The sequence below is a fragment of the Anoplopoma fimbria genome, chromosome 16 (genome assembly GCF_027596085.1).
Source record: "Anoplopoma fimbria isolate UVic2021 breed Golden Eagle Sablefish chromosome 16, Afim_UVic_2022, whole genome shotgun sequence".
In the NCBI taxonomy this organism is placed as follows: Eukaryota; Metazoa; Chordata; class Actinopteri; order Perciformes; family Anoplopomatidae; genus Anoplopoma; species Anoplopoma fimbria.
The window spans coordinates 1399104-1470978 of NC_072464.1; the positions used below are offsets into that span (position 1 = coordinate 1399104).

The following is a 71875-nucleotide window of genomic DNA, read 5'->3' on the forward strand; positions in this document are numbered from 1 at the left end:
CACTCATTTAACAGTGAAACAACAAGCTCCGAGTGAATGTTACTCTTCTTTACTCATCCATATTCTGCCTCCTTGCCCCCTTGCCCCCCGGAATGGGGGTCTTCTGCTGCTGAGCATGTCATTTGTCCACTCCTCCTTCCTGTTTTTCAGCTAGTTGGCCTCTGGTGTTTTGTGTCTGTGAATGCTAACACGTCTTACCTTGCCCTGGGCGAGAAAGAAAGAGAGTATACCTGGTGTTTGGCCATTCTGCTCTGGTGCTCTCTCTCTCTCTCTGGAAACCTCAGACAATAACATTCACAGACTCTCAAACACACACACACTTACAAACACACACACACACACACTGACAGTCGGGCTGAGGTCTCACCAGCACTGGTTGTCAAAACCACATAACTGCTTGTCCCTTCCAAGTGTGCGCTTGGCCATGCGGCGGCCTTCTCGGAGAGAAGGAGGCTAAAATGGCTGTTGACACGAGAAGACAGCAAACTCACTGCCCCGGACTCGGACTCCCAGTCCCTCATGCCGTTATAGCACAGCCAACTGCTGCACGATCGACATTCCACATAGTAGCGCCGGGTGAAAGAGAAGGAGGGTCAATCAACAGCCTGAACTGTGAAAACCACAAAGAAGATGTCATCAAACAAAAATGCTTAGGTACGCACGCTGAAAGACGGATGCTAAACAGAGGGGGCAGGGCACTATTAAGATGACATCAGGGACAACCTCTCAACAGCTGCATGGGAGTGCCGTCTGTTACGGAGGACGGAAAATGGAGGGCAATACAAGGGAACACTGATAGACTAACAGCAACAAGGGGAGAGGGGGGGTGGGCAGTCATCACCAGTCTAAGCATGTGCTGATTGAGCCTCGCTCTTTTTAACCAGCGGGGCCTTCGGAGACCCGGTGGTTGGCAGCCGGGGGTCCGGCGGAGACGCGGAGCTTCAAAAAGCCCCCCTGCGCTTTTATCGAGCAACTGCGTGTCACGAGGAATGCGTCGCGCTGAGACTCGCTTAGTCGTGGTGGGACCCGCTCTGATTGAGGTAACAGCTGGGATATGACATCAGCCGTAGAGTGTTGGCCATGTTTTCACTCACTGGAGCAATTCTGCTCTTAAAAGGTTCCATCAGTGCCACTCAGGCCGAGTTTCAATAGAGTCGCTTTTCATCTCTTTGGCCGTGCGATCCGCCAGCTGGTCAGAGCGCCCCTCGGCAAAGAGGGACGGAGACACCAGAGTGCTGCACTCATGAGAGGCTCATTGTTTTTAGACACTCAGACATGGACGAGAGAGATGTGAGCACTTGCATATGTACGCACACACACACACACACACACACACACACACACACACACACACACACACACAGATATTAATACAAATTTAACCAGGAGATACATTTATTTTCCATTTATGTCTACTCTTAAGACCGTAACTGAAACCAAATGGAACCTATCCATCCCGCCGGTGACAAAAAATGGGTTTCATGTGTTTTGGCAATGTTTCCCAAACTTTGGTTTGACCTCTGCACAGGTACTTGTGAATTTTCATGAGTGGCGCTGAGCTGTGCCTCAATTTGGATTCTGCCTCCAGTCACGGTTTCCAACAGGGGCCCTTTAAAAACACTAAACTCAGCCTCCTCAAGAGTACACACTGTGATTTAGCACTTGAATATTTCTAGCATAAGAAAATCCCTTTTCAACCCTTGTCTTCTGTCCAAGTATCTTTCCACTGTGACACCGAGGGACCAATTGAGACAGAAATCTATTTGCACTGCTCTGTTGTGTGCATGAGTGTGAATGCTATGCCGAGCAGAAAGCGCAAAACGCCTGGAGTGAGTAAATCACCAGGGTGGAAGAAAAGAATGGTAGAGGGAAAAAAATAACAGGCAAAAGGCAGCTACAAAGCAGCTTATCACATTTAGCATGTGCTTATTAGGCCTCGTGCCTCTGCGCTGGCTGCTGAGAGATTGAGTTGAGCTATTTGAACTGGTTCAGACTGATGGTGAGTCTGGGGTATTCTGATGAAATGCAGTGACATAGTCAAACTTGCAAGGAGGCCTGATGTTTGGGCGGCTCTCTGAGTAAATGGGGAAGAACTAAACACCTCGGGAAGACGCACACTTTGATACATATTTGTAAAGAAGCACTGTGTGCATTTGACTGAAAACCAACAGGAGATGCGTTGTATCAGTTTGGGTTTGAATGTTTTGCAAAGTTAAGAGTAGTAGTGGTCTCTAGTAACCGGTACTAACCGTTTTAAATAAACAGTCTGCCCGGTGGAAAACCAGGAAGCACATTAGAAAGCATATTACTTTTCCTTCTCACACTTCTCTCGATCATTTCTTTTCACCTCAGTGACTCAGCATGACATCATGCTGCTAAGGAGCAGTTAACATAACATTTTTCACACAGATCAAGGACACATCAATTTACAACTTCTTATTTCTTAGGGTTGACTTAGAACCACTTTACCTATTTTCTTTTGCTTTTTTCAATTAATCTACTAAGCCCTGATTGGTCAATATTGTTTCCTTACCTTGTCACAGCAAACAGCGGTCTAATTACCAATTAAAAAGACCACTTAGATTTTCTGAACCACTCGGGATGTGATTCAGACGAGCAACAAGGCTAGTTCTTTTTCCTTTCTAACATTATCAAAACAAGGCAGTGATATTGGCCTAAGAGTGTTCTGCAATGTTAAAACATGGAAAAAGAAAAAGTTGTTTCTGACTGGTTGGCAGACGTCTGATGAGAAAGTTAAGAGGACACTGAAAACATAATACTGGTCAACAGTTGAACCGCTGTTCTGCATTCTCACAGATAACCGTAGTTCAACTGAAGTTCTGCTCTAAACATTTACTGGTGGAACTGACCAAAGAATCTCTGAAAGTGGATTGATGATTTAAAGGTTTGTTGACATAACATGCATGTCGCACTGGACAGCTAATCGCCACCGATCTCAGAATATCAGAAGCTTAGCTCCCACCCTCCTGTTCCCTGACTTGGATTTATGAAGATTGTAATTCATTTCATAAAACGTGATGATGATTGTTTGTTTGTTATACATCTCAAATTCAACAACATCAAACTGATACATTAAACAACATCATGCGGCAACTCGCCGCCTTCCTGACTTTCACAGTGCCCGAACGGAATTGAATTTCAACACTGTTGGCTCTGTTTAGCTCTGTTAGCACTGCTGGCTCTGTTAGCACTGCTGGCTCTGTTAGAACTTAGTGCAAGTATCTGTTAATGCTAACCCAATAACATTAGGCCTTTTAGGCTCAGGTCATATAATGTTATTATTTACTAATTATTAAAAAGCTTTTGAAAAAGTGTCAGTTATATCGACCATGATATTCAATATCATCTCTTTTAACTCTTTTTATCTAAATGGGACTTGCACAAGCAAGCTGTCGCTAGAAGTTACTGGGGTTCATAGCAACAACTAAACTTTTGTCAGAAATAGTTTACGTGGTCCAACCTGTTTTAATTTAGGGTAAATCTATACTTAGCCTTTTTTTTTAATCTCCAATAATAAAATTTGATCCAGTTAATTTGAAATACTTGAGAATTAATGTTTTCAAAGGTTTCATAGAATGTTTGTGCAAGACTCCTCATTGTGCACAATGTTTTTTGGAAATCACTGATCATGACAAAACCAAAAGTTAATTAATTATGTTTTCATCCAACTCTGGGATTTAAAAAAATATTCTCTTGATTTCCCTGCGTGTGGGTCGATGCTGTGGGTTCTGTACAGTAGTTCTGCCCCATCAGCTTTAAAAAACCATGGCAGGTTCTCACAACACGCTACCCGTCCTCTGAAGCCGAAAGGGAATCAACAGCATTGTGACTGTCTCGGCTCACCTAAGCTTCCCTTTGTTTCCTTGCCAAAACGGGGCTCAAAGAGTAGTCGCATGTTACTCCGGTCCATTCTCACGTCATTGCCCTGTCACACAGAATAAAGTGTTTAAGGCAGAGTTGCAGTGTTCTACGAAGGTATGAGAAAGAGAGCGAGAGAGAGACTGATGCTCACCAGGATAGAGTTCTTCATGTCATAAGGTAAGTTACCCAGGAAGAAAATCATGATTAATATAATCACTGTGTGTCTGTGGTCTTTAAAGAAAGTTGCCCCCCCTCACACACACACACACACACACACACACACACACACACACACACACACACACACACGCTTCTCTTCGCTCCGTGTCCCGTCTTTTTTAAATCTCGGAGCTACATTTCAGATGGACCTAATCTGGAGCTGTAAAAGAAAATCCTAAAATGCCCTTCTTCTTTGCCCACTTTGATCCGAGAAAAGTTTTTGCAAATTCTCTGTGTTGAGAGCAGCCCTCAGCCTGCACCCCCGCCACCCCTACCCCGCCACCATCGCAACCAACAGCCTCCGTCAGCCCCCTGCTTCATTAGCCGACCTTTAGCCACCGAAACAACAATTAGGCCCGTCGTTCGCTCGCCGTCTTGAGTCTTCCTGGGCCGACTGTGCAGCGAGGAACAGCCCCCCCCGATTTAACGATTGGCTAAAGAGACCTGACAGCATGTTACAGCCACAGCTGTAATTGAATACAAGCTCTAACAAGCCTTTGAACAGGAGGAAGAAATATTTCATAAGCTTGATGCAATTTGGTGGGTGTGTGTAATGAAAATAATGACTGTGATTCCCTCACATTTTTTACTTATAATTGATGTTCTTTTTTTTCTCTTTTGGAAATAATAAAACAGATCGAGACCGACATAGGGAGTGAATAATTTGAAGATCACTCTTACATATCGATGTGGCGAAAATGATTTCCTTAGCATTTTGTTGCTGTTTACATACTTATCTGTTCTGTTTTCAGCGTTTATAACAAGACTGATGTTTTGCCATTCGAAATAGCCGCTGGTGCGTTAAACATGGGGTTGCTTGACAAGCAGCTTATTATTTCATGGCCGGTTCACATCCCAGGCTCAATACTCCGGATGAGGTTAATTGTCGTGGTACATGTGCATCTGGCTTTGCTGTCTTTTTTCTGATGCTGCTGGGAGCCTGAGCTGCTTACAGCTCGTCCTGCCCAGCCGAGCCTGCATGTGTTTTTCAAGAATACATTCCAAGAATTCCAGCTGTTTCTAAAACATGCCCTAATCAAACCACGCTGAAAACAAACATTTAGATTATCTAGCTATGCCCCTTATCAAACTTTTTGTAAATAATTTAGCTATGTCATTTGCAGGGCACGAAGCAAATGCGCTCGCTGCGAAAATTTGCAAAGAAGTTGGAATTGAGAGAGGGGAAAGTTTCCTGCTTTTGCTACGGCCAAAATTGGGACGAGACGAAATTGGATATCAAAGGCTAACACAATATCGGAGTCCAGTAATCAGGACATCCGCATTAGACAAATGTCACAGAGCAAGCAAACGAAAGGCCTCAAATGATGAATTGGACCAAATTAAAGAGGGGGAAAAAATGAAAAAAACAATCAAATATTAAAAGAGGGCACACCACTTTCCCCTCTCTGACATCAAGGGTACACAGCAAGTAATCACACGACCGAAATGTTCATCATTGCCTCCATTTAGTGTAAGAGTAATAAAAGACATGTCAGGGCTGGGAGAAGAAGCCCAGCCTGGTCTCTCATTACCCACAGGGGACAGAGAGACTTTTGGGCCTAATAAGGACATGGTTTAGGCAAATTAGGGTGTTATGATAATGGGGCTGCTGATAATAAGGCACTTTTGCTCTTGTTTGTTTGCGTATTTTGTGGCATATTTACCCAACATGGCCGCTGAGAAAGAAAAAAAAAGTGCGTGTGATTGGTTCTTTTCTTTGATTTTAATTCTCCGAGTAGAGCACCCTTGATGTGTGCTTTGAATCCACCGGGGATGAATCAAGATGGGGTCTGAATTTTTAAACAAGGTCCTCTTTGCATCTGATTTTATGGGATTATCACTGTCTGTGTGCCTGTGTGTGGGTTGTCTGTGGAAGCAATTACCTGGCAGAACTTAAGTTTTTTACCAAAGTAGGTTAATGCCTGAAAGTTGAAGGGAACTCGCTGAGAGAGCAATTGGTTTTGACATAGCAGGTGATGCGTTTGGTGTGCCTGTCAGTGCGTGTTTCGCCCACAAATGGCTTCATAAACAAAGAGCAAAGAATATTGCGATGCTGTGCTAGCAATAAGCAAGCTATCAACTACAAATCCCTCTTTGAATCTCTCTGTCCGGTTTCAAATGTTTGATAATGGGATTATGGTGGATGCATTTAAATGCAATGGATGCACTATATTTATTATGCGTGTCAAAAGTACGCAAAGTTGATATTTGCCATTGAGGCTCTGACCTTGCCAATTCCTGCTGGCAAAAACCAAAGCCCAGCCCAGCAGACTCTGGAGAGCCTACAGGTGGATCCTAGAGAAGAATAAATGCTACACGACCATCAGCATCAGCAGAACTAACGGATTGCAGAAAGTGTTAGAGCTTAGTGGGCAAAATCGTGTCTGCTTAAGTAGACCTTAAATCTTATAGCAAATGATGTGTTGGATATATTCTGCAGCCAGTGGAGCATGTCAGGTGACTGTAGCAGCAACCCCTAGAAAAGTGGGCCATTTTGCAAAACTACGATTAATGATCAATGTTGTTGGTGATTTTTTTACATGGCAATGTTTACTTTCTATAATATCTGCACATGGCAACCATAGTATGGTGGACTACATTAACTTTGTATTTCTAACTGGCTAAGGTTAGGGAAAGATCACGGCTATGGAAAATAAACTATACAAACTATACTACAACATCCTGATCTCCATACTTTCTGGCTTGATAAATGAAGGCCCCCTCTCAATTGGATCGGGTGCGGAAAATGTCTTAAATTGGGCGCAATTCCAAAAGCATTGTCCCACCAGCCAAAAAACAACATCTGTTTATGTTCAAGTTATGGAGCGCTCTTGTGTTTCGGTAATTATGACTGTTGTTCATCTGGAGCTAAAGAGGAAGCAGTGTGATGTTGTTATAGACCAACCAACAGTCAAGGCGATCGTTCTGCATGGTTATTATTGTAACTATGGTTACTCGGGACTGAAGTTGTAATTTTAACCCAACCTATGATGTTCCCCTAACGTTAACCGAGTAGTAACCCAAACCACGATCTTTACTTAAACCTCATTCATGTTTGGCCTGAACTTAACCATTAATTGACCATAGCTTTGTAGGACTCTTTTATTTTTGCAATAGTGATTTTGCAAGACTTTTGGAAGACAGAGACAAATTACATTGTCCTGTTGATGTTCTCATCAGATCAGAACATGCCTTTGTGTATCGCTGTAAATGGGGCATTTTATTGTTAAATTTGGAAGATTTATAGGAAACTACTGCCAGCTCACAAGCGACACTCTTTATATTTGCTAAGCTCAGTCATGCACTACTGAATTGAGGACTGCAATGAACACGGTAGCCTTTGTGGGGCTACTGGTGGAGCTTTTAGTGTTTGCACTGCATTTCCTCATACATGGAGTGAGACAAAGACAAAATAACATGGGAGACACTGCAGCCACTTTGCCATAGACAAAGGCACAAGGGAGAAGACAGAATTAATTTGACAGTGAATAAGTGACAGCAGCTCCGGTCCTTTAGCGCTGTGCTTTCTTCTCCTCTCCTACCCCATCCCAAGTCACTCCTCTCTCTAATTGCACGGTGGACATCTCTGAGCACGCTGGGGAATTTCACCCACGATCTGGCACAGATTAACAGTCCCACTATGCTTTGTTGCTGCTTTATTTGCATGATAATTAGTTGGTGGCAGTGTGTGTTCTAATTAATTTATTATTTCACAAACATAGGTACACAGAGAGAGGGAAAGACAGAGCTAGAGCAAGAGAGGGAGACGGAAAATAGAACAATATGCATTAATTAAAGTGATTAAAGGATTGACTGAACTTTGCCTTGATGTGTTTATTCAATTAATAAGCAAAGTGGCAGATGACTGTTTGACTTTTACAACGATTAATTGTACCGTTTTCGTTAATTTAGGCTCATTCATCTTACACTCATCCTCTTAAGCCATCACATCAATCTTTACACGTTTTTCCCGGAGAATTCCATGCCTCCAATTCCATAACAAACTTCGACTCTGAAATCTACGTATGAATTACAAGTTAACTCATTTATTATTCTTAAACACCAATATACCAATCAATTAGTGTTTGTGATCATACTGAGTTCCGAGTTCTCTAAAGTTTGACTGTAATAACTTGTCATGTTGTTCTCTTTTGAAACTTTCTTATTTCAGTTTTTGCTTTTTTATAGATGCTATGAATGAGATTGGGAGCATATCTTTTCAGCTCTCAATATGGCGACGGCTTAGCTGGTAGCTCGCGGCTAACGGTGTTAACAACGCTACCAGTGCAGACAACAGCTAAAGTGGCGGCCATGAGCCTATTGGGAACTATCACATTCACTAAAACCAAAAAGTAGGCACAGCCGGCCCGGCTATGTCATCAAAGTAAGGCGAAGCCCACTCAGGTAGACAATACTAAACTAAATCTTTATATAGCTAACAGTTGTTTGTTGCTATATTATTGCTCTAAATCCCATATTTTGCACCTTTAATGCTCTGGTAATATTTTTCTAAAGGACATGACACTGGTGCCAAATTATTGAAATACATAAAATGCCCAAAAATAAAAGCAACAGATATACTATACTAGACATACTATAAGGGAAATAACTTTTATAAACTTGACTCTGTGTGCCCATCAGTGTGACCGGCACTCATTAAACTCTCTGCCTGACTTGTCCTCTCCTTTCTCCTCTTGCTTCTTAAGTCTGGGACAAAGGGCTGCGCTACACCCTCCTCCACCTCCTCCACACCACCCTCGCAAAGGCCTCTCTGAGGGGTTGCACACCGGGGAGATGGAGCAGTTTGAGATGAGTGCTCGCAAAATCAAAACACCTCTTTATTGTCCGCCTCCGTATACGCCTTATTCCCACTGCATTGTCCAGAAGAACAAAGGGAACCGTCTATTTTCTCTGATAGAAGCCAATGGCTGGTAAGAGGTTTGATTTGAGTGTTGGGGATGCTATTTGCCTAGAGAAAGCCCGAGGATGAGGGCCGATCGCGCTGGCAATGGAATCGGGCTGTCAGCTGGCATCCAGCGATAATTGCTTCCCATGGCAGGACCCCGTCGGCCGGGAGAGGAGCAGCGCAGTGTGGTGAGTCGACGCGGGAATCCATTTTCACTGCAGCTAGGTCATAATTGTTTCCCGAGCATGAGGATACTTGTTGCCAATCTGCGTGAGGGCCAAGCTCTGATTGACACCCATTGACCAGAGAGACCGGGGGATGCGGGGAAGAGAGGGAGAGGGGTTTGGAAGGCCTTGAGTATCACCGGGATTGTCACTCAAAGATTAGAAGCTGAGGAGAGAAGGGGGTGATGGGAAAGTGAGAAGAAGAAAAAAAGAGCAGAGAAAAGAGGAAGAAAAGGGACCAAGATGATCGTGATTCCAACGTGTTAGTATAATTATCGTGTTTCCTCTCCGATTGTTTCCTCTTTCATTATTAATCCTTTGAAAATCCAACCTCCTCCCTGGTGTATGATCATTTACACAAGTCAATAAAGCAGTACCCCTGAAAACAAGCAGCATGGCCAAACCTAATGATTTTCTCAGCACCATACTCTGCAGGGGAAAATGTATATTTTATCCACTTTAAGCTGCAAGAGAACTATTGATTAGTAATTGATAAGATCATCTCTTTAAATAGACACAGATGTCTGTCTTGGTTCATCAAAGAGATCCTTAACGCTGATTGTGATTACCATAAGATGCTCTATAGCTCAATTTGCTTTTGGCAGAACAGCTTGCTATCTGAGAGCCGTGGTTTCCACTTCTTCCGTGAGATGGCCTCGGATCTATTTGGCGAAGCACTCGGGGAACTTATCACTCACCTGTCCAAAGCTAATTCCGCCTGGTGTCAAGCATGGAATTGGATTTAAGGACAGAGGAGTAGCACAGGTCCGTCTGCTGTCAGCGGGTCCCGGTGCCCCCTCTTCGGCGTGTCACTTCAGGGCCTGGTGAACATGCTAAAATCCCTAAAGCGCCATCACAGGCTATCTGAGGCCCTGGGCAAATCTCTGATGACACTCTCTATTCCCTATGTACCCCACTTCTTTGGACTAGGATCCCTGAGTATCTTTAAGTAGAAGCAGCACATTGTATAGGAAATAGGAAGCCAGTGGACATCCCTGCCCCTGTGACAGTGATGTCCTATTATCTGTCAGTCCGACACACAAGAGAGATGCACCTTGGGTAGGGTTCGACTGCACCCTCAGTGATACACCAGAAGGGGAAATGTTTACAGATGTTGATACAAACCCTTTAAAACAAGTAGGTCACAGTTAAAAAACAGAAAGCAGTGGTTATATCCTGGCAACGAGTAATTGCTGCGGTAACAGTGTTGTTTAGAGACTGGTGGGGGTCAAGGTCGAGATATTACACTGAAATATTGTTCCACAAGAAGAAATGGCCGCCTCGGTCGTCAGCCACGAAACCCGCACGCTGCTTAGCCTTGAGGCATTCAAATTGACAGGTCTCATTATGTGTGAACTCCCCGATATTCCCCTTCGCATTCCGTGGCCTGTCAGTCTCCACCTGCCTGTCCATCTCGCTGCCGCGTCCCCTCAGCACCCACTCGCTGACAACCACCCTTCTCCTCGCCAGCTTTTAGGCTGGGAACGAGTTGGAGAGTGTGTGTGTGTGTGTGTGTGTTTGTGTGCGTGTGTGTGTGTGTGTGTGTGTGTGTGTGTGTGTGTGTGTGTGTGTGTGTGAGGGAGGGAGGGAGGGGTGTGTGGGTGTAGGCAGAGGCAGGCTTTATAGAAAAGGGCCCAGCTATCTGCTGACAATCTGACAGGGGTCCTCTTGTAAACAAACTGCAACAACCAGTGTGATCTAACCTATAGCATTGTGCTGCAAATTAGAAGGGGACACACACTTCACATGCATGCACAGGCGGCTACATATAAATATAAGCACACACACAAGCGTGATGGTTCCTTAGCAGAATCTTAAGTACCTAATGCAAACTGTATGTTTGTTGGAGGCACAGGCAGAGCGCTGATGAGTGGCTCATTATGGCAACACCAGCACTACACTGGGTATCGCATAATCAAAGCCTGGGGGTACGTATTAATTATCCTTTTGAATAGTGATGAAATTTTAAAAAGCTTCTCCTTAAGGCTCACATCACGGATAGATGAAACAAAGCGCAGCACAGCTTGCGCGCCCAGGCTCACATGTGTTTTTACATCTGTTCAGGATATTTCAATTTGATGCTCAACAAGCTGAGACCGAGATTAAAGGATAATAACGTGTCACCCTCCACACAAGCATCTCCTCCAGAGCGAGTAATGGCACATCAGCAGGCAGGCGGCTTCTGGAGGGGGAGCTAGCTAACAGCCATCACAGGCGAAGTCGATCCAGTCACGCATGTGTCTCCTGCTTGTCTCCCAGTCAAGGTTGCTGAGGCACTGTCTCCGTCTCTCTCCTCACAGGTACCAGTTGACTGGGAAAAGAGGGTACGGGAAAAGAGCACAGAGAGGAGGGGGAGTTGTATGGAGATTTGCTTTTTTTTTTTTTTTTTTTTTTTTTTTTAAAGAAAGCGTTGTCTTTAATGAACATGTTTAAAGATTGTTTCACCATGTATAATTTATATGGTAGGGCTTCGTCTGGGAAAAGGGGACTATACTTGCTCCAGTATGCACATGTGAATCCCTAATCATGATGGTAAAGAGCATCCCGAACACTGGCTTAGCCTAAGAGGTGTGTCTGCTCCTATACTGCTTTGGCATACAGGGGGACTCGTGGGATATAAATGCATGGTGAGCATGAAGATATTTAGTGCCAAATTGTGCAAGAAGCTGCTGATTGACAGTCACTGACCAGAGTGTGAGGAAATGGACACCAAGAGGAAAGGCAGTGGTGAGACAGTGAGGGGGGAAGCAGATGCGTTTTCTTGGTAGAAGGATTATGATTCTGTGTAAAGTCCCAGACGTTTGCACGGTTGCAATCGCAATGGGGAAACTGGTTGGTTGGTGGCTTCAGCATGGTTTCCACCTGTCTGTGTAGTTACTGTAGATAAGACCCACCACACCAGACAGCGCTCTAAACTTTCACATAGAGCGTAAATATTACTTGGCAAAAAAGCAACAAAACCTTTTTTCGGAACTGGGTATATTTTTCAGAGCACCACGAATAAAGGCATCAATTTATCATGTTGTGATCATGTTGTGATCCATAGATTTACCCAAGACAGAAATTACTTACTGTATTATCCTTTAACCTTGACAAAGTCAGCCTTTCACAATAAATAGCCCCAGTTATAAACACTACATAACTGTTTACCAAAGGAAAATTCACTTAGAGCATTTTGCCAGAAGGAAACTCAAAAATTCCTCACAGTGGCTTAGAAAAATCCAACAACTACAACATACAACAGACAGACTGCCAGACGCTCTGGGTCATAGGATCATGGTATTTGGCCCTCTGCCTGCGCAGATCTATTCAGATCTTTGATTGGAAAAAGTGTTGCAAAGGCTTTGCTGCAGGTATGAATAGTTTTCATGCAAAATGTTAGCAGGCGAGTATTTCACTATTTTCGTGTGGTTAATTCTTCATTTACCACCTGTGCAAAGGCATTCTCGGAAGCTTTCTGTTAGAAATGTTTGTCCAAGCCCTTCCTGAGATAACTCTAATGACTTTATCAGGATTATGTTTTCAGACTTAAAGATGGCGTAAAAAAAATATTAGTTACACCTGAACAGTTTAATTCTGTTCCATGTTAAGGGAACTTATACCCTAGGGGATAGGCTACTTCTACTGAACCAGGGGGTAGGATTGTGGGGTAGCTCAATTTATTTAGTTTGTTTTAAAAAAAGTGAACATCGAAGTTGCAATGGTGGATGGGTGAGGACTAATGTAAGCATTAATTAGCAAATGTTAGGTAAAGTTAAAATGGTTAGCTAAAAGTAATGGATAACTGTTTAATGCTCTTAGCTGAAAGTAGTGGATAAACAGTTTAAATAGTTAGCTAAAAGTAACTGATAAATGGCTGAAATAGCTAAAAGTAACCTGTTTATAGTTAAGCTGAAGTAAAGTAATAAAGGACGGTAAATTAGCTGAAAGTAATGGAAAAACTCTTGAAATACTTAACTTAAATTAATGGATAAACTCTTGGAATAGTTTGCTAAATTAGTTAGCTAAAAGTAATGAATGAAAATAGATAGCTGAAAGTAATGGATGATTGTTTAAGGTACTTAGCTAAAAGTAGGGCATAAACAGTTTAAATAGTTAGCTTATAGTTACTGATAAATGGCTGGAATAGCTGAAAGAATTCTGTTTATATAGTTTAGCTGAGTGTGTGCTGAGAGAAACAATTAAAATTGTTAGGTGGAAGTAATGGATAAACAATTTAAATAGATAGCTCAACGTTTGGATAAATGGTTTGAAATAGTTAGCTAAAAGTAATGGATAAACTGTTTATAGTTAGTTAAAAGTTGAAATAGTTAGCCAAAAGTAATGTATAAAAAATAAAAATAAATAAAATAGTTAGCTAATAGTAATGCATAAGCAATTCAAATAGTAAACTAAAAATAATGTATAAACAGTTGAAATAGTTAGCTAAAAGTAATTTATAAGCAATTAGCTAAAATAGTTAAAAGTAATGTATAAACAGTTAAAATAGTTAGCTAAAATAAAGCTTATAAAAGTAATGGATAGCATACACTGTTCAAATTGGAACATCTGCCACTCCAAGAAGTATGACTGCGTGCAAAGAGGCTGGTTGCTTTTTGAGCTTTTGAGATTCAGAGTTTTTATTCATTCTATAATGTGATATATGAAACCACTTTTGCAGTTGAACAATATCAAAAGTCAAGGAGCCAACCTTCATGACAACGTGCTTCAGACCTCCTTTAGTTCAGCAGAGCAGCATTTGTCTGGATGTCTCCTTCTATGACCAGAGTGGATGATCTAATCGCCTGCTACTGCTGCTGTAGTAGATACACCCTCAGTGATGACAGCATGGGTGAGCAGGTGAGGTCACAGCCAATTGTAGGAGCGAGATCAGTCGCAGCACTGGCAACTGTGTAGAAACTCTAACCTTATTATTTACAAAGCTTGCACCTCGAACATCATCAGTCTCAAATGGAGCTTTGCCATCAGCGCGCACGGCTGAGCGGAGATTATCACAGTCAAAATAGAAAGAAGAGAGGGGGAAAACAAGCTATACTGTAGCTGTCAAAATTTCATCCTGTCTGAATTTCTCCTTTACAAGTGCCTCACTATATGTATACACACAAAGACACCCACACAAAGACACGCGCGCAAACACACAGCCACAAAAAAAAGTACACGCCTGTGTGCGCACACTGCAATTTCTGCCAGTGAAGGATGTTGGAAAAACCTGTCAGACTTTCACAAAGCAAAAGCAAATTTATTTATTTATTTGAGTTCAGAGTAATTACAGGCATTACCGCGGCGCTCAGCTGTGACATCTCTTTATAAAATCAGGTTCAGAGTGCGCCAGGTAGCGACGTGCCAGGGAGGAATTGTGACTCTTTTCCTCTTCTAATCTCTAATCAAATTAAATAGGTGAGCACTTTTTCCTGCTCTCTCTCTCTCTCTCTCTCTCTCTCTCTCTCCTCCTCCTCTCCCTCCCATCACATGAGACGAGAGGGAGGATAAGCTTTGCCTGAAACTGCCAAGTGTACTAGATCTAGATACCATGAAAAATTCCGCTTGTCAGCACTTCCATAATTTTTGGTCCTGAGGAATTTTTCAATACGACTGCACTAGTACACATAGCAGCCGCTCAAGAAAAAAACCAAAAACACCAGATTGAAGGTATTTGTTTCCATTTCCGGCTATTTGGCAAAGATGAGACTAGATAAATATGTTATTCATTCCTGCCGAACACTTCTGTGGAAATACGTTACTCCATGCCTCTTTTTCTTTGACTCTAAATAATTGAACAGAGAGAGAGAGGCCTCTGCAGGGTTCATATTGAGTTTTTACTGACTCTTTCCCCAACATCTGTTCCTACTGGCATAAAGATTCACACTCACGCGGCTCAGATGACAACGCGGCTGTCTGAAAATTCACGGCTTTTGAGCATTCGACAAAATAAGCGAGATGAAGGCGAGCGCAGGTACAACATGGTCAGACTCCGCTGGGTTTGCAGATGCTTACGCTCCTCCTCTAACACGAGCACCACCGGGCGCCCCAGGGCCCTGACAGAAAAGATGACATATTTTTTTAAAAAGGGTGGGGAATGAAAACAACTTCCTCCCCCCCCCTATGAAGATAGAATGTGTTTTACATCTCTCTCACAACGACAGCTTCAGGGACAGTTTATGTGCGAGAGACAAAGATACTTTGACACTGTCAGCTTCTGTCACTGAAGCTACCAATGGTTCCTGGCGAGGCGTCGCTGAGGCAAAGCGGCCTGCTCGTCTCGGGCGTGCGCGTGTTGATCTGTGTGCGTGTGCGAGACTGTGAGATGGCTGGGTCTTTTGTGTGTGACTTGATGTCTGGAGGCCTTTATGATAATGAATGCTAGGTCTCCCCCCTCCCCATACTAAAACATATCAATAAATAAAACATAGGAACTCCATTGTGGTTGATTCACACACGGGAAGAGGCACAGGCCCCCTTTTAGCTCGCTGCCACTTTAAGGGAGCGCGACTTAGCTGCGATACAAATACACCATCACTAACACTTAAGATGAACAATCCACCTGAGACCGGGAAAGCAGCCCCTTTCATCCACGGCGAAGGAGAGCGATACATAATTAAGAGAGGAAAGTGTAAAGATATAATTGCTACGTTGTTGATAATCTTGATTACCATTATTAAGTAGTTTTTAAAAGATACATGACTCTGAGCCATATTTAGTGGGCCTAACTTATTAATCAGGCAGCTGTTTGCAGTAGCTCTTCAGAGAAATGCAGCAGAAGAGGAACAGTAATAAGCAGTGTGAGTATGTGTAAAGGGGAGGAAATATATTATTTAATGCTAAATTAATTAATTGTTGGATCTAAAACAGTGATATGTTGTGATTAAACATGAGGATGTAAAAAAAATCAACGCGCAAAAAGAAATAGAGCTAACAACAATGATCAACACGATCAAAACCTATTATAAATCAGTGAGTTCATAAATGGAAATTTTAAAAAAATGACTCCACCACAATGGTGCGAACAGTAGGCCATACCAGTTCCCCTTTGTTTCCTAGTAATCCCTGGCAAGAGTCTTTGTTTCTTTGTGTTTTTGCTCCGACTGCAAAGGTCGTGTTGTGGGTCTTACCCCCGAGGTCTGAGGTTTCGCTCTCAGGTGCTGTCTGCCGTCCTGGCTCAGCTCACCACCCAACCGTCCCCAGGCTCCGCCGCTGCTCTTCAAACACTGCTTGGAATATTAGAAGAAAAAAAATCAAACATTGATTAGCGAGAAAAACACTGGTAGATGTTTATTTCCAGATGCAGAATATTCTGTGAGAGAAGAATTTAGCAAACAGGAGTAAAAATATCTAAACAAGCCACGCTAAAATCATATTAGTGGACAAATGACCACGATTCTATCTGTTAGTCTGTTCTTGACCATTATTAATTATCTTGGCATCTATAATAATCCAGTACTCCCATATTAATCTGATCACAAAACGATGTAGCAAAAATGGAAACAATTTATGAGCTTATGGACTTTAGTTTAGTACCAGGAGTATACGTGGAAAAAAGCCATGCTTAAAACTACACTTGACTGCAACATATGACGATGAATCACAAAATGTTTTTTGCTTTTTTGATTTAACAATCTAACATTTTCCCTCTATCTTCATTCGGTTATAATCCCATGGATCTACACTTGTAAAGAGTGTCACATCTGGATGGCAGAAGACACAGAAATCAACATGTAGTTTTACATATCTTGCTCTATAGCCTTTATGCCCGAACACACCGGCGTATCCGGGTGTTGAACACGGCGTGTTTGGGCCTCAGCCTCTGTGATGATGCTTGTCATCATAGTCACACTGCCCTCCATTGGTTAAAAAACATATTACAAAAACTGTGCTGAGGGTAGAGTCAGTATTGACATTCCAATTTGATTAATAACGGTTAATTAAAAACGATTGAGGACTTACGACTTTACTTTCTTAATACCCAATCACACAGTCTAAATGATGACATCTCCTCTGCGACTAACTCATCATCAAGTGTGGGTCATCATACTTTCATTCTGTCTGCCAATATTAATACATTACAGTTCATAAAACAACATTTGGTTTTGTGTAACCTACAAGCCCATATTACACTACACATAACTGAACGTGGTCATCAATGAAACATTGGTTTCAATTCATTCAAGCCCTTCTCTTCTATCTCCTAATTTGTGGAAAAGCAATTATTGCATTACTGCTGTACTTGCTGCACTGCACACATGGTTGTCATTCATTTAATAGGCGGTATATTCAAGGTCTCACTCTTCTAAATATCTGCCTAAGTGCTTAGCGGTTTGCCAGATATTAATTCACAATGGAAGGAAAAAGTAATACACAAACATCAACTTTGATCCGCTTGTTGGTGCATTCATGAAAATATTTGCATAGAAGCTGAATTAAAACATTGTTTCTTTGTCGAATCGTCCGATCATTTATAACGCTAAAATCTATATCAAATAGTTAGTCAGTCCGTTAGATTTATACATTCATGTTGAAAATATCCAACATGTCAGTATCATTTTTATTTGTGACTTAGTATAGTGAGGGAAAAGAGGAGAAGTAGTCACTTACTCATCCACTTTATCGTAACTATATTTGTCTTAAAATGCTGCACTATGAGCACTTACTAAACAAAATACTCTAATATAGTTAAGTGATTTATGTCCCTTTAGAGTATTAGGAAAGCGAGGCTTCCTCATCAGTGTCACCGCTGCTCATCAGACTGCACTTGTGGCAGCAGAGCCACCACACTGTGTCATGTGGGTTTGATTCCCACAACACAGCGAGATCAGCGCATTCATAGAGTGATTCAGCAATTCTGTTGAACTGCTTTAAATACATCTCATGACCAGAGTGTTTTGTCACTTTAACAAATGACACGCAGGTGTTTTTTCATCCACTGTGTCTCTCTTGCTTCCCGTGCTGCGCTGCTGTTAGCTTTGATGCACCTGTTTGGGACGGAGCCTCGTACGCCTTCATCGTTTTCCCAGCTACGTGGGATTTGACATCATTCCCAGCTTAGCCCCGCCCAGCTCCAACCTGGGCGGAGGTCTTATTAGCGAGCGTGAGAGAAAACACCTGTGCAGATGTGCAGGGCCTTTCATAAAGTATGTATTAAACTCTTCTAAAGGAAGCATGTCACAGCCTTGCGTACTCCAAAATAGTGGAGGGCTAAGAGAAAGCCATCCCATCTCTACTGCAACACGTGCCTCTATGACATACAGTGAGACTTTTTATTGACTGTCACCGGAGGTAAATGTGTGAGTTTACCAAAGGATGGCGTTTTAGTAGCTTTTACAGAGCTACATATAGTGCAGCTGTATGTGAGGCTGCCCAGGTTCTAATTGCTGGAGTTATCCCTCGGGGCTTTTGTCAAGAGGCGACGCCCTCTTTGCAGCACATTAGTAGTGGAGTTTATGGGAAAATGTGGTGCTGATTTGTACTGATTTCAGAGTGCATGTGGCTTGAGACGGAGGCAGGCGGTCTTACAAACTATTCAGTAGTTTAATTGGTTAACGGTTATTATGCCAAACAATTTTAAAGTGATATATTGATGTGTTAAGACACCTTTAGTTCTTTTAAACAGGATGGAGCCTTTGAGGTTATGTTACACGGCACAAACACAATGGAGTAATGGAGGCTGGTGGAGTGATGAACTAAATTACTTTAAACATCTTACTTTTGTATTTTTTGCTATCGTTCCTTTGTGACAGACATAACCTGCACAAATGAAAATGCCTGTGTTGTAAAAATGTGAGTATTTCTACTCTTCCTGATTTTTGTAACAAGGGTTTTGAGTGGACTTAAAAGTCAGACACCTAAAAGAAGACTTGCCTCGTAGTTGTATTAGTGACGAGGTTAAATCGTACGTCATGAACCACATTAAAACAGTGAAAACAGCTATCGTTAAGTGATAATGAAGTGAACGGGTGCATATCTGACTTCCATTTGGACTTCGCCTGGTGAAAAAGTTGGATTATTTTGTGTTGCTGGCGGAGAGGCCTGACTGGAATAATGAGTGCCTAACATCTGGGAGGCAAGCCGAGGGTAGCCGACTCAAGAAACCGGTCATGTTTAGGATATTGCTGCGATTGAAACCAGATGGTACTGAGAAAACACACTTTTCATTTTTCATTACCTTCTCATTTGGTGGAAGTCCTTCAGATATAATACCACTGCTTTATTTTGAAGACGAAACTCAAAAAGCGTGGCAAAGTGCCTACGATGCATTTCTCAATGGAATCTATAAGGATACGCTCGAGCTCTTGAGACACCTGGCGACTTTTCTACGGCTCTGTCGACAAACTTGATGATAAAACGCCTAGTGAATCAGAGAAAAGATCATCCTCTGCATCCACTGAATCAAATTGCCTGGACGTGCAGAATAAACTATACGATTGGAACTGGAAACCCCTCCATGCACCCATGTAATGTGCCATGCTCGTGGCACATGCAGCCCCCCCTCCTCCTGAAGTTTGGCAGGAGGGATCACGAGGAGCAGGTCAACACGAAAGATTGGGGCAGGGGGGAAGGCAACGCAGGCGGGAAGAGTCAAAAGAAACCCGGAGAAGTCTTTGAATCCAGTGGAATTCCTCTCCTCCTTCTGCGGCTCCTCTGGGAGGCGTCAGGAGCCTGTGGAGAGAGCGAGGTAAGACGGGGACTGTCAGGAACAAAGCTTCGAATTCACATGATATGTTTAGCTAAAAGGGTGAAAGAGAAAGTGAATCAAAGCTTGGCAGGGATCAAAGAAAACGCAACAATAAAGTCAAGGCGGTTGCCATGGGACCAGCAGGAGATGCATATCATTTTAAAAAGTTGCTCGTCGGCTCTGTCAGATGTGGAGGGGATTGATTGTTATTGTGTGGAGGATGAACTGCTGCCGGTGGGGGTGAGGAGCAAAGGGGTCATCGTCGCACAGCGAGAGGAGCGCGTCTCCTCTTCTTGTTTTAAACAGCAGCCGCCTGTGATCGGCGTCAGAGGCCGCCGCCGAGGCACCTTCAACTCGCGATCAACAGACGGCGAGACAGACGCAAAGACAACTCTGTCAACCCCGTAAATATCTTATCGGCACGAGCCACTGATAGGCTAAACATTTTTGTTTTGCATCTTACACTGTCAAAGGTTATGATCGTTGTTGCCGTTTGAAAGCAAAATCAAATAGACTTAAGCTGTTAACTGGAGGCTTTCATTTCCATTGATGCGCTGTAAATTTCAAACGCGCAATTGTGGCAAGGAATATGTTGTTGTTTGTTTTCAGTTTTTTTAATTCTTTAAAGGGTAAGTTAACCTAAATTACAAAAAATGTATCTAGCCGTGCAGATAATTTTAGTTTTATGTTTTGAATTATCCAGCTCTGAAACGTCTGCCACCGCCCCAAACAATGGAGGTGAATCATATTTAGCTTTCATGCTCAAAGTATTAAGATCATACATGAAACATAGCTAACCCTAACCCCCAGCTACGTAGCTAACCGCTCACCCCTCCCTTTCCAAGAATGTCAGAGAACTACGGTGGCCTTCAGGTTCCAGAAAAAAGGCCCTCTCCAAAGCCAGTGTTTGGTTTGTCCATTCTGGGCTACTGTAGAAACTTGGCGCTGCAACATGGAGGACTGTGTGAAGAGAACCTGCTAGCTATGTAGATATAAAGGGCTCATTCAGAGGCAATAAAAAATACATAAAAACAATACATAGTTTCAGGTGATTATGCACTAAAGAAAAAATAGTTATAATTATTAAATTCCATTTCTGCCAATAAATCCCCTATAATCCTACACACTGCTCCTTTAAGACTTTAAATGGAAGATTTTTTACTTCTGAGACTGAAAAAAGGTAATAGTAATAGAATAGAAAAAAAAGTTAAAAGTAAAAAAAATACTAGTAATTATGATTAATTTTGGCTCTCCCTTGATTGTTTTTATTTTCATCTCGTAAAAAAAAAAATCCTTTTTTTTTTTCTTTTCATGGCTTCCACACATATTGTAGTGCAGCACATGGAACAAATAATTCTTCTGTTTTGAAATATTCAAATGATGTCTTCATTACTGGGAATTAATGGATTTTCCATATGCACACATACCTGCAGAAAAGCAACAAATTTGATTGACATGACAGTGTGCATGTCATTATTATTATTTTTTTGTATATGCAGGTGCCTGTTAGTGTGTGCACGTGCATATCTTCCTAATGTGTGTGTGTGTGTGTGTGTGTGTGTGCGTGTGTGTGTGAGTGCTCGTGCAGAGATGAGACCCGTCTGTCTGCTGCTCTCTCAGATTGCACCCACGAGAGCTCCCAAAATAACAACAAAGAGCCCTCAGTGGGTCGGATGAAAGCCCTGTCACCAACCATTTCAGCACAGTGAGTCTCCTCCCCTACTGTACCTCTGAGTGACACCTCACACATCACATGGAGACAGGAAGGGGAGGCGGTCTCTCGTATTTGACCGCAACTAATATTTCCATATGTTAATGAGACTGTTGTTGGCTTTTAGCAGGGGCCAAATGGGTTCTGATTGTGAGCTGAATGGCGGCGTGTTCCCCATTACGCTGCTGATGTTCAGATATTCTTCAGTGAAAGTTGGAAGTTATGAGCAATCAAATGGACATATGGTAATGATGTTTTATTTTTCTTTGAAGGAGAGAAATTCGCTTATTTCCTTTCTTGCAAAAAGTTAGATGATTGCTGTCTGTGCCCTTACTATGAAGCTGAAGCCTGGAGGCCGTTAGCTTAGCTTAGCATAATGACTGTAAACGGGGGAAACAGCTCTGTCCTATCTATGCTGGATAACGGCTAATAACCCCTCTAAAGCTAATTACATTACATTACAGTCATTTAGCAGACGCTTTTATCCAAAGCGACTTACAGTCAGTAGTATGTTACATATCATTCACCCATTCACACACTGATGACAGGCTACCATCAAGGTGCCACCATCAGACTCTAACTAACATTCATCATCCAGTCCACACCGATGGCAAGCCTTCAGGAGCAACTTGGGGTTAAGTGTCTTGCCCAAGGACACATCGACTGCCGAAGCCGGGTATCGAACCACCGACCCTCTGATTGGAGAACTACCTTGCTCTCCACTCCCCGGTAATTAGCTTGCATGTTATATCTTGCATGTTTTACATAAACACAACTGAAAAAATGACAAGTTGTGATTTCACAGAGGACAACCGGCTGTAACTCCTGTAGTCTTGTTGTCACCATGAGGTTGCCAGGCAACCAGAGGAGACTCCAGGGATTCACTTTTACCTAAAAGTACCGACATGTACTTCCCCTTAAAACACAACTTGTTTTTATATTTCTGTTTGTGTACAGGTTGAACATGCTAAGCTAAGCTAATCACTTCCTTACATTGCTTAGGGCCCAAACAAGAGAGTGGTATCATATCTTCTTTTCTAACTCTCTGGAAGAAAAAAAAAAAAGCATATTTTCAAAAATGTGGAACCATTAGGTTATTTAAAATCTTTAAGTCAGACAAATCAAGAAACGCTTCAATCATATGGAGGACCACAAAGAAAAGCAAGCATAAAGCGATGCAAATCTATGCTTACTCACTGAAATATTAAATTACAATGACCATAATTACTGATCTGATAGAACAACATGTCAATTGGAAAGTACAACTCTTTTAAACAGTCCCAACCAGCAGTGAAAATCCCTCCATGTTCTACTACTGATGTCAGGCCAACTATAAACTACAAACAGCAGAGAAGGACTCCATTGTTATTTCTAACTGGTAGAAGCCCTGAGGTTATTTTTCCTCTGCCTTGAAACAAATCAATGAAGCACAACTCACTTTGAACAACTGCACATTTGCTGAAATCAGATGTGGGTGGAGGAGCCAGCCATCATCTCGCTCTACTCTTGTTTGTTGACGGAGCAGGACTTTGATAAACAAAGGCCGCTGTTTGAGAACAGGTGCATAAGCACCAGTTCGGTTTGCGAGAGAGCAATTCAGAAAAACTGACTGATTAGAGAGTGTTTGTTATTCTGCATGCAACCATTTGCATTCTTGTGGATCCTTCCCAAAGTCGCAGGGACGCTCTGGTAACATCGACACTATTTATTTTTCAACTCAAAAGTTTGACACGGATATTTGCAAAAAATGCAAAATATCTCAGCGGTGAAATTGTCCTTTCCTGTTTCTTTGATAGGAGTATCAACAAACAATGCAACTTGATAAAATCAGCCTCTGGTGGAGTTTATTTTTTATTGTTTTAGCCAATGATGCCCCCAAGTGGTGACACTAGAAGTTGCAATAAAGCACAAGTTTACATCACAAAGTAATTCACATATGAAATCTTATAAAACGTTGCACTCGTCATTATTAAACAGACTTTGATTACATCATTCTTGTTCAATGCACGGCCTGTTTATTCACCTGAAACAGAGAAGTCTTGACTTATAGCCATAGTGTGTTTTCACTGGCCGTTCAAACACAACACATGGTTCCCAAACACCCGGCTTATCCTTCCTATCAACACATGGAAGTGTTTTGGAGTCGCTATCTCCTAGCAGCGAGCGCTCTTAAATCACTCATTTTAATATCAAAGCACTTAACAAGAGAATGATGATTGCTTGCAGGTGGATATCCGCGCTGCTTGTCAGGACTGCATTTGAAGAAAATGACTGAGCTCTTATCCGACACGTTACAGTACGGCCAGTGTTTCGACGGGCAAGATCGCATTACAGAAAATTACTTTGGAGTTTCAAGCAATTTTCCCTAAATTACACCGGCCTTTGGTCTCTGGTAAACTTGATTGACTTGAATGGTTTTCATTAGATACAACAAAAAAAGAAAGGGCCTTGCGCAGGCTTTGCTGTTGATGCTCGTACACAAAAAAAGAAAAAAAGTTGGTCGAGGCACTTGAGGGTGAGCGGGTGCAGATGGGACAATGGCAGAGGACGGATATGCAGATCTTGGAATGGGGGTTAAAGGGGACAACAAGGCCCGGCCGTTTGATTTGTGACGCCCATCTGTGTTTCACCATTCTGACGCTCTCCAAGAGACACGACCATTTGTGTATCTGGTCAGTGAAGCACGAACGTGTGCACTGGGTTCATTGAATCCACACAGACTTTCGCAATCACTACTGCATGGTATGTTTTGATGCATCCAGTGTGTTAACAATAAAAAAAAAAAACCTTTTTGTGATTTACACTGTCATATTTGAACTCCAGTCCACCCTCCCCCCCTGTCTCTCCTCATTGACGGAACAACATCTGAGTCATGGAAATCAGTTGGATGTTACTGAGAGCCTGAGCCCGGACTGACAAGAAAATAGCCATGAATAACATGACCACCCTCATTACCATTCTGGGGAAAATACTTAAAGAGATGGATCCAACATGAAGAGTAGTCCAGATATACTCTCAGTGTCACAAAGAATAAGAGCCATTTCTCCTGGCCAGAGATATTCCCCACATTTCCATCAGCTGTTTGGCTGCCTTACCAGCTGCATCAAAAACTGAAATGAAAGAGGAATATCTGTAAGGAATTAAGGGATGGGGTCTTTAATGCTTTAAGAGACTCTCCTATCAGACCTTATGAATAAAGCAGAGATTAGTTCCAAAACTCTGCAACATAAGCCTGAATAGTTCTGAATGTTAAAACAATCTCTACAGCACACATCCACTGGAAATAATTAGTCAACAGAACAGGAACTATGTGTGCGTGCCTTCTGCAGGTTTGTGATGCCATCTTGAGGAGGTTTACTGACACTGCAAGGGACTAAAGCGCTGTGCAATGCTTTCAACTGCAGAGTAAATATTTGGGTTCCATTTCTAGAGTATCAAATGTCTCTAAGCCGGGTCTACTGTAGGTAAAAAACACCATGACAAGCAAAGTGTTTTCTCTGCAGCTCTGATTTGGGGGTAGATTAGCGTCAGAGGAATAAGTAGTCATCAGTTTGATCATCAGGAGCAATTATGACAGAGTAGGCCAAATGTGGCAGTAGTGTATGCCGTGTTTAGACGAATGCCCCCCCCATGCCTCGGAGTTCGCTCGGTTTGAAAAAGGCTAACCCACCCTCATCCTCGTCCTCCGGCCCCCTACAGAGTTGAAGTAAACGTGAAGTCATGTCAACAGCGTATGAAAAAATGACAGTGACACTCAAGACAGTGACGCTGCTTGGATTTGACTTCTTCGTTGATCATCTTTCTCCCGTTGCATCCAGATTGCATCAGCGTGACGTGACACTTCAGAGTGTTTACCAGGCAGGATGAACCCTCCGGCCACAGCAGACATCCATGTGACCACGGTGAACGAGGAAAGCTGCACTCCAACCACAGAAAGATTTTGGACTAAAACAAATATTTTAATAATTTGTATAAGATAAGACAAGATAATCCTTTATTAGTCCCGCAGCAGGGAAATTTGCATTAATAATTCGTAAATAATTGATTATCTTTTTAAATGAGCTCCACCTTAACCTGATAAATCAACATACAACTTAATTAAATCAGAAATAATCATCCAATTTTAATAGCATTATTCAAACCACCATCCTTCATTACGAGATATTTTACTTTTTGTGCTTAATTTCATTTTCCTGATTATACTTATGTTCTTTGGCTTAAGTCAACTTTTGAAATACCTATTGTGGCATTACTACTTTGACTTAAAGTAAAGGTTCTCATTACTTTTTCCAACCACAGATCAAAAGGCCAGAACTGAACAAACACAAATAAAAGGAATGAATGAAAAACAGGAGCATTCGTGTGCACGATTCAGATGATACATATTATAGGTAATAAAAGGCATAGAGAGCGAACAGGCTCTTTGTCCTCTCTATCCCCTCAGTCTGGCCGAGCATGTTCAGAGACTGCAGGGCACAGCGGACCGTGTGTCTGTCCAACGCGGTCACGGCTATGAGCGCAGTACATCCTAAGGCCCAACAGAAGACATGTTCAAGACCTGAGAGCACAGGGAAATTACAGAATGCTTGTACAAAAAAAATATATTCTCTCTGCTTTGTGTCCCAATAACTCAAACATGAACTGATTCTTTGTTCACTTGATTCACAGAGGCTTCTTTACAGACTCACACTTCCTCATGAAAACATTCCTGACCTAAGTCCTTGATTTTTGCCAAAAGGTTACCCACAGTGTAGACCTTCAATACAGTGTTGTCGAGGCAGTCGTCGGTCATGCTTTGATGCAGAGCATGGCATCCAGGAGGCTGTCCGTGTGTCTGACGTGTGCCGTTATGAACCCATGGCTCTTCAGAAGCAGACCGTACTCCGTCGCGCTCCTCTGCCTCCCCTCGCTCATGCTGAGGGACTGGAGCAGGCAGCGCCTCGGGCCGCCTCTGTCCTCATCCAGGAAGATCTCACTCAGCAGGAGTCCGCAGCCTGGCAGTATGGGGAAAGTGCATGATTTGTATGCGGGAATACGACTTTAGAGACCACACTAGTGGTGGTTTTGCCTTTTCCTTTGCTTTAGGCAAAGAATAAAGATCAAGAGGGAAAACAAAAAAATGCCATCAAGTTGGTATTTTGGCTTGGCTTTTGAACTTGCCTCATTCTTCTTGCCAAAGTGCTGTATTATAGATCACAAAAAACGCTTTAAATCAGTTGAACACTGTCTACAGCAGCTGATGTTACTGTAGATATGATTTTATCACCTTGTGGGCTAAAACTGAGCTGCTGCAGTCTGGAAATGAAAAACTGCCCGAGTTTCACTGATACATGACTGAGATTGTTTTACTGAACATGCATTTACATTTTAAATATGTTAGCATTCATCGTTCGGTCAACATGTGGTAAAAAAAAAAGAAAGTTTGAAGAATTTTACCTGGTGTGCAGGAATCTGCGATTTTACTCAGCAGAATATGAACTTTCTCCTCGGGCAAGTCATGGAGAACTCTCGCAAGGATGTACAAGTCTGCTTTGGGCAGCTCGTCTTTAAAGAAGTCTCCTGTTCACGATGAGAGGAGAAAGCCATGCGTTACAGTCACAGAGTGAAGGAGGTGTTACTGGGATATCTGAGACGGCAGAAGCCGGCTTTCTGTCATTGAACAGAGTGTCATTTCATACACACACACACACACACACACACACACACACACACACATACACATACACACATGCTGACCTGCTACAAATGAAACCCTGTTGTCTTTGTGCAGAGGATGGAAACGCTCACTCATTTCAACCACTGCTGGCAGGTCAAACACTGTTACAGACAACCCGGGATGGGCTTTGGTAAACTCATAGGCCATGGCACCAGTGCATCCTGGGGGAAAAAAAGATGATATGTTAAAGAATGGTTAATTACTCTAGGACACAACTTCAAACCTTTGCGTTCTCTCCTTACCTCCGAGGTCGCAAGCAGTTTTAAACCTGGAGAGGTCAAAGGCTGTTGCTACAGCTTTTCCTGTTACTTTAGCAATGCTGTGCATGGCATTCATGAATCTCAGTTTGACCTCTTGACTGCTGTTGTGAGTATCCTTTAAAACAGAAACAAATGAGATGGATGGAAATTTTTATTTTTTATTATTTTCAATTTTTATCCATCCAACTCAAAACTTATCTCTATCACCTGAATCATATCATTGGATGTCTTGCCAGAAGCCCGTTCACGCTGGCTGGCCCCCTCCCGCACAGCGCTTTCAAGATGGGAGAAGAGAGGCCACATGGTGTCGTCACAACGCTGGATGTAGCCCCGCAGCGAGCAGGCAGCATCCGTCAGCAGAAAGTGAGTGGCCAGATCGGTGTTCTCGAACGCCGGCTTCTGGCACGCTGGAAGGAGTAGAGACATCATAAAACATGCAATAGGTTGATTTAAAGTGTAGTTTTAAATGCTATCTCGTTTAGTGACGCGGTCTGACTCACTTCTCTCTCTGCTCCTCAACAGTCCCAGAGACACACAGGCTTCTAGCAGGCACTCGGTGCCCTTCACAGAGGCTTTGATCTCCCCGGCCACCTGCACTGCGTCCAGCCCTGGCCGGCTTTGTAGCAGGTCAAACACACACATCTTGGATGCGGTAAACAGTGCCTGAAACATTTTGAGAAAGGTGGAAAGGATACTGAAGCTGAAGTGCAATTTAATTTATGTGAATGCACTGGTGTGATTTTAGACTGCCTTGTGCTCGCAGATCATGAAACGCATGCAAATGATAAAAAAATAAAGGAATAGAGTCCCACACATAACCCCCAACAAAACCCCAACTAGTCCTTTCTATACTTTTTAAAAACAGATTAACCAAATAAGAGACTCTTTAAGTTGAGCTTTAATGTACATATATGAAAGTGGTATCAATCTTCTAATGTATCTCTCAGCAATAAAGCAAATAAGTGTATTTTCCCAAATGTTTGAATGACAGTTCACCTCAAAATCAAAAATACATATTTTCCCTCTTACCTGTAGTGCCATCTATCCATCTAGAGAATCCACAGACCTTGTTGTGAGCAGTTACAGGAAGGAAGAATTTTCTTTCTACCGTTTCACCGCGCAGGAAGAAGCGTGCATCTACTCGTGGCTGAGAGACTCATGCTCGTGATGGCGCTGGATGTAAACATTAGTTGCCTCCTGCTTGACTGAGCGGTAACGTTAGCTAGCCCAGCGGAGTAATCTTGAGTAACTGGGTCATGATTTTAGGCGCCTTGAGCACCACAAGCCAAGTGCCATATACTCCCATTATATTGGAGAGAAGGCAGACACTTTTTTGGGCCAATATCTCTCACTCTAGGCAACTCACACCAAATCTAGATTGATAAATAACACTATGGGTAAAGGGAAAAATATGCATTATGGATTTTAGTGGTGAACTGTCCCTTTAAGTTGAGCTATATGCTTTACTACATCTAGATGTGAACTACAACAATAACAATCATTTAGTTATACTTGACTACAAACAAACATAAAGCTTTCGCAATATAAGAATACACTGTTTGTCTGTAATAATACCTTTGAGGCTTTGAATCCATCCATCAGATCAATAATTCGCTGCAAGTCTTCTGTTTTCGGCTCACTGTCCTCCTGCTCCATCACATTGAGCTCAATCACCTGCCCTCTGCTGGTCACAGGCGGTACTGTTGTATTATCAGAGTCTCTCAGCAAACCCTCTCTATCCTCTGTGTGTTTAGACAGGCTGTTCACCAATGTCCAGGATCTCCCATTAGCTTCACTTTCACTGCCGTTCTTTTTCACCTATAAATGGGAGACTGTTAATTATAGATAATGACAAAAAAGGTAACAGGTTGTGCTCGACTAACCTCCTGGAGGGGACCGGCTGAAGAGTTCAGGCTGGAGGTGAGTGTGGGATTGTGTTTGGCGGGGGAGCTGGGACTGTGGGTGGATTTAGCTTGCAGGTTGGGCGGGGGCTGTGTGAGCACCGAGGTAGTTTGAGCGCCGATGTGGATCAGCTGGACGGACGTGCTCTCCTGATCCGAGGAGGAGGCGCATTGGTTGTAAATAAGGTCCAGCTGTTTGCAGAAGTGGTTGAGGGGGAAACCCACAACATTAAGGAAGTCTCCATAGACGTACTCCACCAGCATTCCACCGAGAGCCTGGATACCGTAGCCTCCAGCCTTGTCCCTGAAAAACACACACACACACACACACACACACACACACACACACACACACACACACACAGACAGACAGACAGACAGACAGAGAGAGAGAGACAGACAGACAGACAGACAGACAGACAGACAGACAGAGAGAGAGAGACAGATTAGTACAAAAACAGTTGCAAACACCAAAAAGGTGTGTGTGTGTGTGTGTGTGTGTGTGTGTGTGTGTGTGTGTGTGTGTGTGTGTGTGTGTGTGTGTGTGTGTGTGTGTGTGTGTGTGCAATTTCTGCTGACACTTCTTCTGCAGAACAAATCAACCCGGTCAATTTATCTTTTTGCTTACACATTCCATGTCAAGCAGGACAAGGCAAACACAGCTAACACTAAACTCAGGCACCAAAGTCCAAAAATGCCACAGCTCTGTGAATGCCACATCTACTAAATGACCTCCGTTGAGCAAATGCCTGGTTATGTTACTACACAAAGAGTAATCAGCAGCTGCTAAAACATGTGAAAGTTCAAAAGCTTGCCTACTCACATGGGTTCACCGCTATTGATGTACTCCCACAGCATATTATCTGAGAGATCAGCAAACTTCACCTTTGTTTCTTCGTAGAATTCAATCAACTGGTAATCCACTTCGTCTGGGGTGGGGGGGTTTAGAAATGAAATGTTACTGTCCACGACTGCAAACACTACCATTGGCCAGTAAAGGCCTCCCATATACAGCATATTTAAGAAACTGGTTTGGAATCCTACAGTACATGAATGTATAGTTTTCCCCCACAGATGGGCATTTAATAAAAGAAGATAAAACGTTTTAAAGAGTTTGCTTCATTTAATTTAGACAGAAAACAATCTGTAAGTCAAACTGTTATTCCGCTGTCACTTACTTTCTTTCTCATGGCAGAGGACAAGAGCGACACCAGTGAAGACGCTGTGCTCTTTACCGCTCAAGCTGGAAGAGAAGGAGAAAGAAACCCGGAAATGTAAACGAGATCCTCGCCCGCTTCTAATGTTAACTCCAATACAACGTGAACCACACTCACCTTGACAGCATCCTGTAAGCATCATCTTTGTCCGCTGGCTTCTCCAGAATCATGCCATCTACAGTCTGTGGAAATCAAAAATCAGTGGCGGGAGTGAATAATAAAAAAATAAAAGAGAGTAGGCAGATAAAATACAGTAAAGCTTTCCTCCTCTCACCACAATAGTGTCTGCTCCAATCACTATGTCCGGAGTCTTCAGGTGTTTCTAAAGAAAATGAACGCACAAAATGTTTTCAATAAGACATTCGATGGGATAATACATGCTGTCATACAACAAGGAGCTTAACTCACAAAGGGCATCCTCCTGGCCACCTCCAGGGCCTTCTGTTTGGCCGTCTCTACAGCATACTCATGAGGGGCTTTGAAAAGTCCCTTGTCGAGAGTTTCTTTGAACCATGATGGTACCACCTCAAACCGTAAGCCCTGCGATGAAGGAGTGAAAGAAAGCAACCACGAAATGATACCCCAAACCACACTGAACTTTTGATGTCGGCATCAATATTTGAATCTATCTTTTACATAAAAGGAACTGGGACTAAGATATATACTGAGTGGGATATTTCATGTTCAAATATGCAAGTGCAACACTGTTTCTAATTTACCCTGAACACATCTTTTGTAAAGCAATTGCTTTGTTACTTTTGACAGACATATACATCAATACAGATATGTTTTCAATAAGCTGATATTGGTCAATATCTAGTTAAAAATGAACTATTAACTCATTATGCTTATGTCCATTATGATTGACACCATTATAATCAGATAAGACAAAGTAAGAGATGTGATATGTTCTACAGATTCACAAGACAAATGCACCTGGATGTGTGTGCTTCTTTATTATTTTAAAATTTAAAAAACTGTAACTTTGATAACAGCAGTGTTTTAATGATGCATACATTCACATGACAGCTCTTTACTTGCTGAGACCTTTTGCTCAACATTTTTTCACAATAAAAGGAGCATTAGTTGATATATGTATGTATATATATATATATATGTATATATTCCATTGGTGATTTTAACCAGAGGGCAACATACCGCATTGCTGAGAATCTCCAGTCTCCTAGGAGAAGCACTTGCCAGCACAACCAGTTTTCCGGAGAGCTTGGAAATGACAGGGTTCAGCACCATGGTGGTCTTCTTGTTAATCCTCCCTAAGGTGATAAACAGAGTTAAACATTTTAGATCTAGCCTAGTTTAAGTGAAGAGTCAGCAAAAACGAGTCAGATGACTGCTGCTGTCAGGAGGACTGATTAATCAGTCAATCAACACAACGATCAATGCTGAGAATCATTTATGTAATTCAAGGACAAACAAGTTATTTTAAATGGTATAGTTTAGGTTTTACACAAAACAAGCATATTATATTATTGTTTTAAACAGGATGGACTAACCTGGAATAAAAGCAGTGGTTAGTTGCAGCCCTAGACCAATATTTCTCAAACATATATACTAATACATTACATTACAGTCATTTATTTATATCAGCACCTTGAGATTTCTTTGAATTTTAAAGTGTGCTATATAAATAAAATCCATTATTATTATTATTACTACATAGTAACTAGAGACGTAACGTTACATCATGCATAATGTCCCAAGCATATCCTAAAAAACAACCAAGTAGCTAACTTATGACGTGCATAACTAGTTCACAACAAACATTTCAATACAGCTATAACTTGTTAGCTAGCAGCTGATAGCAGCTAATACTGGAGTTGTCACCCCAAAAGAGCCACATGGTTTAATGCACAGAGACGCCTGAACACAGAACATTGTTCGGGTCCGACCGTCCCGTTCCTGTGGACAGTGCAGTGCCTCTCACCTGCTCATGGGTTCCTTCCTCCAGGCAGCAAAGTGACAGAACTGCTTGCTAGCTTGCCGCGACCATAGGACACGAAACAGCAACGTCACGACGCTTGCGTGATGACGTCACAGAAGGTGGGCGGAGCCACGATTTGCACACTGTTAGGATGAAACCTTATCTTCTTATATAATGTCTATGAGCCACTACTCCGACCTCCAATAGTATTATTAATACTAATAACAACAACAATGATAATAATGATAATATTATTATGAATAATAATAATAATAATAATAATAAATAAAAGCATTTATTATACATATATACAACATATAATATACATACATTTTTGAAGAGGAAGAAAACAATGAAGGAAAAAAAAGGAACTTGAAGTTAAAAAGGTCGAAAGGTCAACTACACCAATTCATCACAGTATACAGGCATTTACAGAGATGTCAAAAACTTAAAAAATGTCCATCAGAGAAGGCTTATAGTTTCACATTTTATTTGCCCTTGTGGATGCTATAATTCTTTTTTAATAATAATAAAATATGTTTATGCTTGTGTTTGTATACCCATGATTTTAAAATACATAGGTTACAATAAATGTTATTTTTTCACATTTTAAAATAATACAATTCAGCATGAAGGGAACGTCAATAATAAGACTCAACTGCTGTCCATGTTCATTTTTTCTATAGTGCGCATATAAAAAACTATTATCAAAAATTATTTTGAAATATTAAGATGTTGTAAGAGCTTGACACAGAACACTTGCCGTCTTACTCTCACTTCCTTTGTCATGTCTCTTTTACTTTCTTTCCCTCTCATTCTGTCTCTCTATGCTGTGGATGGTATCAAAGACACCTTCCTGTGTTCTCCCTCTGGACTTTCGACAGCGTAATGTGTGGAGTAAAAACTCTCTTTACGCTCCATCTTCATCGAGTCCATGCTATTCAAGGTTTGCAGATTGATCATCTGTCTCAGCTTCTGTCTGAAATCCTTGGACGCAAAGTAGTAAATGAACGGATCGAGGCAGCTGTTCAGGCAGCTGAAACACAGAGACAGTTTGTAGGCCATATACGCGGACTCCTTATAGAAGAGTCTCAGCACCGTGTGAATCAACAGGAGGATGTTGTTGGGTGCGAAGCAGAAGGTGAACACCATGAGAACGATGATGGCCAGGCGTATGGCTCTCTTTTTCTGGTTCGTCTTGGAGTCTCTGGACAGTTTGCGTATGACACTGACATAGCAGAATGTCGTGACACAGAAAGGGAAGAGGAAGAGAACGAACACCATGCTGAAGAGAAAGGTCGCCCAGGCAGACAGGGACGGGAGCATTTCTTTCTTCAGCACGTCGAAGCATGTGGTGATCCCGAGTTCGGGAATGTCAAAGGTCAGGTCTGTGGTCATCATCGGGTACAGTACGCTCAGGACCACGCCCCACATGAGGAAGCAGCTGAAAACAGCGATGGTCTTCCTAAGGCTGGTCTGCCTGAACTGCATGGGCCTCACGATGCCCAGGTAGCGGTCAATTCCGATGGCCATCATGGTCAGAATGGAGCAGTACATGTTGGTGTAGAAGACAAGGGTCATGACACTGTGGGTCGACACACAGAAGAAGAGAGTTTTAATTAATGCAATGGTTAAAGCAAAAAGATAGATGAGAAGATCAATACCACTCTCCTATTTGTCTGATCGATTTTTTTATTTTTTTATTTAATATTTATTTAACCAGGAAAAAGCCTCATTGAGATTAAAAATCTCCTTTTCAAGAGTGTCCTGGCCAAGACAGCAGCAGCACATTAAACAAAGTTTCAGACATACAACATAAAACCTGTGTATGTCAGCCAGCAGTCGGGTAGCTTAGCTTAGCATTAAGACTGGAAACAGGGGGGAAACCTAGCCTGGCCCTGTCCACTCCATAAGAAAGATACATACACCTGCCAGCACCTCTAAAGCTCACAAATGTACACATTATGACTTGTTTGTTAGATCCATACAAGAACCAAGGTGTAAAAACGAGAAGTTGAACCCTTGGCAAGACAAAACAAGTGTTCTTCCCTAAATGTCAAACTATTCCAACTGGTGGCCTGTGGATGTACACTGAGTAGCAGTGAAAATTACAAAAATGCACAAGCCAAACAACACGCTCTCTCAAAGTTCTGTGGATTTCTGTTGAAGACACAACCATATAAATACATAAACAGCATCCTGCAATTATTAAGAGTACCTGCACATCTTTGGTCCCAGATTCCAGTGGTACCCTTGGAGCTGGTAGGCGATCTGAAAGGGCAGGGCGGCGCCGAGGGCCAAGTCGGTGAGGGTGAGATTAATCATGAAGATGATGGAGGGGGTCTTTGGGGAGGTGCGGAAGATGAGGAGCCACATGGAGAGGCCGTTTCCTGTCAGGTTAATGGCAGTGACAATCATGTAGATGACAGAGATGGCAATGCTGGTGTTGACATTCTGGAACAGGGCCCGGGTGGCGTTGTCTAGCTTGAAGCTGCTGGAATTCCCCGTCATGACTGGATGGGAACGGTTTGTCATCAACTGTGATTTAATGGGACATGTAGTATGTTAATTTCAAAGCAAATAGTGGAGCAGAAATCATGTACATCTTAATTTAACTATGAAGTGTAATTGGTTTGTAATATCTGAATGAAAAAGCATACAACATCGGAACACATACAAAAGAAAAAAACGCTAAACCTTGTCGAAACGGATGCGTTTGCTATCATCCCTCTCTGCGAATGTGCAGAAATTATTTATGTACCGGTGTCAAACAAACACTGTAACCGTTCTTGTGAGAACTCCGCTCTGTGTTATTGTTCTCGTGCGAGTAGTTTTCACACAGGAAAAGAACATGACTGATTTGCGGTAAAGAGCGCCAACTGCCACTGTGGTTTAGCTCCTCCAGCATTGACACCTGACAATCTTATAAGGAGTTGGCTCGCAACTGCCAGTGATTTTATCATCTAAGATCCAACTGAATTGTACCTTCGTGCCATGAGAAAGTGAACACTTCAACGCCTTGTTTGAGACTTGTTGCACATTTTGTTGGCAGTGGTGGTGGGGACATTTGCCACCAAAAGCACTGAGACTTTGCAAGATGCTCTGTAAACTATGCAACGGAAAGTACCCATAACTACACCAAAGATCAGGAGGATTATAACAGTGAAACATTTTTTACACATTGGAAAACATACTGTACTACAAAAATGAAGAGTAGCAAACTGAGAATTTTGGGTTGTAATTTGTGTGTTCTTTCTTGAAAAGTAACAAAAACATTCTTGAATAAATATCATAAGTTTGTTATGCTTATTCATTTTCCCTCCTCTTTTTTTCAAAGGTGTTGTAACCAAGCATTTATTTATCCAATGCATATTATTATTATACTTTCAAGACATATTTATGTATGAGTGTGCAGTCAGGCATGTCGCGTGTTATTGTATGTTCACTACACTGATGTTGAACCTTAGATCTAGGTCACAAATGTAGCTTTTGTGGCCAGTTTTTTGGGGGTTTTGTTTAGAAAAATAAATAAATAAAAATTGCGCTCACCTTTTCACTTTTTCTTTTGACGCATGATAATAACTTACTTGGAACATTTAGAAACGACAAATGTTGACTAAAGTGACTTTGCTGATAAATTAAAAGTGCGAGTAGTAATAGTAAATATTAAACAACTGACACGCCAATTTGGAGCTAATAATTAAAATGTGAAAGTATACATATATTCACAAGGTTAGCACCCTTCCTGGTAAATCTCAGTAAAAGTCAGTCAAACACTCACCTAGGAAACACGGAGGCGGAGGAGACACGAGGCAGATATAGGCGTATGCTGTGTCTGTAGAAGATGAAGGTACAGATATTGTGACTGCTGAGGAAATGAGATTCGAAAGTGTTACAGTGCCAGAGAGAGAGAGAGAGAGAGAGAGAGAGAGAGAGAGAGGAAATGGATCATGTGACAATCTCCATCCTACCAACTGCTGTTAACAGAAACCCTCATCAGATTCAGTCTTGGAAATGACATGTCTGAAAAATCCCCACACTCTCACAGCATGGAGAACACACACATTTTACTCATCATTTGCATGGTTGTCTAATTACTCACCTTGTGGTTCATGAATATTCTCTACAATGTCTAAAACGGTGCCTGAACACGTGGGAAGACTATAACGGGTTTACAGGACCCCAGAATAGAAAACAAATAATTATGGATCTGTGCTATTGAAAGAGAGTGGGACTAGGTAAAGGGGTGTAACTTTCACTTTTACTCATTGTCAATCATATCGCTGCTGGGAGAATAAATAGGAAGAGAAACCACAGATGTTACAACTGTTAGATTCAATGGATCAAAAAGATTAAAGAGGATTAAACATTTCAATTTTTTATTATTTTAACTCAACCATAATCAACTCAATACTCAAACTCACACATATATATATGAATATATATATATATACACATTCCCTCAGTATGAAAGTTTTTTAAATGAAGTGAGAACACAGTATACAACCCCTTGTTCACGAGATTGACGGGGGGTGGTGAGGCGTTCTATTGCTGCAGGCTTCCTGTTGATTATGACAGTTCTGCTTTATTTGGGTGACATTGTCCTAGGCACTGTCAGTGGAATCAGTCTGTTAAATTCAATACAGAACTTTTTTTTTTGGGGGGGGGACTTTATATCTACACCCACTAATGATAAGATACCCCTGGGTGTTCATATGCGTTATTGCAAACTATATCTGACTCATATCCACCATTTTTAAACGTGCACTCTGGGTGGTGCTGCAAACAAATGCTGCCTCACCCAAACTATCAAAATGACTGAAACATTGATTTCGTCTCTTATAACGGTACGAGAGCTTTATTTTCTTCAAGAATACAAGAGGTATGATAGACAAATGTAAGGTGGTGTGCAAAAACAATAGAAGGCTTGTACAACAGATATATTACTTTATCAATACTTGTGGCTCTTTTGATTTATTTTTACTTGACAGTAGTAATAGAAAAGACGTTTTCATTTATCTGTGTCATACATTGCAACTTTACATTGTGTTTCTAGGAAATGCTTTATATATACGTAGATAATGTGTTCTTCCTGGCTCATGGGTGGTCATGTACAAAGCTTTGCTCACAAAAAAAAAAAAAAAAAATTCTGTTGGATGACACAGCAGAATAAGAAGAACCAAAAACATTGTTCTTTTTTTTATCAATTATAACTCTTATCCCCACTCATTCGCTCACCTCTACACACAAAAATACACATGGGATTTCATCTGTGATATTTCCTACATCCATTGTTTGTAAGTTCTACTTACATTATATTTAATTTTAATAAAATCTATAGGATTATTCAAAACCTCCAGGTTCAGCGGAGTCTACAAAGGCTTATTAACAAGATCTGTTGCGGAGGATGAGGTCATGGTTTCACCAGAAAACTGATGAAGATACGACAGGAGAGCTGCCTCTTACAGGGACAAACTTCATATCACCAAAAGGAATGACACTGGACTGTCTCACACTGACTGGTTGTGCTATCATTAAGGTAACTATCATTATTATCTCCGCCAGGAGATTATGTATTGGGTGGCGTGAGTGTGTGCATGCATGAGGGAGCATCTGTGTCTGTCTGTCTGTCTGTCTGTCTGTCTGTCCAAGGCTAATCTCCCATACTGCTGGATCTATAAGCCTAATATTTGTTGTCCTCAGTTATGAGTGTATGCCTAAGGACCTCTTGTGGTCGCAGTGACTCAGTTTTTTTTTTCATCAGTTTTCTGGTATGTATGTATGTATGTATGTATGTATGTATGTATGTATGTATGTATGTATGTATGTATGTATGTATGTATGTATGTATGTATGTATGTATGTATGTATGTATGTAGGAGCTCTGACTACTTCTGAGTGTCTTCTTTTGTTGGTAGGTGGAGAGCTAGTTAGCTGTTAGCAGCCGGTGAGACACCCACGTATACTGTGTTTGGCTAACAGAGCTCACAGCTACAGACCTAAACACACAGCAAGACTGACAGTTTCTGTTCAGAGGAAGCATAAAACAGTCAACATGAAGGGTTGTAAAGGGAACCACAGTTTAGCTGCACGGAGCCGCTAAAGATAGCTGTCTAGATACAAATGAGAGCGTATCCGTTGTCTGAGACATGCGAGTGAAAAAAAGTGTGTGAAGTGTGGTTTCCATTTAAAGTGCAGCGGTCCGTGCGGACACACCTGGCGGTGATCTGCACACAACCTTAACTTTACTCTTGTAGTTCACCCGTGTTCTCAGTATTTTTCACATGGTTAATTCCAAGGATTCTTTGAATACTAAACAGTAAGACAATTATTACTAAGTACTTAAAATGTTCATGCTCTGGCAAAACTAAAACCTTGACCAACATTCACAGTTCTGTTGTGTGTTATACCAAATACAGATGCAAACGATTAAAAGTTTTGTTTGCTTTTGAAGTGCTTTTCTCCCTCAATGGAGTATATTATTTTGAAAAGCTCACGGATAACCTGTCAAATCGGTCACCATCAGCTTGGGCTGAACGACTATTTCTATCTTTTTTATAAACATCCAGTCTGCTCACTGTTCATCTTTGCTTTTGTCAAACCCCTTCTCCAGGCCCGTTGCCATAGCGGCCGCCTCATAGCAATGCTCCGTCCCGGGTTCGGGGGAGTGGCCCACAGGGATGCAGTCGTAGCCTTTGCCAGTTGAGCTCATGCGCTTCCTGTTACGTGCTCCTGGCTGATAGAGCTGCATGGCCGGACGGTCCTGCAGGGAGACAAGAGAGCAGGGACATGGGAGAGACAAGCAGCACACATTTTGAATATACATATAAATATATGTATATTTACATGCTTAATCGTCTTCTTTACCAGCTTATTCACGAGTCACACAGGGCTGAAGTGTATCCCAGCATGCACTGGGTCGGCAGGTACAGAAAACAACTTCAACGCTCAAATGCTCATCCATATGTGCAACAGTAAGTGAATGCATCGTAGAATAACTATGACCACATTAACTTTATCATCCTTTGTTTAAATCTCTTTTTCTGATCTGTAATGTTTTCTTTGTAATTTTTTATGTAGTTCAATTTAATGTTCATCCATCCCTGAATGATTACCACTGCTAAATTGATAGAACAGCAGTTTTTCTTTGAGCCATCTCCACAAATTACCTTTACGAGCTATTTAGTGTCTTACGTTCACCTGATTTGCTGTTTTTTTGTTTGTTTTTTGCATTATGTTTTTGGGGTTGTCTGTCCCATTCTCGTGGCCGAGATATATCAGAAATGTATTTGGCACAAACGTCCACCTGGACTCAAGGCGAGCTGATACAATTTTGGCGGTCAAAGGTCACAGTGACCTCACAAAACATGTTTTTTATGGCCTGAATTAAAATGCTTATTATGACCATTTCACACAAATGTGCACTAGGATAAAATGATGACATTTTGGACAGACTTGGATTTAAACTGAATTTTTCTAGTAGTTCTGTTTCGAGGTTTGATTTCAAGAATCAAACCTTGCAGTTGTGAAATAACATGTCATGTAAATGGAAAACCTTTTTCTAAGATAAGATAAGCTTACTGTAGAAAGATGACTGAACGCGGTTAGGTTGAGACAAGCGCTATCTCTACGCCGACTTCAGGGCATGAGAGGGACAGTTTCTATGACAATAATACACTAAGGACAGTAAGGAAACATGATTTCTTGGAGCTGATGATTATCATCTGTAAAAAAACAAACAACACACATCAACCAACATCTGAACCAGAGTTACACGTAATTAGGTGTCACCTTCCCCCCCATCTCATGCTCACCTTCTCGCTCACCTTGTTTCGGAGGCGTTCCTTCCTGCTACCCAGGTCCTCCCTGTCCTCCTTCCCAAGTTTGTCTCCACTGTCGGGGCAGTAGGAGTAGCCGCCATGATGGTGCCCCTCTTTCTTGGCTCGGTCCTGGCAGTAGCCCTTCCCCCATTTGGTCTCGTCTTTGCGGCGCATGAACTTGTCAAACTCGTAGTGGTGCCGCTGCCGTTTCCTCTCCTCGTCCTTCCCACGGTGATCCTTATCTCTCTGTCTACGGCCGTGCTGCTCTCTCTGCTCCTTGTCACTCTCAGGCTGACCTCTAGTGGTCAGAGTGGGGATTGCACAGACACCACATTCATAATTATCACACAGACATAGTTCTTTGTAGGGAGTGTTTCTATTTACTCTAAAATATGGATGTATATTTACATTTTAAATTATTTTACCTTTAGATGATAGGTTTCAAAACACGTTTTTCACAACATTCTCACATTTTGTTGTTGTTTTTGGCTCTAATACATTTTATAAATGACTTGACAATTATTTAGTGAATGATAGCAGATTCCAATGCTGATATATATATATATATATTTATTAGGTGTAAGAGTTGCCCCTCTTCTTTTATTTAACGATTTGAACCTTTAATGACTTTTTTAGGAAATAATGTATTTATGCAATTTTTGATCAGCAATCATCCATGGACTACATCCCCTGTCACACCATCATCTTTCATGGTTCCCGCCCTGGACAGAGCTGTCCAACACAATAGTGCTGAGTAGACTGAGCTAACAATGAGCTCGACCCAAGGCTTTTTATATAAAGTTATTTTAGAAGTTTACAGCTATTGAGAAAACAAATAAAATTTGATTTAGATGTAAACAAAGCATCTTTATTATTATGACCATAAAGAAGGGTTCATATCAAAGAGGCATATAGCCTATGTCACGTATGCTAATATCAATTATAAACCCTTGACAAAATCCTTATATATAAAGTGAAAAATTAAAAGTCGTTAGGAAAATCATAAGCCTTTGAAAAAAAGACCATATCTGCATGAAGGCTGGCTATTCCATGAAGTCATATCTCAGAAATGAATTGTGTGAACCAGTAGAACAACAGGAACCTGCAGTTAGCAGCTGGTGCATGAAACCTCCCACATTTGGACACTTTTCAGATCTGAACTTGTACTTTTTATTTTTCCATTTTTACCTTTGTTACAGCTGGTCTATTTTACTTGAATTGACTGAAATGCCCTGTCATATTTAGGTCTGAGCCAAATCCAGTGCTGTACCGACAAGTTTCACAAGTTGGCAGAACCATTTCGCATCCATTAAAGGAATTTTGAGCGGGACTTATTTTCCATCTTATGTGGCATTAATCAACAGTCTACCCTATTGATATGGGGTGCCGTAACACCACAAACACACCCCTACTTCCAACTTCTCTGGAATCTATGAAATGTAAAGGTCTTTCAGGTTAAATAGAGGGGCCTGTATAAAAGCTAAATTAGCAAAAGGTATGCTCACATACAGGTTGACTTGTTTATACAGCCTCAGAGTGCCTGAACGTAGAGTGCTATCAAATCTCCAATTGGGGCCATCTCACACAATCCTTACTTTTCTTTTGGGTCCTTCGTCTTCGTTTGTCCTCCAGCTTTCTCCCATTTACATCTGTCCGTCTCCCCGACATCACTTTTGTCCTTGATTCGGTCTGAATCCACGTCGTCGTCCCTGTCGCTCTTCTTCAGGAGCTGGATATGCAGATTAAAAAAAAGCAACATTCCATCATTGCATGCTACTGCCCCATCAATAAACACATTACTTTTCAAATGACAGAGCGTCACCTTGATTTTGATGTCTTTATCAGACAATTTCTTCTGCTTCTCCGCCTCTTTCCGTTTGCGTCTCTCCTCCTCCCGCCGCTTCCTCTTCTCCTCCTCCCTTTGTCGTTTCTTCTCCAGCTCCCTCCTCCTCCTCTCCTCCCTCTTCTCCTCTCTTATCCTCTGTGAGAAAAGATGTGGCACATTAAAGAGAGGATTGTTCAAAGCAGTTTGAAGAGTAATTTCTTTTTTATTCAAGCATTTGTCATTTCTCACTTGTTTCTCGATTTTCTTATTTTTGATGTACTCCAACAGTGGTGTTGTCCGTTTGGCTGAAATCAATGAAAGAAAGAAAACAAATGAAGACAAGTAGAGATAAGTATTTTTTTGAACCCATATAAACCTAAATCTTGATCTTTGGGGTACCGTACCTATGAGCTCTCTGGTCTTGGCCTCTATCTCTCCCAGCAGAGTCTCTGGGTTGGCCATAGACTTCTCTTCATCACAGGAGTAATTCTCCAAGAACCGTTTATACTCTGGGTCTGAAGGGGTTTAAGATCCAGGATGAGTGTACAATAAGATTCAAGGTCTGATTCCCTGTACCTAACTTCAGGATAACTAGCTGAATAGGATGTTTACTACACTATATATCAGGGATTTTTTCTTAAAATTATGGCTCAAGCTTTGTATTTCAGCACCTTCTTCAATGCTCCCGGCTTTGGCATCTTTCTTTTTCAGCTTCTTCTTGGAGATTTTCTGGAAGGGGGCAAACTCCACCACGGCAGGATACTCCTGGCCTGAGCAAATATTGAAAATAAAGGGCAGCTCATCATATAACAGATGTTATCAAACAGTAACAACGGCAACAAAAGCTCTAAAGCCGCCTCTGGGGCCCATTAAATCCAGCCCTAAGCGGTAAAACAAACACATCTTTGTTTTCATTTAATATGGCAGAATACATTGCACTGTTTCACGGAAGCCTAACAGAGTTCAAACGAAGATAAATACCCTTGTTGTCAATGAAGACGTAGCCATCAAACCGGTCCCTGAACAGGAGGATATCTTCAGGGTTTTTGAAATTGACATACGCTCTGGAGAACAGGTGGGGATAAAGACTGTGGACAGAGAGAAAGAGAGTGTAATAAACATTCACATGTTAGGGAAAAGCAATAAGATTTGGTATCATAAGCATAAACATAGCGTATGTTCGTTTTTGATTGGATGAAGCGGTTATCACCTTTGATCAGCCGGAAAGAACTCAAAATAGTCATAGGATGGAAGCGGACTGAGCTGCTCCTCTAGCTGCTCCTTCGACAGGCTAGGTGGAAGCCTTCGGATCACCACCTGTAATCAACCATTTATATATTATTTCTTCAGCTCAGCAGGAAGAGCCGTGTTGGTATTCTAGATCATTAAGTTTGTCTTTCAAAAGAAGACTCAGTTTTTGAACATCTGTTGTTAAGATCTTGATTCCAGATGTCACAGAAACAAATATCAGACAATGACTCGAGGGGAAAAGAGCACAGCTAGGGGTGAAAACCAAAGACATGGGGTAACTTTGATAATCACAGATGGCATCGTGAGAGATTGATGAGTCAGATATACTGAATGTTTTGATACATTTTTCTTGTGCTTCACAATCATAAAAAGGAGCGTACCACCATTTGTCGGTTTATTACTAAACTGCAGCTTCATGCACACTTTACTTTTATGGAAGTCCTACACTAAACTGCATGAGTAACTCTCTGACACTGCCAATGGACCACTCATTACAAACTCATTTCTCACTTGTTTTTGGTGGTAATGTGTAGTCATGTGACCATGGTCAAAATTCGTTTATAGACTCTGGTAAGATGTTAACACTAGACCTTCAACAAAGCAATGGGAACAAGATTCGACTATACAGATATGATTCTGCCTGACAGACTGGAACGACATGGTTAACATTAAATATATTTCACTAACGTTTTGGTTTTTTTATATTGTGTAAACAGATTACAAAATGCAACACAGACAGAATAAGAATTTCAATTGTCAATGTTTTTGACTCCAACACAGTGTAATAAATAATGCAAATTATTATTAGTCGGCGCAGGCTGAAAACTCACCTCTTCAAGAAGTACTACCCTGAGCCTTCCTCGTAGCACTTATTGTATTCGTATTAGTTGCTGCACTTATTGAATTCGTATTCGTTTACTGCACTTATCCTATTCGTAGTAGTTTGTAGCACTTATTGTATTCGTATTAGTCTGTTGCAATTATTGTTTTCGTAGTAATTTGCCTCTGCACTATACTTTTGCTCTGGTTTATGCTTTAAGATGCTTGTTTAAGAAAGGAGATGCACTTATGACTTCTGGTGACTAGTAGTTCTCTTGAATACCTATGTTGAACACACTTATTGGATAAAAGCGTCTGCTAAATGACTGTAATGTAATGTAATGTAATGTAATATTTCACTAACGTTTTGGTTTTTTTATATTGTGTAAACAGATTACAAAATGCAACACAGACAGAATAAGAATTTCAATTGTCAATGTTTTTGACTCCAACACAGTGTAATAAATAATGCAAATTATTATTCAGAACCCACAGAACACCTTGGCAATTCTTAAACTAGATTTAGGATCCTAGAAGCACGATTAATGTCGATGGAGCTTGTTTTAAAACCACAGACTGGATTGGCCACAGTGTCACATACAGTCTGCACTAACATGAGATTACAGGTGTATCTGGTCGCTGTCCGTGGTGCTGATCCTCTCCTCCTCTCCTCCATGTCTGTTTCACAGTAAACACAATGCGACACGTCGGAGGCGCTCGGCCACCCACCTTGGTGAAAACCTCTTTCTTCTCCTCTTTCTGCTTCAGGTTACCGGGGATGTTCTCCTGCTCCCTCGGGACGTCTCTGAACTGGATCTCCACCACGCTTTTCTCCTTGCCCGCGGTCATTTGGTCCTTTTCAGACCTCATTTCTCCCCATCTCCCTCTCGTCCGCGTTAAGTCGCTGTGATCTCGCGAGAGTATTGGAGATATCGCGAGAGGAGCAACAGACAGCTTTGATATCACGCTCCTCTGAAACTGTGTCTGCATATATAGATACTATATATATAGATACTATATATATATATATAGATATATATATATACTATATACAGATACTATATACAGATACTATATATAGATACTATATATAGATACTATATATATATATATATATAGATACTATATATAGATACTATATATATATATATATATATATATATACTATATATAGATACTATATATAGATACTATATATAGATACTATATATAGATACTATATATAGATACTATATATAGATACTATATATAGATACTATATATATACTATATATAGTATACTATATATATATAGATACTATATATAGATACTATATATATACTATATATATATACTATATACAGATACTATATATATATACTATATATAGATACTATATACAGATACTATATATAGATACTATATATAGATACTATATATAGATACTATATATATACTATATACAGATACTATATATAGATACTATATAAAGATACTATATACAGATACTATATATAGATACTATATATAGATACTATATAAGATACTATATATAGATACTATATACAGATACTATATATATATATATACTATATATAGATACTATATATATATATATACTATATATAGATACTATATACAGATACTATATATACTATATAGATACTATATATAGATACTATATATAGATACTATATATAGATACTATATATAGATACTATATATAGTATACTATATACAGATACTATATATATATATACTATATACAGATACTATATACAGATACTATATATAGATAATAGTATACAGATACTATATATAGATATATATACTTTAGATACTATATATAGATACTATATATACAGATACTATATATATATACTATGCAGGCTGTGATACAATACATTTTTTAATCGTTTTTTTGGATGAAATCTTTCACATGATGTACAACAAAATGTTTTCCACTATTAAATAATTGCTATCCTGTTTAAATCTATTTTTTTTTTGCTGCACTGCCTTTGTGTTATCTGTGTAATTGTCATCAACTCATTGTTACTATTGAAAAAAATGATTTAAATCTCAGTGGACTTCCTCGATATAAATAAAAATAGTATACATTTATTAGCATCGATAATACTTTAAGTACCAAAAGTCAAAATTATTATTTTGCAGAACAGTCCACTTCAGAATAATGTTTAAAATATTATAAGATCATGATCTTTGATTAATGCACGGCTCACTTTAATGTTGTGGTAAAGGTGGGGTGATTTAAATGTACTTTATACAGCCTATTGATTATAAAAAGGTTGTCTTAACCGGTAATAATACACCATAATTTAGATATTTATATATTTTTTAATTATTATTTGCAGAGTAAAAAGTAACTCAAGTTAGCCTATATAGTGGAGTACAATGTTTTGTGTTGAATCGTAGTGGAGAAGAAAAATGGTTGTACCATAGTACAAGTAACCAATTGTACTTCAGTAGCCTAGAATACTTGAATAAATGTACTTCGTTACTTTCCCCTATTGTCCACAACATTCCAAACCTATATTTAAAATAAAATATGCAACATGTTAAATTCTAACTAACGCATCGACTGACACATCTCTATAGTAAATGGTCGTACAGCTGTTTTTTTAAGGACCATAATCAAATCCATATTTCATTAACTCAATTTATTTATAGAGAACAAACATCTGTGTATTTTTTTTCACGTATCCCTCTGCTGCATCAATGCATACAAAGATGAAGGCTTTGTATGCATTGATACAAAACAAACATTGATACAAAACAAAACAATATAACAAAACAAAACAAAACAATATATACAAAACAATATATTTGTGGGAGCACAAAGGCTTCAGCTTTGTGCTCCCAACAAATATATTGTTTTGTGAAAATAAAACCGAGTCCCACTTTGTTTTTCACAATGAATGTCCCCAGTGTGTTCCGGAGCCAGTCAGGGTGTCCAGCAGTCCTCGGTGACAACGTGAAGGTCCGGGGTCGGGCTGCGGGGCTTCATGCTCCACTGACCCGAACAATGCGAGCTGCCCACGGCGGCGCTGTCCGCTGAGCTCCGGGGCTCCGGGATGAAGGACTGGCTCACTGACCTCCCGTGGACGTCTCTGCAGGGAACTGAAGAAAAACAAAAATGATATAAAAGGCCAAATAAAAGGTTTTCAAATGGAAATGACGAATAAAGTAGACTGGGGTTTTTTTTGGTTTTTTTAGCCTGGCCTAAAGAAATCTTTACATCTGAGAGCATTTTCTTAAGCTGGTTACATTACATTACATTACATTACATTACATTATAGTACATTACATTACATTACATTACAGTCATTTAGCAGACGCTTTTATCCAATAAGTGTATTCAACATAGGTATTCAAGAGAACTACTAGTCACCAGAAGTCATAAGTGCTCTATCTCCTTTCTTAAACAAGCATCTAAAAGCAGAAACCAGAGCAAAAGTATAGTGCAGAGGCAAATTACTACGATTCACTAAAGTTATTATTATTTTATTTAAACTGAGCATGAAAGATGGATGGATGGATGAACTCACCACTGAGGAAGGTCTGCCTGCCGTCCCCGGTCTCCTCACAGCGCAGAGGTCTCTCAGGGGCCGACACGGAGCTCATCAGGCCGGGGACGAGCGTGGAGCAGGTGTCCTGGTCCCGGCACACCTGGTCGTGGGTGTAAATGACAGCCGCTTTGGACGGAGTACAGCCCATCGCTCTCCATGGGGGGGAATAAATAATGAGAAGGTGAAGATGGAGGGGTGAGAAAGCTCACTCCTCCCCCTAAAACCAGGGTGACATTTGAGCGGAGGGTCTGAGCTCCGGACAGTTTCACACTACAGGTTTTTTCTCTGGAGGGTAAATTCTCTATTTAACGTTACCACTGCTATTTATCAAGTGATATTTGGTTTAATTATATTACTACTAATAACTATATTATACGTATGTTTGCAAATATGAATAAATCATAAAATAATGACAAATTGCACTGCAATATATAAAAAAACAAAATGTAAAATTGTCTTGTTTGTCCCAATCAGTAATTCAAACTTTTTGTGTTTACTAGAAGTTTTCACTGCAACAGGTTTTAAACGTAACTCATCCAGATTTAGACACCACAACTATATGGTATTTTGTAGGTAGAAAATAAAAAAAGAGAATATTAAACGTTTCCCGGCCACTATTGTTATAACAACATGTGTTTATGAGTTCTACCAATCAACCACTTCATTGTGACTAACACAAAACACACATATGCTCAAATTCTTTAAGATAAATGCATGGTTTATTAGAGGAATCACCAAGAAATGTTTTCACCAAAAACTGCTTGTAATAAGCTGTCTCTTTATTAAATCCACAGGTTGAGCAACACGGAGGGTTTCTGCCATGGGCAGCAATAAGTGACTTTCAGTCTTTTAGATGCGATGCGAGGTGTGCGGCTGTGTTGGCTCTGTTCAATCAAGTGTCAGAGGGCCACATGTTCCCAGTGTCTCCTGGCTTAACCCAAGGTCCAAGTACTCAACCCCTTCACAGAGGCACATGTTAATTCCCCCTTTTTAAAGTGCATTCTTGCTAAATGAATATGATGTACAGCAGGCGCTGTATAGAAATTCATCCACACTTTGTTTTTACCCTACGCTCATAATGTTCAAAACGGCATGTTCTGTGGTTTGTCACTTACAGGAACAACCATGTTTAATGCACAAGAGGGAGAATCCACAGGAAACCCTTGGTGGAGGACACGTGCCAGAGTTCCGGTTGGATAGCTGTCCCTTGGCTCAGATATGTGTACCTATGACAACCTGTTGCTGAGACAGTTCCGCCTCCCAAACGGGATGAGATCACGTGCTGGCGTCCGACAAGGTGTCCAACATCACGTCGCTCTCGTACATGTCGCACTCGAGGGTCAGGGAGAGTCGCAGAGGCGTCTCCAGCATCATCTTGTCCTGATTCGACAGTGGTGTTTCCAAGGACGTGATGCTGGTGTCTTCTAATCTCGGGGTGGCCAGGAGGTCACCGGGTTCTGACGTGTTCAGCATCTTAATCAGCGCTGGAGTGTTCAAGCTGCCTCGCACCTTGTCATTGATGTCCGTTCCTTTTGTGGAGACAAATGACGACAGGCTTGAAATGTCAGCCGGTGTCTCAGAACAGTTAATTGAATATTTGTGACAAAAAGACTAAATACAATTCTAAATGAAAAAACAACTCATATGAAACTGCAGTGCAGTGTGTCCTACCTATATAGGCATCAGTGTCACCAATGTACATCTCGATACAGTGGCCGAGCATCGTCACAGAGAAAGTGTCGTCCCTTTTCAATCCAAGTGCCTGCACAAAAAGAAACAAACCAACTTATAACATTTCTTACAAACACATATCTGTTGACATAAAGAAAAAAAAACTAATCACAGGTGATGATTCATGTTACCTCTTATGCATTTATTCTATTGGAAACAAAAAAGTCCAATACAACCAAAAACTTGCTATTTAGTCTCTATTAGTATTTAAACTGTGTACAGCTGGTGGTGTTTACTTGCAGTTATTGTTAATGCTGAACTCTTGTTTGTTTCGTTTTCTGAAAAGACAGCTATCTTTTCAACGAATTCTGTCCTTTAAATATATCTGATTTCCATGGTAACTTTTATTCCTTCTTGCAGAGGAGACCAGCAACGCTTTGTAAAGGCAGTCCTTACAAAACCCTCATGACTCAAGGTTTTTAAGTTCCAAACAAAACCCTTATTGACTGAAGAATATGCCACTATACCGTATGAAAGTAGTCGATAGCACTCTCAAAGTCTCCCATGAGGCTGTGCACGTATCCTATGGAGGAGTAGGTGGAGGCGTGCTGAGGGATTAACACCAGTGCCTGACGGTGGTACTCCAGAGCCTGGTCGTACTTTCTACAGAAACAAAACACAGTAATATGCAAAGTCTGTTTCAATGGATCCAACAAGATATCATATTGAAGTTTGAAGGAATGTGACAAAATACATTGTATCAAATAGTACATTTGAAGGAGCTAAATGACTGATTTCCATGACTGTGTCTAGTAATGAAAAGACAAACACAAATACAGCAGTATATAATATAATTTGATAAACAAGGCCATATCAGGAATTTAGAGATTTGTGCCTATTGTAGGTAATGAGTGAAACAAGGGCATTTTAAAAAAAATAATTTGACAGCTGAATGTCTGAAGTGTACTATTTTTAATTTCAAACCTGCAAATTGTCAAAGTTTTGCTAAATACAGGATATATTATTTTCAATGTGCATCACTCTGTGCGACATTTTAAAAAGTGCCAGCAAAAGGTTAACATCACACTGTTCTTCTGCCGATTGGCAAGAGTTTGATTGACAGTTGTTTCATCCAATCACCTGCCAAGTATTATTTAGAGAGTGCCTGCCCATTTCCAAACATATTCCAATGACAGCTTCACTGATGGTTCTGTGTAATAAACTGGGTCAGGTGAGCTAAAGATCCTATCAGATAAACATTATAAAATCATTGTGCAGTAACGTCTATCATGTTGATCTTACTTCAGTAATACCAAGATTACACATGCTCTACAGAGTTTTCATATCAGCACATGTGCAGCTATGTTTCTCCTTGTTTACACATGACGAAGGGAAACTGAAAAAACGTCATGGATGCATCGATGACGCACGATCAACCATAACACATTCATTCCGTATGGATGAAACCCTCATTCTATATAAAAACTACCAGAGCCTTTCAAAACAACCACTTGTGTGGCGCACACATTCTGCAAAGCCCTTTATATCTATTGAGTGGTGGCTATGCATAATTTATTAAAGGGTCTTTTCATGAATTCTCAATGAGGGCCCTGAATGCTGAATGATGAACAAGGGGAGCGCATCTCTGAAAATAGTTTGTAGGTGGAAGGTGAAAGAAATATAATATATGGAAGGGTATGAACAAATTATAGCAGATTGCTCTCTCGGATCTTCTTTAATGATCCAATTGGGATAAATTTAGCCTCCCATATTATCACCTTATACGCTACTTCCCCTGTTGGGCCAATTCCAGACCATTCATTCAAATAGAAAACAACCAGGTAAAATTGGCTCCGTACTTACTTCAATTTCCGACATACGTGACCCAAGTTGTTTAACAAAGGCTCCCATTTGTCCACAGTGACCTTGAATTTGAAGAAAAACAGCAAAAAGCATACATTAACTCTTACACAGACTTGGTCATGTTTTCATGATCATCACACATTCAATTTAGCAGTTACCTCATTTCCTATGGCTTTGATCTTCTCCATTGCATCCAGAAACAACCTCTCTGCTGTCTTCCAGCTAAACAAATAGATGGGAAAAAACAATTTTACAGCGCATAAGGTTATTTTTTTTACATGACAAACCAATGTGCGTGATAGTTACATCAGGTGCATTATGATTTTCTTAAATGTGTGTGTCTACATGTTTTCTTAGCTTTAAAGTGTCAGCAACCAAATGAGAGAAGTAAAAACATTTGCATATATTTTTTGCTGGCATCCCGATACAATACAGGTGATTATAATTTTGTTTTATCCACAGATATCAAAACACCCACAAATCAAACAAACATAACTGCATGAGTAGATATCTGTGGGGTTTTATGAGAAAATGTGTCCTCCGACCCCATGACGGATAGTTCAGATCTTTCCCATGAGATGGTAATGTAATGTAAATATTTCAGATAGCCATGAGACTTCCAGACAGAAATGAACAACAACAGCTTTCTCACTATTTCAAGCAAGGTATTGGTTATTCAGTGGTGTAATCTCAGGTGCTGGACAGTACATACAGCTTATATTTACAAAAAAAAAAAAGACTCAGTCTGTTAAAACCATCTTTTACAATTACCACCACTGTGTGCCATCATTCCTTTGTGCTGCCAATAACATTTATGCTACCTTTGTCAAACTAGAGGCCTAAGTGTTAGTTGTTTGTGTCTGCATGACTCACTCTCCGTTTTGAAAGGCAACCACCGCCACCTCGTGTATGACAAACGGGTCCTCAGGAGCGATGCTGAGAGCCTGGCTGAAGAAACGCTCTGCCAGCTTGGAGTTGTTGGTCAGACCGTACTCCAGGCCGATGTAGAGCATGGGTAAGTGGCACCTGGATGAGAGAGAGCCACAAACAAGTGTCACCAGAAATGACAAAATTGCCAAGGCAGGCTGACCAGACAGGTATGTCTATTGTCCCCAAAAAACACTAAACGTGCAATATGTTGAGTTGAGAACTCCAGGACCTGTCGGTCATGTAGTTACCCTTTCATCAGCTGGGCGGCAGTGAAGTAGGCAGCCATGGCTTGGTCATGTTCACTCTCTACCGCAAAAGAATGGCCATAGGCAATCCATGCAGGACCGTACGTCCTCTCCAGCGTGGTGGCTTTGCTACAGGAGACGCACAGCGTTATAAAATATGCATAACCGCACCAAAACATAAACAGCCTGCTCTGTGCACTCAAACAGGATGTACTTCCTTTCGAGTGTGTGCCTGCATACCTGAGGTACCGCCTGGCATGTTCGTTTTTATGGCCAACCATGAGATAGTAGCACCCGACAGCAAACCAGGATACCTAATGAAGGTTTATAACGGTTATCAAATACTGAAAATGATGTAAAAAAAAGAAGAGAAATAGATGGATGGTGATAAGGCTGCAACACTTACTGGGTTGTTGGGATACAAGTCTACAAGTTTGTGCGAGAGGTAAAACAATTCTGTAGGGGAAAAAAAAACAAAAAAGCATACTAAGCAAAATTAACCAATTAACTATTATACTGATGGGTTGGCCAAGCAATCAATCAAAACGTGCTTCATGCATGAATGTGATTTATATTTTACCGTTTGCTTTTCCGAGCTCCACCAGAGTTCCTATGTGGACCGGCAAACAGTTGGCATGGAAAGGGTCTTTAACCATCACCCTGAAATACAAAAACAGAGCTGCAATAGGTGGTCATGCAATTTTACTGATATTCTACTGCACTAACTTGCTAACATTTATATAGAGTGTAAATCCAAATCATATGACTGGATATCACACTGTGATTTTTTGCTCAAAGGGCATTATACATTGGCCTTTTTTTTAGGTTTGACTGTTACAATAGAATGACACAGATCCATAGATGTGCATTAGTCAAAATAATTTTCTCTGGTTGAGGTTAAAGTATGAAATTTGAGGCAAATCTGGACGGTAAAGCGGGCTACACGTTACATACAGAGGTGAGAGTTATCCCTGTTGTGGGATTTACGGTGTATGGCGTTGGTGTGATGGATGCAGGCCTCGCATTTCTAAAGCATCTCTTTATAAATCTCCACATAACACAAAGATCAACAACAGAATAAGAGGAAGACACCTACATTGATGTGAGTTTGTAGCACATCTTGAAATCACAGTTATAATAATGTCTCTCGGCCAGAGACACCACCACATCCAAGTTGTCTTGAAGACCATTGACCATCTCTGGCACCACCAAGTCACTGGGCTTGTTATACTGCAGAGGCAAGGAGAAGGAGTGTATGTGAGAAAGGTGGGTGAAGGGTTTAAATGCGAGTAGGAGGGTAAGATAAAGCAAGGTCAGGGAAAAGGCAGAGAAAGGAGACTAGTTAAGGAGGGTTAAGACAAAACAATATCCCTGATTTACAATTCCATTTCAACAAATATTTAATGTACTCAAATAAATCCTGAAGCTTGGCAACACTGGAGAGCAACATTTGGTTGTTAGCCTCTATGAACTCAAATTAAAGGATAAGTTAGGACGGTGCATTTGAGATTGACTTAAAACAAACTGCAGGGCCAATGTTCATTCGCATAAAATGTCATCCTATGCAAAATGTGGATAAATATTGTGCTTTCACTAATTTTGGACAACAATGGAACAAAATAGGTCTTTAACACATATTAATATCTTTAAGTTGTATCAGGCAGTTTCTACAAAGACAATACTTGTTGATCGGTTGATTCCATGTTGGTTTTGGTCATTTTATAGGATTGTTAGAGAATAAGAAAACATAAATATCATCAGACTGATCATTTAATTAATAATAAAAAATAAATAAACTAAATGCAGAGCAACCCTACCTTCTTTAACTTATTCTCAAATAGGAAGTGTAAGAGTTCCTCCTCTTCCTCAGTGCACTGTTGACTCAGAGGAAGTGAGTCCAGGAAGTCTTTTTCTATTGAAAAATGAACAACAAGTTTCACATACACCACACTTTTACAAGTTCTTGAAATGATAATAAAACGGCATATCTTTAGAATATCAATAGGTCAGTGAACATCGTCTACACAGATCAGCCTCACCTTCCTGCGCAGTCAACATGTGGTGGGACGTTAAAAGGTCAAAGGCTTCAAAGCAGTACACATCCAGTTTCAAGGCCTCTTTATAGCTAGAGGTGGCCAGCGGTCTGTTGTCCATGGCATCATAGATCTTACCCCGCAGGAGGCAGATGGAGCTGTTGACCTGAAATATTTCAGAGAGGTATTACAGAGAACAGAGAGGGTCTTTAGTAAATGTCTATAACATTACTCATAACTTTATATAGTTTTTGAGCTCCATCTACAGCATTAAGAAGACTGGACCTTGGCAGCAATCAGAAACAACTCTCATATCCTGACATGGAAAGTATTTCATGCCAGCATTAAATGTCACATAATTAAAATGATATCTGCTGCACTCAACTGTTATTACAGGGGTTATAAGTGGCCAATGAATACAATCTATTATACTTTACTAGCCAGTCGTGCAGGGGCAACTTTGAGCAGGTGAACTCCACGACATAAATGTCAGTGGAGATTACCATATCTGTTTTGTAGTAGTTGAACATCCTAATTGAATTGGATGAATAAAACTGTTGCATAAGTGACTAGAGTGGATGAAAAAGATATCGTATTATTACTACTGTTTTTTTTATAAGTTTTCCTCTGTGAAAAATATGATTGTTTTCAAACTTTCAACTAGCCAGCATTAATGACAATGTATGCTTTTGCAGGACTTAAACTCTATGCCGATCATTAACGATGTACGAGGCCATCTATTGTATGAACATTTTTTTAACAATAAAGAAAAAGAAACTGCTAATATTGGTTTCTTAATTTGTGAAAATAAAAGGTAATAAAGGACTGCATATATGGCACTGCTTTTGAGGATTCTGGGAACTATATGAATTCCATACAATACAAAATAGGGGTTAAACAATAATGAATGCATTTCATTTCATGTCAATACAACGAGAAGTTGAACCGCACATGACTGAAAAAGTGAAGACACTAAACCAAAATTCATTGGCACAGTACAGCTACATATTTGCAGTAACAGCATCAAACAAAATGATTATTTTTAAAAAGTTGAGTGGTGATGAACAGAGCATTGTTGAGTAACGTCATTAGATCATGCAACACTGAAAGACAAGATAGTCCAAAATCTCTAATCTAACTGCATTCATTATATTTCAGTGTTTCAATGACAGTCCAGACTTACAGAGGTAGGAGACATGTCCCAATCCTTGGCCGACTCCGGTGTCCCGCTGTCCTCTTTCACGCTCCTGTCCAGCAGCTTCTTACTAGCTGGCTCCTCTGAGTCCAGGATATCCAAGGCCTGCTGGAACTCTTTGGCAGCATACTAGACAAAACAATCAGAGGCTAATAAATCTAAAGCTTCGGCAATAAGTTGGGTTCTCTCTATGTTAAATTCTGCATTACATGTAAAGGAGGGTTTAGAACTGATACAGTCTGTATTTTGGAGTTACTTACATGGCACCTAGCAGCAAGATATTGACAAGCTCCGTACAACTGTGTAAGAAAGGACATGTGTTGTTTCAGACTAGGGACTGACTTCAGGGAGACAGCGGTATTGTTGGAATGTAATCAATGTCATCTTGCTTTGTGTCGTAAACCTTGCCACCCACTTCCCAGCACATAGATTTGCACTTAATCGAAAACTCCCACATGCAATTTACCTTGTCAAGTTTTCGTGATCGGAGGGCATGGGAGGCTCTGTGGTACTGTGAGGTCAAGTAAAGGCACTGAGCTAGCCAGTAGATATCCTGGGGATCCTCTGCATGCCAAACAAAGAGGTGATCAACTTCTGACGTTAGAGTCATCACTGACAGGCTACACACACAAACACTGCAACTGTCGGCAAGCTACTGGATTAGCGTTACGTTTCTTCTCAGCTGTGAGTGTACGTAACAATGTCACATTTAAAACTGTATTACAGGGGCGGCTGTGGCGTAGTGGAGAGCAAGGTAGTTCTCCAATCAGAGGGTCGGTGGTTCGATGTCGATGTGTCCTTGGGCAAGACACTTAACTCCAAGTTGCTCCTGAAGGCTTGCCATCGGTGTGGACTGGATGATGAATGTTAGTTAGAGTCTGATGGTGGCACCTTGATGGTAGCCTGTCATCAGTGTGTGAATGGGTGAATGATATGTAATATACTACTGACTGTAAGTCGCTTTGGAGAAAAGCGTCTGCTAAATGACTGTAATGTAATGTATTTTTAGTTGCCTCAACTCTGTTATAACTTTTGTTTTAGCTCCAAGACTCGTTCTTTTAGTTTGCCTGTGTTTTGAGGCAGTTTAGTTGGGCATCCACGTTGGATGTCTATTACAGTTTCTACTGCTAAGCAATGTTTCGGTTTTCCCTTTGGTTTGGAGTTTCGGTTAGTTCCCTTTCCAGCGATTGTAGTTTACATATTACTTCATATGTGAGGTGTTTTGGTAGATATATGTCTTCAAAAGGAGTTGCTCCTGAAGGCTTGCCATCGGTGTGGACTGGATGATGAATGTTAGTTAGAGTCTGATGGTGGCACCTTGATGGTAGCCTGTCATCAGTGTGTGAATGGGTGAATGATATGTAATATACTACTGACTGTAAGTCGCTTTGGAGAAAAGCGTCTGCTAAATGACTGTAATGTAAATGTAATGAAAGAACATTGCACATTTAAAAGAACAATGTATAAACTTGATATGACAGCAAACAGCTTTTAGACATATGAACATGCATCTTATGAATGGGTCATTCAATATGCTGCTAAATGACTGTAATGTAATGTATTATCTCCCCCTAAAAAACGCCATTGCTGCTAACATTAGTAAGTTGAAGAGGCAGATGGATAGGTGAGGTTGGCTCTCATCATGCTGGTGTAACTGGTGTAACACTAATTACTCACCGTGGGACAGGGACGCTATCTTGTCGGCCCAAAACAGAGCACTTTGGTACTGTTGCTGTGAAGAAACACACAAAGACCGGACAAGAGTCACTCAACACATCTCGTTATTGCTGTCGGTAGCTGGGGATATCTCTTAAGTTAGCTAGGCAGTCAAGCTACTTTGCTCTTAAGCTAGCATTAGCTAGCATGACAGAAACACAGAAACACAACCGAGGCTAGCTCGTACCTGGTCAACGTACTGCCGCACTCGCTTTCGAAGTCTGTCGAGGTTCATTCTGAGTTTTTATTTTTTACAATTATCAAAAGCGTGTCATTCTTAGAGGCGGAAGAAATGCAGTGTATCTAACTATGCACGAAACAGTACGTGCTAGCTTGCTAACAGGGTGAAATCAAATCCGCGGCTTCTTTCTGCAACGAGTGTCCTGCAAAATTGTTCCGTAAGGAAACTCATGCTGGACAGACAGTTCCACATGAACTCATTCACTTTCGCTATATGTCTAGCTGTAACAATAATAGCATATGTATATAAAAACAATATACAAATATTTTCTCCATTTATTTATTGTTTTATTTGTTGTTTTTAAAGAAACAAAATACAAAAGGTTATCATGTGGTTTTTGATAATTACATAAACAACAGAAGTATCATGCTGATGAATTTATATCAGTACACAGCCTATACAAAAAATACTACTCCTCTATTTTAGAGTGCAATACAGTATCTAAGTCCAGTTTCTCTGTACATATGTGTATTTTTCAAAAATGCCTATAGTGGCACTAACAGAGTCTCTTCCATGTGCAGAAAAACAGGAGTTCGCTGAAAGAACAAAACATGTTATCCCTCTTCAGGAACCAGGATTGTCAGGTGTATCCAGTGAAATGCTTTTCTCAGGTGCATCTGGTTCAGGGTCTATTGGTATGTCCTGCTGTATCTCTCTTCCTTTACTTTCTTTCTTGCTGGTTTCTTTTCTTTTTTCATTCTCCTCAGAGTCTGCTTTGCCCTTGGCCTTGTTGCTTACAGGACTGTGTGTGGTGGCAACAGCGCTGATCTTCTGTTCTTCATTACAATCACCCGGCCTCTTGTCAGGTTTTCCTTGTCCCTGAAGTTGGGACATATAATAAAATGTTTATTATGATGTTCAGTTAAGATCATACGATACAATTAAGGGAGGTCGTTTTGGGACCAGTAGTGACAGATTGTGCATAATTCAAGAAGTTATCTAAAAAGAGAAGGGGAAAAAAAGAACCTTTTGCTGATTAGTCCTGCCTCGCGGGTAATGTGCAATGCTGTCCATCACTTCGAGAGTTTTGAGCCAGCCCTCATGCCAGCTCCTCAGATCATAATGAGACCTGCACTGGCTCAGACGGAACAGGATCATTTGATTCTCCTTGGTGATACGGAGCAGCTCCAGCTGTCGCCTCTCCTCGCCAAGACTGAGATGAAGAGTAAACACAGGCTTTACAACTGGGTTCAGTGTCAAGGGCCACCTTATATATCAGCATCACAACTGGTTGCCTCACTTGAATATGCACTTTTTAAACCGGTATTTCTACCACAACCTCAACTGACCTTTTTCTGTCATAATTATTCCTGTTGTCAACTCCTCCACTTGTCCTCATGATGTGCGATATTTTCTCCATGAGCATATTGTTTTCCCTCTGAATCTTCATTGTCCAATCTTCTCCAAGCTTAGTGCAGGAACACATGATTAGATTTTGGAACACAGTGTTCTGCAAGATTAGGATTTAAAACATTCTTATATTAACTGGGCTATTAATTTCTCATAGTTTGAGACTTCACTGGATGGTTTTTCAGCACTGAAACATCTGCCGCCACCCTGTGGACATAATGTGAGTAGAGTTGAAAACATGAGAGAGAAAACAGCAACCTTTAGGTTCTTCAGCTTGACTGTCAGGTGACTGTAGGTCTTTGGGGGAGTTGTGTTTATTGTTGGTTTGGCTGACTTTACCTTGGGAGACAAAAAAAACAACATACAGCTTTTTATAGAGTAATGAATGACACTGATTCATTCCAAGACATACTGGTTTGAAAAATAGGTTAATTTGGTTGGTTTGTGATTAGAATCAAAACTTGAGGTGTAGGTCAAAATATTCAAAATATGGGATAAAACAGTCACTTGGCAAACCAAAGTAGGGTAAATGTTTGACCTCACCTTCCCCCTGTGTAAATCATATGACGCCTTGTCCCATTTCTGCTGCAGGTATTTGTTTCCACTGGGCAGCAGGGGTTGATATGCCCGATGAGCCATCACAGCCCTGTCAATACCGAACAATAAACAAAAGTGCTATCCTATCAGCCCCCTAACCTCCACCAGAAAAACACACACTTTTAAATGATGTATGATTATTTTGCATTAGTGCTGTGGTCCACAATGAATCCCATAAAAAGTGAACAGTACTGCTACCTCACCCAGTCCCTCCTCTGACTCACCTCACAGTCTGTGGCGACCCTGGCATCTCGATACCACAGCTCTTCATCTGCCCATGAGGGATTGTGTGTGAGTGTTTGTGCTCCAAGAGAAACCGGCTTGACTCCAGCTCCAGAGACTGCGGTCTGTTTTCTGCCAGTCATACGCGGTTGCCATGGCAGCGGCTGGGGAGAGTTGAGATGAATGAATGGTTTCAAACGATGTGCTTGTTTAGCAAGTTCCACACAGAGAAACGCATACAGGCACGGAGATAGGCTAATTAGTGAGGCTGTGGAGAGGGCTGGGGGTGGGGGTGGGGGGGCTGTGAAATGAGCTGCCTCGTGAAGACACACAGTTCAAAGCTGGAAATACAAACTGAATTTTCTAAATGTGCTTGTGCTATTTTTAAACTGGGAAATAAAAAGTTGACATTCATTTTCCTACACGATTCAGACTCTCTGAAAGTTTCAAGAGATCTGTTAAACATGTTGATTGTGAAATAATTAAATAAAAGGCGGAATTATTACATTTAATGAAAAAAGAAAAAAACAATTGACAGCATTGAATTAATGAGGTCAAGTGAATGCAGACGACTGTATTTCCCTTCTTGCTACATGCAGACAATAGCAGCCTTGGTAACAGTTACTTGGAAACTTAAACTAACGCACCCGGTGCAAACACAGTTTATAAGGACGACACCCACAGAAAATCTTTGGGCATAAAACAACACTGCAGGTTGATGCCTGATCAGAACAAGGGGGGTTAGGTTTATTTAAAGTTAGAAAACTACAGTGAATCAAATCCAATACATACACCACATAGTATCATGTTTACGTGATGATGTTTAGTACAAAATATCTGTTTGTGACAGTGCAACACAATGGAGCATATCATCAAGGATTTGTTGAATGAATCCCATTGAGGTGATATGACTTCATGAATGAACATCTTTATCGACACACTGCCCCCTACTGACTAGAACTTTTTATGACAATTATTTGATGCAACTGAGATCATAACTAATTCATAATTTATATTCCACACCAGAATGAACAACAGCAGCACTCATGAAACTGTAGTAATCATTAAGTCGCCCTTTTTTCCATTCACCATAATGTACACTGAATTAAATGTTAACTGTAACAAGATCCAGACTGGCAAAATAAGTTTAATATCAATATGTAATACCTACATATGTATTACCTATGCAGCCAACTATCAATGCACAAACAATATGCTTTCAAGAGTATATTACAGAATGAAACGGTAGCGTATAACTGCAGGAGATGTTGTAAAGTTGCCCTAGCAAAGGGCAGCACTTCATGACAGACAACTCCCCACAGACCCCTTCACAAGCCAATTAATTGTCCCCCCCGGCACGGTCACATCTCGGTGCATAGGAAGTACCCTTGTGAATGAATTACGGGCTATAAAACCATACCGGTCCAATTTGTTACTTTCTTGTATAAGAAGAGACGTGTTGATGGGACAGATGGCAGATGCCAGGGCGATAAACTAGGGGACTGGGAGATAGGTGCCCCACGGTCTGCCACATTATTTCTTTGTCATTTTTTTTTTTTCAATCGTATTTCAAAACATGAAAACAAGCTTAATAATGTATGCAGCCTCAAGTAGAGATACTGCAAAAATCCTATTCAATTTGATAACAAATTGATGCAGTTCATGATAAGGATGTTAAGGCTTCTCTCTGTAACCTCTTTTTTACAATAAACTACAGACTTTTAATGCTTGCTTGTTTATCCACAGTGAATTTCAGTGGATTTGTTGTGATGAGGATTTGTTTTGTTACAGCGATCAACTGAAACAAATCTTTCTTCTTAAAAGGAACAGTATTTACAATTAAGGGGGATTTATTGGCAGATATTAAATATAATATTCATAACTATGTCTTTCTCTCATTAGTGTATAAAAACCTGCAACGAAGAATCGTTTTTTCCTTAGCTTAGAATGAGCCCTTAATACCTACAAAAGAAGCATAGACTGTATATAAGAAGTGGAGGTAGTCATCATGACGTCGCCCATTGGTTTGTGGACTTTGAAGCCTCTGGTTCGGCAGTTTTACTGTCGCCATCTTGGATTGCGAGCGCCGCCATTTTTTTCTTTTCTAAACCAATGAACTGAAGTTACTATATTGGGATTTCGGAGAAGTGACATAGAGACGCCTTATACGGCTCTGGTAGCGGCAGCGACCTGTAGATCACAGTAAGCCCGCCCTATTTGACTCTTAATGGCACCACAATTTACTAAATGAACATCATGCTGTATTAAAGAAGACTTAAAACTAGTGATTGAGACAATAAACTCATGTTTACAATGTTTACTTAAGTATTAATTCAACTGACAAGTAGAGTCACTTCTTTACAATCCGACTTCTATTTGCAACCAGAGGAGTCGCCCCCTGTTTCTACAATAGACAAGCACGGACCAACCAACCACTGGCTATGGAGGGAGCCTTTAGCATTTTTTTTCCGTTACCCGAAGGCCACCGTTGTTTCCCACAACATTCTTGGAAAGTGAGGGGTGAGCAGAAGGATGTTCAGTTGGATGCAATCTGCAACCTCACCGCTAGAAGTCACTAGTTCCTACACACGGCTCCCTTTAAAAGTGAATTTAAATCTATGAGTTTACCCGAATTAATTATAAATATAAAATGAAAAAAATATTGACTGCATAAGTATTCTATCCATTTCAAGTCAAATTCTAAGAAAAGGCAGCGCAGACAGCAGTTACAGTCTATGTTGACGATATACTCTATCCTCTATATAGCTCTGTCAAGTTGCATGGATTGGCAATTACTTTACCACAAATTCTAAACTAGACTCCTGACCTGTTCCTCTGTTACTCTGTATCTGGGTTTTAGAGTGTCTTTGCTGGAAAATAAATCCTCTCCCAAGATGCATTTCTCACTTCAGACTTCATTTGACCCCTTTACCATCACGCTTGTGATGGTAAAGGGGTCAATGATGCCGCCACCACCACCAACCTTCAGGGCAAAAATGAGAAATGCTGGTCTGCTAACACCAAACAACTGATTTTTAATGTCAGCACACACAAGCCAAAAAGGTTAGGTACAAACCATTTACACTAACATTCACAGAAAAACTGGTGCACCAAGAGGAAAACCAACATGAGAGGAAGGAGGACACACATAAACAGAAAAGAAACCAGAAGCTCATGGCCTTCTCACACAAACACTTTGAGCAGAGCCTGCTCTCAACAGATTTACAGCGGCAACCAAATTCACCATCATATTCAGTGGCTCAGAAACCCTGTTGGATCCTTTCCCTCTTTCAAAAAAACTTTTGTAAGTTTCCTTTGTATTTATGAAGAAGTTTTTGCCAGGAAATTGGCTAATGTAGTTTGGCCTTCCTTAAATAACCAAAACCACCTTGTCAAACCTTGATTACTCACAGGCCATCTCCATGCTTTTAAATCACAATGCCACCTCTAAAAACATCTGGTTCATCAGTAATACGAGTAAAAGAGTCATTTTAAATACTCATGCAATCAATTATTTTGTGTGTAACACCAACATGTTTGTTTACACTTAATTTATACTTTTTTTAATTAATCACTATCAAAAATCTCAATTATATCCATTGTCACTGAATGCAGTAACAGACTAATAAGCAAAGTACTAGCAAGTCTATTAGTTTTTGTTGGCTCTGTAAGTATATTCATCAACTAAGGAGGGAGATAAGATGTATTTAGGATAACAACCCTTGTTTGTCATGTCCTGAATGTCAGGGGATGCTACCAGTTCCAGGGAAGTCTCACTGGTGCACCGGTGGATCTTCCATTGCACCATTGTGGGAATAAGACGGTCGTTTTGGGACATGAGAAGTACAGGAAGCTAACCCTGCTGCACGTAGAAACACAACAGAAATCCTGTGTGTGTGTGTGTGTGTGTGTGTGTGTGTGTGTGTGTGTGTGTGTGTGTGTGTGTGTGTGTGTGTGTGTGTGTGTGTGTATCTACAGGTGTGTAATGTTTTCCAGATAAAACTATTTTTGTAATCTTAAAGACTAGAAGAACATATGTAATGGAAAGGATGCATTGACTTTATAGTATAACAAATAGAGCAAGAAGAGGAAATCAAAGTAAATCTGATTATCTTGTAGTTTTAGCTTTTGTTGTTTTTTTATATATATATATTACCTATTTATCATACCTTTACTGTTTGATTATTTATTCTTTTGTTTTTATATTTTTTCTACTGATGTCTCTTGTTACACTTTTCTGCTGTAATCCTGCAAATTTCCCAGCTGTGGCACTAATAAAGGTTCATCTTATCTTATCTTAAATTTGACTTATTTTTCTACTTGTTTGCTGTGTTTGTTGCTCTTTGGCAGCCGAACAGAATCCCTGTCTCCCCTGTTGGCCACCCAGTCTCTCTGCTGATTGAGACATATATGAGCATTTCCTTCACAGGTCATATTCTTCTAGTCCATGCCTGTGGCCAGAACCGCAGTGAGATCGGCAGGAGGAGTTTGAGCATTCCCACAAGATCCAGATCTTGTTCAGATCATTATTATTATTATTATTATTTATTTTTTAAATCTGTGTGATGGAAAGTTACTACGGTAACAGGTCCCGTGAGAAGATCTTGTTTAAAGATGTGTGCATCATACTGGCTCTAAGCCTGCTCGTTAAGGTTCCTCAACATGCATTTACAGTGTTCTGATAATAAAGACTTTGATTCTTTTCATCTAATGCAGCCCTTTAAAGATTACACCTGAAATATGGTTTCGTTGGAAGACTTAAACCTTCACTTTCTTCACATATTTACATAATAGTTCATTGGCTCAAATGCAACACTTTATTCATAGCTTTCAGATCAACAGGCTTCAGAAGCCATGTGAATGGGCCAGGAAGTTCTTGCCAATTAAAAAAGCTCTCTCTCTCTATGCTCTATCTTTAAAAGCTCTGCGTCTGCACTCAGTGATCATCTATCAGATAGGGGTTGATGAAGCATTACAAACACTGTGGTGACCTTTTTTTAAAAATAGAAACTGACATTAGAGACATCTCTGGGCACACTACTCACTTCCTCTGGAGATGGGCCCGTTCTGCCATTGTCTTGTATGATAAAGACCACTGTGCGTATTATTTTAACATATCAGAAAATGCAGCAAACATTCCTTGTTCGAATGTCATGTGGGAGAGTTATCAGCCCTCCTTTTTTGTCCCCTCACCTGCTCCTCTCTTTGTGCCAAAAATAAATAAACCAAACTTACACGGCTCCCCGGGTTAACAAAACCTTAACTCTAATAAAATCTGAAAACCTCTCACACTTGATTTACAGAAAGTCGTTTTAAAGTCAACACAATTTCCAGCTAATGGATGGTAGAATAGGTAACGACTCCAAGACTACGTCCCCTCAGCCCCCGCTGATCCATTTATGCCACTGAGCTACAGAGGAGCGGATGCTTTGACTTGGAAATGGGCTTTATCCCTCTAAAAGTGGCTCTTTTGATGACAGTTTGGCGCACACATGCTGCACTTCCTCTCTGAATGCAGGGAAGTTTGCCCCATTTTAATGCTCAAACCCATACAGGCCTATATCCCGGATAGATCTGCGCTATGAAAGGGTATAAATAATGAACGACGCAGTCTTTACAAGTTAAAAAAGACCCACAGTGCCGTTACATAACAGTGGAATGAGTTATGAGGATAACAAATTAGGCGTAGCGAGGCCGAGGACTGTAACATGCTGGACTAATCGGCTGCAGTGAGCCAACACAACCCAGATTTATGCCCAGATTCTGTGCTCTTAAATGTAACCTCGGTGTTGTTCACGACTATAAATGTTCTCCTGTTTCCCTTGGCAACTTTACCTCTTCAGAAAATCTCAGCGTCTTGGTTACTGGCAAGGTCCCTCGTCCTTGTATCATGGTTTTAAAACCTGCAAAAAAAACCAACAGCTTCAATCAATGATTGTGTATCTGAAAGGATCACTTTTTTTTGTATTGCGAGCGTGTGATGTTTCGTGTGTGTTTGCCTCCTCTTTGTCCCTCTAAAGATTTTCTAAATTATGCAAAACCTTGATGCTTTGGTTTTTTTTTCAACCTGTGAAGCTTTGGAGTTAATTGTTTTTTATAAACACTATGTAGAATGTCTCCTACATGCCATCGTGATAAACTTTTGAATGAATGAAAAAAACTTTATAGACATTACATTTTCCTGAGCTAATGTGAACTGATTTGAAAGTCAACTGCTGACTTGTGTTGTGTTCAGGTGCTTTCAGAACAGATTTCAGAACTCTGAAATATGAGAGTTGGCTGCTAATGTTTGCTGTCATTGAAAGAATCATGAATTGAATTAAAGAAAATATTAATGTTTTCCTCCCAAAGTATTCTTCTATTAGTTTAAATTTGCTTGAGACCAACGTACAATCCGAAATCGTATTACTTTATGGTTTGAACTAGTTTACGATGGTTGTGTCATGGGTACATTATCATTGGGTAATGTGGATTGCAACATGTGCTCAGAAAGCTCTGTATTTATTTTTTCTCCCCATTGTCCTTTTAAACATTTTAGGGATTCTAGATTGTAGGAGTTGAATTAGACTGTAGATTTGTTAATAATTGCTTAAGTGCAGGAACTGACCTCCAGAACAGATTCATGAGGAGAGCTTATGATGGAAAGTGAGCCGAGTGTGAGGCTACAAAGCTGCACAGATGCAGGTATTTGAAGAAGTGAGAGTTAGGGATTTTCAATTTTAATCTCAGCTGCACAAATGATGCAAGGCATCATCAACATATAAATATTTTAATGTGACTAATCCCTTCTTGGTCCAGGTATTGAAGGATCCATCCATCCATCACAGAGGGTTTAAAAATATTGTTACTTTCTCAAGGGACACTGACTGACAAATTCTTAAATGACAGAGCTCATCTGAACCTTCAAAAACGGCTTATCCACTTGGATAGAGTTTTAGATGGTGGGGATTTATAGCAAAGTGAAGCATGTGAAGAGGAGGGCCCACATGACAAGTTCTTCAACTGTAACCACTTTTTGGCCCCTGTCATGTGATGAGATTAGCCAATATATCAAAGTAGGTTTAAATTCTATCCTCCATTTTACAGTGTCACTGTAAGATGCACTCATGTATTCATGGATTTGTTTTATTCCAAGATTTGTGAGGATATCAATATATCCATATGAATAAAGAAAGATTTTGCCATGACAATATACATTGGAACAAATCAAATGATGTTAATTCAACTTCCTAATGACAGTGATAACAAGTAAACCATTCCTTCAGAGAATCTATGAGTGGTGGGAGTAAGCTTTGTAAAGGTGCTTTGTAAAAGGTGTTTAAAATCAATTATGGTCGATTTAGTGTCAAATAGACCATAAAGCAGGCTATGCTTTAGGGCGGGGCTACCTTGTGATTGACAGGTCGCTACCTACCAGAGACGTATACGGGGTCTCCATGGAACTCCTCCTCAGTCCAAATATGGTCACTTACGTTCACTGGTTGCAAAAAGCCAAGATGGCAAACTTGAGGATTCAAAACGGCAGTCCACAAACCAATGGGTGACATCACAAGGACTACGTTGACTTCTCATGTAAAGTCTATGCTTCAGGCAGCATGATAACCAAATGTATCTAGAATATCATTATCTACGTATAGTATTGACCAAAAAAATTACAAATTATAGCTGTTCGAAACATAACAGAGTTAAAAAATAAGCCCGCTAAGGCATTATGTGCTCTGCAATATCTTTTGCTTTCAAATTACGAAAAAAGTGAGCCAGTTTGAGATTTCCCACACTTACTGAACCTGGCTGGTCAAGTAGCACAAAAGACTGAACCCTCCAACAGGGAGTTAAGTAGTTCATGACGAAAACATCCAGCTCATGCCTGACGCTCAAAATAACCCTGTCACATTTATTGTCCACCTACTTGTTGCATTTTATTCTGCTACAAGTGGACAAGCTGTTCTTTTGTCCTTGCTGCCGCGGTGACCTCTGCTATCTGTACAAGAAGTACAGGAAAACAATGGTGTATAGAGCCGAGCAGAATGGAACACATGGCAGATCAGTGGCTAAAGAGGGGGTGAAACAGCTCAAATACTGATTATCTTGTTGCCACTACAGGAACCAATCAATCGCATGACCGCCCCATGGCTGTATGTTCATGAGTTTGACTATGTTGCTGAACTGTTAGAGGAGCCATATAGAGTACTGCAATGCATCTAGCTGACATTAAATAAAAACAAAAAAGGAAACTTGGGAACAATAACTGGAAAAGAAAATCTCAAGCTAAACTGAAACTCACTGGACAGGAAACTCTCAGAGAGATGATTATAAAAGGGCATGATTTGAGCGTGGGCTTTATTTTAGGCACATTAAGACATGAGTGTGTGTGTGTGTGTGTGTGTGTGTGTGTGTGTCGCTTCTGGGTGATGTTTATCTGAGGGGGAGTAAAGGCCAGAATAAGGGCAGTGCCAGCGCAAGAAAGATGCTCGGCATGAGAGTGACCACTGTAGCATTCGTAACTAATATCCGCTCACTTGTTCTGTTGGACCGCGGCCCTGCCTCATGCTTTAGGTGACCTCTAGGGGAAGGAACTTTTTGCCTCACCCCAGAGCAGATGTCTCTAAGTATAGGCAATACTTTTAAGACAGTATTGAAACCATGGATGATCTTAGAGCTTCAATAGATGGAGAAATTAACTGAATCAAACATCAACAGATTCATTAGGCTCTTAAAACCAAAGCAAACTTAACTGGGTCTCCAACTGCTGTTAATATTTTACGGAAAAAAACATCTATGAAATGGGATTTGAAGCTTGGTGGCTGTTACATGTAGCCTACTTGAGTCATTAAATTTTCTCTCTGGTAGTCACCATCAGAGTTCAGCATTTTGATTTGTTTTCAAGAGATTAAACAGCACGTAGTTTGTCATTTGTCGCATCTACTTGAGTAATTCACTCAGTACTTGAGTTTTTTCTAAGATACTTTCTTACTCTTCCTCAAGTAGTTATTTTATGAGTACTTTTACTTTTAATTGTGTTGATACAATTATAATGGAACAATGTTTTTACTCGAATGTCGTTTTTGTTTACTCTACCCAGCAAAGCCCAAAACTAATATGGCACAAGGCATTCCAGGAGGAATTTGATAATGATATGACAGCCTCAGTGAAAATGTCTTCATTACTGCGGGGACAGCTGCCGATTTGAGTTCTTGTAAAGCCTACACTATACACTTTATGACTATAAAAGACATCATTACGTGGCCATGACAACGTGCTTGATTTCCAGATGGATAGAATTAGACTCTATAACTTACACTACGTTCACTGGATGTGGGCTGGCTTGCTTTACAGTGGAGGGTGCCTGAATCCTCACTGGGCTGGTGTCAAGGCCCTCATCTCTCTGCAATAATGAATAATGTTGGTCACAATGGACTTTAAAAAGGAGTTGGCTATAATGTGTGTGGGATTCCTCAATTTGATCTCATGCCCTATTAGTCACAATGTGAGTGCACTGGAGAGGTTTTAACGCCTGATGTCTAAACATCACATATGGAGTTGCATTTGAGCCAAGTACCAGTGAGCAGAAAACTGATTGCATGTATTAAACAAATGAAATGACCAGAAGGCCCAAATTTCATGTGGCGTGTGCACATGAATCTTTGCATTCTGATGAAACTGATATCTGTAAATTTGTGTTGTGCAGTCATGCAGGTTGAGCCAAGTGAAGCACAGGTCATGACTCAGTTCGCAGCTGTTCATTCGCTAGCAAACATTTGCTCAAAGCAATGTCAAACAAAGCTGAGGCTCCTTCTCTGATTGGTAGATGTCTTGGCTGCGGGCATGCTGGGTGAAGAGGAGCGGATGGTTTTAATACGGTGGTGCCAGTCTAGAAATGCCTTAAAGCATCGGCCATGGCTTGGGTCAATGCACAAGTTTCTAACTTAAACTACAACAAGTGATCATGAAACTTTACATAAAAGAGGGAATGACGTCTCTTTGAACTGATGAAAATGTTTAGACTGTTTCATTATATTACATGACTATCCTTGACACTGCGTCAGTTTGTCATATTACCGATGCTAAATCAGCACAGAAACACCTTCATTGCCATGGTGATCCTCAGTGTAAGCCAACATTAAAGTATGTTAACTTATATTAAGAACTTTCACCCAGTGATTTTTTTTACAACTAATAAAATCACACGCAATTCATCATTATCCATCATTTCATGGTGTTTTATTAGTCCGTCGTGGAAAACTGCGGTATTTTCAGGTTGTTTATTCATGCTACCACAAAGCTCGCTGTTAGTCGATGTTGGTGGGAGATTTTGCACCCAAATGAGGCGCATAACCTGTACCCTAGCACTGCTGGGGGATGCAACTACATCATGGAAGATGTATTGCTAAATACCCACTGAAGCTCATTGCCTGGTGGGAATTTTTTTGGATGAGCTCTTCTCGGGAAAGCTGCAAGCTAGGTGATTTGGAGAAAATCAAACATCAAGATGTTTTGGAACAAATACCTCTATACGGCGATGATATTGTAGGGGTTGACCATTGGTGCATTCAATGACCAATCAATGGTGCACTAATCAATGGTTACACAATGAGATTTTTGCTGTATTATCATCAGTAATGTAGATATAATGAATAATTGGGTAAATGCAGTAATAGAACAGCTACAGCAGTCTGGTATTTTCAGAAAATGACATCACTTTAAAATCAGTAATTTATGCCATATTACGATATGCAAAATCTAAGACGATATCTAGTCTCATATCTGGATATGGCTATAATATATATATAGCCCAGCCTTAAGGCACTGCACTGGTTGATTTTATATGGAAGGAAACACTCAATCAATCAAAAGTGTTTTCTAGGGTACTACTAGCTATTGATGTGTGTAAGCATTTAAACGTTGAAGTCACCAAATAGCACTAAAGAGAAAATCTGATTATCTCAAAAAAGTTCAACATGATTACTGCCACCTTTCAACTCACGTCATCCAAATTACAAATATAATATGCAGTATGTGTGTGCGCATTGTTACTTATAAGTCAAAAAACTGTTTGAGTACCATGTGATATACCTTTTTTATATTTTTCATTAGATCTTTTCATATGATAGGAGTCCCTCTCTATATTTCCAAATGATAACACAGTCAAAACAGTAAAACCACAGAGACCACAGGAGTAAAACTGGAACCAGTCCATTTCCATCTCTCCATCTCTGTGCATCTTAAATCAAGTTATTCGTCCCCCATCAGGAGAAAAGAGGCCGTTAAAAACTCACAAGGGAGCCACTTCCTGCCTGGCCGCAGCCCAGGCAATCAAAAAGAAGTATTCTAATGATCCCTGACAAAATCGTCGGACGATATTCTCCAGGGTGCGATGGTACTTTACATTACAGCCCCGATCGATAGTGAGGCTGACACTAGAGGCCTCTGCAGAGGTGGAGAGAGCTGGAGGGCCTGCGATGCACTGCTCCAACTCCTCCGGTGAGTCTACTTGACCTCATGGGACACATGTGAACGTTCATCTCCTCACATGTGTAAATTGCTTTAATAAGTGCATTCACCCGTTGTCCGAGGCGGAGCACTAGGTATATGTGTTAGCATGTAGGGTACTGCCAGTAATTAAAAAACTGACAGCCACCTCTTAAAATCAATAAGCAATTCTTTACAGTTTGGCCTTTAAAAGATTGACATGGCTAAATTATAATGGCATATGAAGAAAAGTCAATCAGGATGCATTTTTGTTTCAAAGTGGCCCACATCCCCGAGGAACCAGTTATCAAAGACAACTGACAAGACCTGGCTGCCACAAAACTAGGTCATTAAAGTGGATTAATGCTGTAATTCAGAGATGAACACACAACACAACCCCTGCTAATGAACCCCTCC

The 71875-nt window shown here is 40.6% G+C and overlaps 4 protein-coding genes across 6 annotated transcripts; all 4 read right to left on the reverse strand.

The window, feature by feature from the left end:
• Positions 1–23450: 23450 nt before the first annotated feature.
• asmtl (acetylserotonin O-methyltransferase-like) lies at positions 23451–32816 on the reverse strand. 3 transcript variants are annotated; one of them, XM_054615611.1, is made up of 16 exons: positions 32648–32816; positions 31861–31976; positions 31111–31242; positions 30977–31024; positions 30820–30884; positions 30664–30728; positions 30309–30414; positions 29468–29789; positions 29160–29402; positions 28085–28247; positions 27792–27991; positions 27567–27699; positions 27345–27485; positions 27045–27167; positions 26356–26602; positions 23451–26136 (listed from the first exon to the last, which is right to left on the reverse strand). In XM_054615611.1, the coding sequence occupies exons 2-15, from the start codon at positions 31951–31953 to the stop codon at positions 26397–26399; spliced, it is 2040 nt and encodes a 679-aa protein (XP_054471586.1). In that variant the 5' UTR covers positions 31954–31976; positions 32648–32816; the 3' UTR covers positions 23451–26136; positions 26356–26396. The 3 variants fall into 3 exon arrangements, with proteins under 3 accessions (XP_054471586.1, XP_054471585.1, XP_054471584.1); XM_054615610.1 differs by having other exon boundaries at positions 23451–26166; XM_054615609.1 differs by having other exon boundaries at positions 23451–26602.
• Positions 32817–32975: 159 nt separating this feature from the next.
• On the reverse strand, positions 32976–36506 carry p2ry8 (P2Y receptor family member 8). The gene is made up of 3 exons (XM_054615630.1): positions 36426–36506; positions 34863–35182; positions 32976–34229 (listed from the first exon to the last, which is right to left on the reverse strand). The coding sequence occupies exons 2-3, from the start codon at positions 35177–35179 to the stop codon at positions 33470–33472; spliced, it is 1077 nt and encodes a 358-aa protein (XP_054471605.1). The 5' UTR covers positions 35180–35182; positions 36426–36506; the 3' UTR covers positions 32976–33469.
• Positions 36507–39181: 2675 nt separating this feature from the next.
• upf3a (UPF3A regulator of nonsense mediated mRNA decay) lies at positions 39182–45229 on the reverse strand. The gene is made up of 10 exons (XM_054615800.1): positions 45089–45229; positions 43500–43606; positions 43271–43377; positions 42961–43059; positions 42694–42804; positions 42539–42594; positions 42287–42445; positions 42060–42193; positions 40459–40762; positions 39182–39407 (listed from the first exon to the last, which is right to left on the reverse strand). Exons 1-10 carry the CDS (start codon positions 45227–45229, stop codon positions 39219–39221), a joined length of 1407 nt encoding a protein of 468 aa, XP_054471775.1. The 3' UTR covers positions 39182–39218.
• A 3415-nt stretch (positions 45230–48644) lies between these two features.
• On the reverse strand, positions 48645–57990 carry cdc16 (cell division cycle 16 homolog (S. cerevisiae)). Its single transcript, XM_054615247.1, has 18 exons — positions 57767–57990; positions 57541–57595; positions 56330–56427; positions 56124–56162; positions 55852–55992; positions 54675–54834; positions 54453–54547; positions 53732–53865; positions 53216–53295; positions 53042–53091; positions 52876–52949; positions 52639–52764; positions 52334–52486; positions 51619–51682; positions 51461–51522; positions 50125–50260; positions 49598–49688; positions 48645–49455 (listed from the first exon to the last, which is right to left on the reverse strand). Exons 1-18 carry the CDS (start codon positions 57812–57814, stop codon positions 49202–49204), a joined length of 1860 nt encoding a protein of 619 aa, XP_054471222.1. The 5' UTR covers positions 57815–57990; the 3' UTR covers positions 48645–49201.
• Between the last annotated feature and the right edge of the window lie 13885 nt (positions 57991–71875).

Bases quoted from the DNA above. Each gene is read 5' to 3' on its own strand.
- asmtl (XM_054615611.1), bottom strand. From the start codon at position 31,953: ATGGTGCTGAACCCTGTCATTTCCAAGCTCTCCGGAAAACTGGTTGTG. The intron at 31,025-31,110 runs GTGAGTTAAGCT...CATTTTCTTTAG, and splicing joins TGGCCAGGAGGATGCCCTTT to AAACACCTGAAGACTCCGGA. The intron at 28,248-29,159 runs GTATTATTACAG...AAAATGTTTCAG, and splicing joins ATGGATTCAAAGCCTCAAAG to GCACTGTTTACCGCATCCAA.
- p2ry8 (XM_054615630.1), bottom strand. From the start codon at position 35,179: ATGACAAACCGTTCCCATCCAGTCATGACGGGGAATTCCAGCAGCTTC. The intron at 34,230-34,862 runs GTACTCTTAATA...GTCGACCCACAG, and splicing joins CTGGGACCAAAGATGTGCAG to TGTCATGACCCTTGTCTTCT.
- upf3a (XM_054615800.1), bottom strand. From the start codon at position 45,229: ATGAGGTCTGAAAAGGACCAAATGACCGCGGGCAAGGAGAAAAGCGTG. The intron at 40,763-42,059 runs GTAAGGATTGTG...TCTGACCACTAG, and splicing joins ACGAAGGACCCAAAAGAAAA to AGGTCAGCCTGAGAGTGACA. The intron at 39,408-40,458 runs GTGAGCATGAGA...GTCTCCCTGCAG, and splicing joins GAAACAAGGTGAGCGAGAAG to GACCGTCCGGCCATGCAGCT.
- cdc16 (XM_054615247.1), bottom strand. From the start codon at position 57,814: ATGAACCTCGACAGACTTCGAAAGCGAGTGCGGCAGTACGTTGACCAG. The intron at 57,596-57,766 runs GTACGAGCTAGC...GTTTCTTCACAG, and splicing joins TGCGGCAGTACGTTGACCAG to CAACAGTACCAAAGTGCTCT. The intron at 51,683-52,333 runs GTGAGTCATGCA...CTATTTGTTTAG, and splicing joins GTTGCCTTTCAAAACGGAGA to CTGGAAGACAGCAGAGAGGT.